Source organism: Papaver somniferum, unplaced genomic scaffold (genome assembly GCF_003573695.1).
Source record: "Papaver somniferum cultivar HN1 unplaced genomic scaffold, ASM357369v1 unplaced-scaffold_81, whole genome shotgun sequence".
Lineage (NCBI taxonomy): Eukaryota > Viridiplantae > Streptophyta > Magnoliopsida > Ranunculales > Papaveraceae > Papaver > Papaver somniferum.
The window spans coordinates 8,339,162-8,411,250 of record NW_020651082.1 but is presented as its reverse complement, the minus strand read 5'-3'; the positions used below and the strand labels follow the sequence as shown (position 1 = coordinate 8,411,250).

Sequence of the window (72,089 nt, the reverse complement as noted above, 5' to 3'; positions counted from 1 at the left end):
GAACCCACCAAGAGGTTGGTATGTCAAGGTTGCTTGTCATATTTTAGTATCAAAACTCATAAATCGCTTGATTAGATTACTAGAGTCAACTTCATTAGGTTAGACTAGAAAGTCTAGAAATGTTGAGATATACAAGTATTACTCTGAAGGCCAGAAGAATCCTAAGATGTATCGACATCATCCTCCTACTTGAGGTTAGTAATACATGACTTGACTTTTTTCTGTTTCTATGTCATAAGCTTTCAAGTCGTTTCTGATTGAAAACATAACATGCGAAGTTATATACATGAAACTCTAGTAGAAACTTGATCATCTTATTATGATCAAAGTGTCAAGGAACAGATAATATATCAATAGTTATGAATGCTTTATATTGGTATATTGAATTACGAAGTATAATGCTTATCTTTTGAACTTAGTAATAGCGACATCAACATAATCTTTGTAACTCGTTACTAGATTGTGTAGTGAACATAAGTTTGATTTCATGCCTAGAAAATTATTTTTAATTATATGGGTTTAAGGAAGTAGACTTGCGAACTTGTTTCGTTGTCGAAAAAATCAAGAAGATTAAAGGTCTGATTTTCATTGAAGATCTTAAGGTAGGACCGATCCTAACCTATATAGGGAATCAAGGTAGAACCGATCCTAACTTATGTAGGGGATCAAGGTAGAACCGATCCCTACTCCTAACCTACGTTGGGAGTCAATATAAAACCGGCCCAAATAAGAAAAATTGATTTCATCAAGTCACCTACACTTTAGGGTTTGTGTGATTTTGAAATTGAGTTTGCAAAATAGGAAAGTTCAAGATGTCGACATAATGAGTAATTTGAACATGAGCTGAAATCTTATTTATTAATTGTCCAAAGATATTCATTGATACTCAAGGTGAGATCCCAAACCGAAATGGTTGAGAATATTTAAGATTTTCGAATAACATATATAGGGAATCAAGGTAGAACCGATCCTAACTTATGTATGGGGTCAAGGTAGAACCGATCCCTACTCCTAACCTATGTTGGGAGTCAAGGTAAAACCGGCCCCAATAGGCAAAACCGATTTCATCAAGTCACTTACACTTTAGTGTTTGTGTGATTTTGAATTTGAGTTTGTAAAATAGGAAAGTTCAAGATGTCGACATAATGAGTAATTTGAACATGAGCTGAAATCTTATTTATTAATTGTTCAAAGATATTTCTTGATACTCAAAGTGAGATCCCAAACCGAAATGGTTGAGAATATTTTAAGATTTTCGAATAAATATTTTTTTATTTTACCAGCAAACAAAACATAACTCTGGAAAGATATATTAGTTAACTACTAGATAATATTGAGTTGTCCAATAGAGATTTTGGTTGTACTGCTGGATATTGATTGGAATTAAACAAAAGTGAATTTGGGTGCTTTATTGCATAGCTTGAGAATATTTTCGGTTATAGAAATTCTTTGGAGGCCAAACTACCTTGGTTTATAAATAATGAAGTTTGATATTCTTACAAACTCATCCTAAAGCATGCTCTTCGTTTCCCAATCACTACTGTAACCGACTAATAGTATTACTTGTCATACTATATTGGAGAGGAGAGTAACCTAATTAGGAGAAATATCATACTCCCGCTTGTTTACTAGTATCGTTAGTGAGAAACTAGAATTGCTTTGTTATTTTAGTTTTCGATTATTGATTTGATTGACTAACAGTTGTTAACTCTTGATTGCATTGAGTTTGATTATTCTCGAGAGCATTCTTTTCTGACATAAGGACTCTCAAACTAGACCAACAGATTAGTTGTAGTTCAGGTCTGACTTTAGATCTGACGTTGTCTTATGACCATCCATTGTTAACATATTCCATTTATACGTGATCGATCATAAGTTGGAAACAAGTTTGTCGTTGTGCAGGTACAAAAGACTATTGAATATTTGAATACAAAAATATTTTTCTAATTGCTTTTGTATCTTTGTGATCTACTTCATGTAAAAAACTTGATCGGCTGGGATCCGACTAGATCTAGTTAATCTTTTGATAGACTTGTTGTTACTAATCGTATTCAGATAGACAAGCTATCATTTGGTGGTACTCTTCGGTATCTAAATTTGGTAGTTATGTTTGACTTGATCTGGTTAACTTGTTAATCCAAATCTTGAAAGATTTAGACCCGACAAAGGAGTTTAATTGATTTTAAATGGAAAAGCCTTTGTCATGCTCAACATACATATCGCTGATTAACTTCCTGGGATATGAGAGTGGTTACCAAACATATTATTCCTTTACTGTTTGGAAGACGATCTAAAGGTTTGAGTGCTTAAAGTCTTCAGAGAGGCTAAAACAACTTAAGATAGTGGACTCTATCTTAGGATTCACTTGTGTTGGACATATTGGTTGTAGGCGCAGGGATACTAAGGAAACTAGGTAACTAGGGGTAGTTTACTTGGTCTCAACTATGCAAAGTTGCTATTTTCTTTGTATAACGGCTTAATTCCGAACGTATTAAAAATTAACTGGACTAGTTCCCGGGGTTTTTTTACTTTTGCGGTTTCATCTTGTTTTGTCTTTACAAAATAGTATTCCTTGTATTTACAAAATAATATTATTTTCATATGTTCTTCTTGTTGTGCAAGATATTATTCCTTCACAATATCTTGTTGTGTCTTTACTTTTACTTTCCGCAATTATAGTTATTGTTTTAGTTATAATTAAAAGTAAATACACTGTACGTTAATCCCAAACAATTGGGTTGATCCATATAGTTAGGTTCAGTTTCGAACTAGTAACTATATACCAAGTGTATACCTTGTGATTGTTATCTTCTTGACAGTCTCTGTCTATGTTAGATCACACAAGGTATCTTACCTATAGGTTAATATCAAAAAGATTATGATGTACTTGCTACCCTCGTCATTTCACACCATATATTAGAAATGCACTTCCACCTCCACCTCTACTAAAGTCTTTAATTTTTGATATTTTCCAAATTGGCAAGTGCATCACCAGTGGTAACTTTACCATCATCACCAAATACGATGCCAAAATTAGGATGGTGAGTCATATGATGGTTGTCACATGGGACAATAAAGATCCCGACAACATGGTGGTACACGACAATCATCAATATTAGGCTTTCAACTATAAATAATAATCATCATACTACTCAAACTCTTTCACCGAGATTTTACTCAGACTATTTTAAAACCGAATATTTATACTAATTACAGTTCGACTTTCTAAAAAATTTAAACTAAGAAGAAAAAACATCTTTTTTGTTGACCCATTGGGGCATGTTAAGATTTCAGGTTGAATTATATTATAGCAATTCGATTCAGCGCCGATAAACAAAACTTGTAGCTTTTAGATTAAAAAGGCATATACATCCTGTTAGTATAATACCTTATATGAAAAGTTATCTATTACCTTAAATTACATGATGAAATCCAATTTTTATCACTTAGTATCCGTTGTGAGGTGTTATTTGGCGACTTGACAACTAATATTTTTACATGTATGGTAACAATTTAAAGGAAGAAAACAACAGATTTGATGGAATTATTGTTAATCTCCACATTTTCAAATTTTGGATCTTATTCAGGATACATATCTTGAGGCAATAAAAGTGATCATAAATTATATGAAAACTACATAGTGACTCGGTTAACAATATGGATACACCCATCAAAATAGATACCAATTATTCCTTTTGAGTTTTGCCGTTTTTATTTGTTTCCAGTAAGAAGAAGGCTTGTTTATTATGAAAGATATTACAAAGACTGAATATAGGTTATTTTATAGCTTATAGTTAAGGTATATTTTTCTAATAGTTCTAAGATTAAAAAAAAATCAAGATAAAATTGTTGTGTGTTATTTAAACGATCTTTGGTTAAATGTTAAAAGTACTGTTAACTTCTGCTTTATATGTTATTTATGCATGTCTCATACTCTGAAAAAATATTGACCTCGATATCCAATACTTATACATATCGTATATTCTATTTTTAAAAGTGACAAAAAACAACCGCTCACTCGAAGATTATGAAAACTTATAACATCAAGATAAATAGTTAGGTTAGTATCGCAGACAAAGTAAAGACGAACATGGAAAACTTCAAAGACTTACTAAGAGAAATATTGGGTGATATATATCACACAGACTGCTAAATTCGTTGTAGCATTACACACAAACCATCTTGGGAACCTCTCCCCACACTCACCTCGGTGCATCTGGTCAGCCACAACAAGGATCCATTGCACGTATATTTGGGTCAACAACATCCGCATTGAGAAGAGAACAATTAATATGAAAACCACACATAAAACAAAAGCAGTCGTATTAGCTCCCTCACTCTCCTCTCGTTTTATCAAATAATAAATCTCAACCAAGAAGACGCAACTGGCACTCGTTGCAAGAATGTTAAGTATATGCTTGGATACCCAGGCCCAATTCAACTAGAAAAATTAAAACGAGATCGTGTATTTGAAAGAAGAAAATGCATCAAGCACTATTTATTTAATCATTGTGTATATGTACTACCTTGAAAGTAAGAAAAATTATAGTTACTTACCAATACAAAAGAAAACAAAAACTTATACTCGAGATAGTCGCTCCAACGATATTTAATCAACCAAGAAGATGCATTTTCTTCTCTCCTTTAATGGAAAGAAGAAAATGCATCAAGCACTATTTATTTAATCATTGTGTATATGTACTACCTTGAAAGTAAGAAAAATTATAGTTACTTACCAATACAAAAGAAAACAAAAACTTATCCCTGAGATAGTCGCTCCAACTATATGTTCATGGCGTAATTTAATAAACGTGATAAATGAACAGTGAGTACCTAGACTAAATATGGATTATTTTTTAGTTTTGGATTATGATACTTTTTTCGAAATACTCCAAGATATAACATGTGTGTATTATTTGCACAATTTTTGGTTAAATTACTAACTTCCTCCTTATACATTGTTTATATAACTAACATATTAGTCTTGATCACATCCTAGAAAAGTTTTTAAGAAAATTGAAGAAATAAGTAAAATTTGTCTCTTGTAAAAGATTTGATATTATGTTAGGATACTGAGATATGATATCAATCCCTAGTCAAAAATAATATATTTATAAATATGGATATTTTAAAATTTTCCTCTCGTATGATGTTATGGAAGTGTTGCTAATTTTTGTTGTTAATATTTTTTCCCGTAATGTACTTATAGAAAGTTCCTTTTCAAAAATAATATAATTCAGGTTCGAAAAACAACCAGCAACAGGTATATTCTGGGTATGTTTAAGTTTTTAATTGCACCAGATATTTAATTATTTTGGAGTACATTTCGAAAAGTTTACAGTGTTGAATCGTAGACTTGTAGACAACCCCAAAAGACTTACATATTATTCCAAAGAAACTCAAAATATAAGGTGTTCAAATGGAGAAGTTGCAAAAAACACAACTATACCAATCGTCGAATTTTCGCAACATTGTGGTGCATCAGGTACTCATCCATACGACTATATATGGAGCAAAACTGATATAGTTCTTCAAATTTGATCATTTTTTAAGAATGAGGCCCACATAGATGACCCTCCGTCTTTATGTGTTTGAATAGATGAACTTATTTTTTCGATTATATAACTTCTGGTTGTCCAATGGATCGTATAAAAGTAACGTTATCACAATTTATTTATTTTTGGCGATTATGTGAACTTTAAAAATCTTTTACAGACCTATTAACTTTAAGCATAATGTAATATTTGTGCGTAAAACCAACTAGTTGAAGGAGTAGATGAGGCATTTTTTTTCCATCCCTCTTTAGATTTTCAAACTAGTAACACTTTTATGGAGACTAAACATTTAGCTTTTTTTTTTAATTTTGATACAACTCATAGATACATGGATCTCATTAGAGGGTAATATTTTTCGCATTACCTAAAGACAAATTAAATGACATCTTAATCTCATTTTCGTTTTGCTTAACCAATTATATGAAAATGTTAAATGAACATTTCCTAAAGAAATTATATATATGCTAAAATTTTCATCTAGTAGTGTGTTTTTATAATATAAAAAAATAAAAATACTTGATGAATTCAATCTTGTGACACAAAATATCTTATCTCTAAATAAGACAATCAATATTGGATAGGGGGGTTACTAAGGAATACTTGTTTCGAAGAAATAATCTCATATAAATAGTCCTCATGTAAATATGTGTACCTCTAAAAAGGATTTTTCATTTTTTTATTGGTTATGCATTGAGTTTAAGCCAAGTCGACTAATTCGACGCTCTTAATTTTAAACTTTTATGCTTTTCCACAAAAACAATTACAAGATTGCATAACTAAGACTAAAGCACTGCTCCATTGCTGGTGTTCAATTCATATTGTACATATATAATTTATTTGTAATTCGGTTAAATCATAAAATCCTCTTAACATAGCTTAATTGGTAGGGTATCCTAAATAGGAATTTGTTTCTATGGAAACATGTTTTTCCTTTGGTTGGCCACTGTACTAGGTCAATGTATTGTCATCTTTCCAAACAGAGAGAAAAAAGTTCCTAGTTTAATTCCCTTTATTAGAAAGTAAAATTGAAGCATTTTGTGGTTTCTTCTTTGTATGTTGATCATAATAGATTAAATGGTCGTTGATAGTTTGGCAATACTGAAAAAACAATTTCAAGTTAAGCATGGGTAAATGAACTGACGAGGGTACCAAGTACACCATAATTTTCTCGATATTAACCTTTGCAGTCGCACCATGTATAACCTTATCGCAACAATAATGATCCAAGACTATTTAAACAAAGGCGATCTTGGTAATAGTAAAGTTTTATTCAAACTAACTATGAGATCTTTACCAAGATATGATTAACGCACAAGTGCAACAACTTAAATTAAGATATAACGACTATAATTCCAAAAGTAAAATAATGACATAATGCAAAAGATTTTGTAACGAGGAAAACTGCTTGGAAGAAAGCCTCCTGGACCTAGTTAGTTTTGAATACTCTTAGGATCAATGGGGCTACAAAGAAAGAAAACTACCCTTAGTTACTCAGTTTCCCCAGTATCCTTGAGCCTGCACCCAATCTGGACGACACACGTGAATCCCAAGACAGAGTCACCATCTCGTCGTGAAGACTTATGCTCCTAACTCCTTTAAATCGTAACCTGAAACACCAAATGCGGTTCCAGTAACCAACTCATTTATCTTTCATAGATATTAGTCATTTGATGATTTCCAAGCAAATGAATGTCGTTAGACAGTTTGTTCGATCTCACAAATCTGACGTTTATCGAAATATACTTCTTGTTAATCACAGAGAGTCAATCTCGCATAAATTCACATAAAGAAAAAGGAAAGTATTCAAATCTTCAACGTCTTCAGTCGTTAATTTAATCTTCAAAGTAACCAATGCAAACAACTTGATTCTATTATTGATCAATCACACAAAACGGAGTATGTTAACGTTGATATGATTAACGCATCTATCGCACGGATCCACAATCACTTAGATCTGTGATAGTCAATTTTTCAAATAAATTTGAGTGACCTTATACCAGAAGAGAATGACTATGAAAAAAATAATAACTATCGAAGATAACTTTATTGTTAGTTCTTAAACACAAACTATAAACAAAGAAAACTAAAGCAATGCGATTCTTAGTTTCCCTTCAACAGTACTGCTAAAGCTTCTTTATCCCAAAGAAGACTTTAAAGAAATTTAATGCAAAGATGTTTCACCTAATTAAATTACTCCTCTCTTTTCCAAATTAAGTTTCCACGCTGCAAAAAGGTGTTCCAAGATGATTTTCTAAGAATACAAGACTCACTATTTATAGTGTTATAACCAAGGCATTGTCTGGAAACAAGATCTAACTAATTTTGGGAATTCTTAGGAATAAATATATATTTCAAAATTAGCAAAAACCTAATATTTTCTAACTCATAAATCAATATCCCTCATAGCACATCCTTGTAGTCGACTAATATAGATACCAGAGATATGCAAACCTTTGGGAATGGAAAGCATATACTTTCGATCCGTAAATAATATATAAAACCAATATTGTAGGATTTCGCATTGAATATCAAAGGAATGTACTTGAACAATAATATATTAGAGTTTTTCACATTTTCAAACATTATGTCGACATCTATGAACATTCCCAATATAACTTTATATCTCACGGTATAAAAAACCGTGAAGATAACATACAAGCTGAAAATATAAAAACAAGTTAGACATAGTCGGGATCGGTCCTAAATCATTTATGTACTATGAAAAGAGTTTCGCAAGTAACTATTTCAACATATATTTGTGAAATTGGTTTCTGGCATCTTCATTAAAACATGAATTCTCCCAGAAGTTCAACACACTAAATAATAAGAACGTGGCAATCAGTGTAATGTTGAAAACACGAAGTCTATTGATAAAATATGCTTCGTAAATCCATATACTTAAGTTTTTGAAACAACTATTGCATATCTTTCCTTTTTATACTTTGATCATAGTACAATGACCAAGTCAATAATACTAAAGTAAATGTAACAAACTTCCTATGTTATGTTTTCAAGGAACAAAGACTTGTACAAACAAATATAGAAATGGAACAAATAAACTCTTCAGCTACTAACCTTAAATTAAAGGATGATATCTTTGTTTTCTTCAATAGTCTTCAAGTCTTCATGAGTAACAAGATCAAGTCTTAAAATATATATGTTCCAAGTCTTCATGAGTAACAAGATCAAGTCTCAAAATTTATACATTCCAAGTCTTCAATAGTCTTTGGAATAATGAGTCTTCAAAATTTTAGACTCATTATTCTGAATCTGAATAAAGTTTACATGACGTTATTCATACTCACGCAACATTGAACTTGTTCCATGAGATGATTTACATAATTACACTATTTTTCACGGTTAATGCATGCATACCTAATCAGTTCCTTGTTTTTTAGAGCAACAAAGGTATTTGGGTTTTTAATGACAATTTGTTTTTTGTTTTGGATTTTTTCGAATTCATTTTTTTGATTTTATAAGTGAATTATTATTATTTTTTTATATTTACTTTTTGACTATCTCTTTTATTTTGTAAAAATAAAATAAACTTTTTTTGTGGATGTGTTTATTTTTGTGTTGTTCTTGATTTATTTTGGGTGTTTGGAGTTATCTTCAAAAAAAATAAATAAATAAATAAAAATAAGTATTTAAATAGAAATTAAATACTAAGAATTTTTAAAACATCAAACCGTAATCCATGTGATCTGATATAGGATGGATAGTCAATAATATTTATGGGATGAATTTTAGTAACTTTGAGAAATTTTCGAGCTGAAATAGGAGTGAACTAGAAAAAGGAAAAATGGTGAAAAAATAAAGACCCTCCTAAATTCACATTTATATATAATTAATCTAGGTTATCCGGTTCACAATTTAACATTAGGCTCGATAATGAAAAATAATTGAGGCATGTCACGGTTAGCAAATTTGTCGACACTCCCTTTGTTTTCCTTTTTTTTTTTTTTGACATATACATATGGATAAATAAAGCCTCTTTTTTCCATTAATAACATCAAATAGATACATAGAGTTCAAGTACATCAAGAAATAAATTGTAATAAGACAAACATACTTGAAGTGGTACATATTTGAATAAGCCGGCAAGGAAATAGAAAGATAAATAAATAAATAAAACTTCCTAAAACAAGCATGATAGAACCGATTTCGGAGACGGGATGATCTTCAAGGTATAACCCGACCATTTAATGGATTTTCTTGTTCACTAAAAATTGCTTCATTGAAATATGAGTAGTTTGTTGTGAAAGATCGACATAGACTATACTTTAACCCTCCGTTGTAGCGGGTAGTTTGTTACCTCTATTTCGTATTTTTCTTCTTTTTCTTTGCTTGTTTTTCTTGGTTTCGGATGGTACAAATCTTTTATATCCTTGAATTTTTGATCAATAAATTTCTTTCTTTACCGATCAAAAAAAAGAAGGTTGCTCAACATCTTAATCTGACGGTTTGAAAATTCCAATAACTGAAGACTGTCGTCGTACTTAAAAAACCTATAAACTTGAAGTAACTAAAATAAAATAGAACCATCATTAACGTGAAGCAGCCATCACCATTAACAGTGAAGGATAGAAACACTTAAAGTGAAAACAATATTAAACATAAACCCTAAAATCTAAAAACTCAAAAGAAATAACTAAATAAAGGAAATATAAAGATTAAAACTTAAGAAAAGAAAACTCCTTGCTGAGATTTAGTCCCAAATAAACTAGCTCTGAGCAAAGGGATTGAAAAGGAACGCGCAATTGGGGGACATGAAAACTAATTGGGGGATATAGGAAAAAGACAAAAAAGGGATACAAATATTAATCAGAGTCAATCCCTATCCAGATAATTTAGATAATTCCTAACCCACCCCTCACTTATCATGTTTAGTGGTTAATTATAATTAGCTAAGTTAATAGATTAGTTTGATAATGATTAGTATAAATCGTAATTATTTCACTTGGGTGAGATTAGAAGGAATTTTTTTTGAGGTAATAGGAATTTGGTTAAAATGAGTGTTGATAGTGAACAAAGAGATGTCTCCGAGTCTTCTAAACAAGGGTTGTATGTTGAATTTTCAACCGATCTTGCATTAATCGCCATTGCCACACCTGAAAAATAGAGTGCCAACATAGATGAAGTATGAATACCATGCCGACAACCTTCTTACCGGTAGGGTGTTCATAGTTTACCCATGCCAACAAATGTAACAAAATGCACAGAAAATGGGTACTCCCAACTTACCGTGCCGGCATTGTAAGTTATTTATCGAGCACAGGGACACCATTTTCCGGCATTGAATACTTGTCAACTAACTATGACGACACAATTTTCCGGCATGGTCTTCATCACTTCCGACATGGTTTTTATCACTAATAATATGCCGGCGATGTAAAAAAAAATTCAGAAAAACACTCGCATTAAATACTTGTCTTCATCACTTCTGGCATGGTCTTCATCACTTCCGGCATGGTCTTCATTACTAATACAATATCGAATGATGTAAAAAAGAAACATTTTCAAAATGAGGAATCGGGGGAGAAGAAAAAGAGTTGAAAGGGAGTGGAAAATATTTAGATTTGATTTAGTTTTTATCCGTTTTAAAGGATAGTTTAGTATTTCCGTAAAAAAACACCTCTTAGCGAAAACTATTGGATACGAATATTAATTTATATTCTCTAATTAGTTTCTATGTCTCAGTTGCCCGTTCTTATAAAAGGGCTACGGTTTTCTTTTTTTTTCCCGAAAGTGGAAGAGAGCGGAGAGAGAAGCGGAAAAGGCATGAACATTTTGACACTTAAAATTGCTACGGCACGTGTGTAAAAGAAAATACACATATTTGGAGATACTAAGTTTAAAAAAATAAAATGAAATTGTAGATACAAAAATATTTAATGAACGGGGTCTTTTAGACATTTAGAATTCTTTGTGAAACCTATTACACTAAGAAAGCTATTGTAGGGGCTCCAAGCTTTTGGTTTTAAGGACTCCTATAGATTCAAGTACCCCAAATACATGTAAGGGGATATTTTACTCATAATTAGAAAAATAAAATATTTTTAAATAATTAACCTAAAGCCAAAAACTAAACCTAAACCTAATCCTCTTCTTTTTTTTCATTTTCTCTTCTTCTTCTTCTTCATTTTTTTTTGTGTTGTTCTTCAACCACGATTCTCCGCAATTAATTACTTCAATTAGGTAATTACTTCGTCGATTCTCCGCAAGTAATTAATTTAATTAGGTAAGAATCGAAAACTCATCCTTTTTTGTTGCTTTTGATCACATAAATAGGTTAGATTTGATCAAATCTAGGATTTTTGAAATAGTTTCAGAATAACTTACGGTCAGGAAGTATTGGTTTTCCAAACCGTAAATCAATTACACGGTTTGAAAAATATGATCTCCCAACGGTATTTTAATATGGGTTTTTTTACGGTTGGAAGTTCTAACTATATATGATAGTTACGGTTGGGAAAATATGAACTCCCATCCGTATTTTAACCTGGATGACTCCCAACCATATATGGGAGTTACAGTAGGGAAAATTAAAATCCCAACAGTATGTTAAAAAAAATTTTTTATTAAAAAAGTTAGATTTTGATTTTGATTTTCAAATCCTAACTATAAATTAGTTTAACTTAATTACTATTCATATTTAATTTTGTTAATCTAATTATTAGCACTAATTACCGGTAGATATTAGCATTAACAAATTTATTAGATTAAGAGATTTTACCGATTACTATTTCATGACTCTCTATTTTGTTATCTTGTGAGTCCCTAATAATCAAAATTTAGAGCTCCTATAATAGGTTTCTAACTCTAAACTAATCATGAGTCAGCAACTGAGGTTCAGAACACAGTGGTAATTTCATGAACCATAACAACAACAGACAGATCGGACAATGTAAAGCACCGGTTAGGTCGAGATTGGCCCCGCCCTATTTAAGAATCTCTTTAATTTTTATTTTTAGGGTATTCGAAAGCTAGCTTATAGGTCCCAGTGATTTCTTTTTTCGTTTTTTGGTACTTAGAGTTTATTGGACGAATCAATGGGCAAGTAGTTTCATAGCTTTGCAAAGCTATCAATACAATGATAGGCTACTACCCGGCTAGGGTGATCAGTACATCAACCAGTTAAATGGTTGTTTTGGTAGTCGGATCGTAATCTGACTCAGTTTTAATTCCTAACTCGGACTCATTTGAGTCACGAAATAATATGCGTCTGACTTGATCTTGATTCATATATTTTTAAACCAGATGAGTCAGATCTAACTCAAAAAATAAATATATTGACTCAGATTCAGATGAGTCGGGTGATATCAATTAGACCAGATGAGTCGGGTTCAGATGACTCTAATAAATCTGGAAAAAAAACATTTAAATTTAGAAATGTGCTCTCTTCTTATATAAGAAATCAAATATGGTTAATTTTTCTTTAGTGTCTCTGTCATGGTTCAATTCCGTAAGTGTCTTTATCAAACGAGCGTGGATAAACGGATGATAATTATTTAATTTGGACCATTATTTTATTATCTTAACAAAATGGAATGCTATTTACGTAAGCTAATTTAATTAACAACATGCACATCTTTGTTGTCCGTTTTAAGTTATCTTATCCAGTTGGTCTCTGTATTGCGTCTGAATGTTGAAGTTCGACTAGCAAATGATTTCTTTTCATGTTCTTCTGTGTACGTCTGGTCGATAACAATTGTTGTAAGTGCTGATGAAGTCATTGCGTTTTGAGGATTTGTGTCCATTTGGACCACAATACTCACTGGAAAACCATACCAACCACACAACAAGATTAAATTAGTGAAGCCTAACCCTAAGTCATATGCATGCACAAGTGGAATTAATTTGTATATCAAGCTTTAGAGGCAAATAAACAATAGTCTACGGACATTAATCACCTTACTAGCTGATGAAACATAAACATATTTGTTCTCTTCTTTTTACTCATCATCGTCAAGCTGGATGCATGCAGTCAGTACTACTTTTGACCTAAAAAGCCATTCATGGCTATTGAAGCAACCAGTGTCTCTCACTCCATCTATCTATATATACACCTTCTGTCAGTTTGACAACTCAAGCAAGCGGCCAGGTAGCTACAACTCTACAACATTAGGTTTTCATTTGCTTGAAGCATGCATTTTAGCTTCATCCATTGGGCAACGCGTGTAAGTATACGTGTTCATAGCTACATTTAAAGAAATGATTTATGGAGAGCCGGTAGGAGTGTAGTAATTAATTTACTTGATCTCAAAGCAGGTAGATAGATATATTACTTGAGATATACTACTGTTCATGATGGGATTCCAGGAGTGATTGATGATGGAATGGAGATTAATTGGATTGGACGACACAACCAAAGGTGCTCAATTCGGCCACATTGATGCACGTTTATGTTATGGTTCGCATGACATGCCAAAGTATCTTGGGCTGGTCTGCATCACTGCTTGGGACAAATACCGCGACTCACAAGTTTGAGGTGCACCTTGCAAACTATCCACCAGCCACAGATTCTCTTTCCATTGCTTGTAGCTATCATGATTCATGGAACATGGTTTAAATTCAAGTTAATATAGCTCAAAAATAAAGTTTTATTTTGCACAGGAATGAGTATTTCTTCTTTTCAATAGAATTTATGCTACTACAAGAGTTTAGTAAAGAAAAAAAGAATGTAATCAAATTCGAGGGAATATAATGTGCAACTATTCTTTGATACATATAGTATTCATCTATCTTTTTAGTGGATGCATAAATACTTACATCGGTTATATTTTTTTTCTTCGAAGAAAAGATTATATTAAAAAGAAAAAAAGATTATATTAAAAGGAAAAAAGAGAAAAAAATAACAACATCAAATCACTCGCACATAAGTGTTTTTTAACCTAGAATTTTTAGGGGCCACTTAAAAAGAATTAGGGGCCAACAATAAAACAAAAAAGGTCACCCATATCTAAATTGTGTTCACCCCTTATCTTTCATATTTCGTAATGACAAAATTACCCTTCAATATTCGGTAGTTTGAGAGCAAATCTTATTGTGGAATCCATCTATCTTCCATATTCCACGCCACCTCAGCACTTGGAACTGTGGATGGAAGCACAAGTGTAATGGTGGAATAGTAGAAACGCTATTCTTAATGGAGCTAAAAAAACGCAATTAAGAATGGAGCTAAAAAAACGCAATTAGGAATGAAGCTTTTTTTTCAGCCGTTGATTTCAACAACTCATTTTAAATCTACGGATAAAAAAATAACGCAATTCTTAATTGCGTTTTTTAGCTCCATTCTTAATTGCGTTTAACGCTATTCTTATTGGCGTTCAGATGGATTCCACGAAACCGTGGAACCTTACTTGGATTTTCTGTGAAAGACCCCAACTTGGAAGCCACTAAACTTGACATTCCATGTTTTTTCCACACTTGGAATAGTTTGGATTCCACCATAAGACTTGCTCTGAGTAGGATTCGGGTGATAAAAAAATTGACGATTTTTTTTTTATTATTATTTTTTAGTTTTGAGTTTTTGAGGTTTTTTTTTTCGAACTTTGGTACAACCATAATCGGTAATAAAGTGTGTTACTCTAACTTCTGAATGTATATTGGTTCCAAAATGAGATTTTGCCAAAATCCTTTAATTTTTGACTTTGATACAACCATAATCGGTAGTAAAGTGTGTTACTTTAACTTCCGAATGTATACCGGCCCCAATATTTTGCCAAAATCCTTTAATTTTCGAACTTTGGTACAACCATGACCGGTAGTAAATTTTGTTACTTTAATCTCCGAATATATTCAATTTTCGAATTTTAGTACTACCATAATCGGTAGTAAATATAACTTCCGAATGTATATTGGCCCCAAAATGAGATTTTGCCAAAATTATTTAATGTTCGAACTTTGGTACAACCATAATCGGTAGTAAAATGTGTTACTTTAACTTCCGAATTTGTATTGGCCTCAAAATGAGTTTTTGCCAAAATCCTTCAATTTTCGAACTTTGGTACCACCATAATCGGTAGTAACTTGTGTTACTTTAACCTCCGAATATATTCAATTTTCGAATTTGTGGTGCTACCATAATTGATAGTAAATTGTGTTTTAGTTTAACTTCCGAATGTGTATTGGCCTCAAAATAAGTTTTTGTCAAAATGCTTCAATTTTCGAATTTTTGTACTGCCATAATCGGTAGTAAATTATGTTCATTATCTGCCGATTGCGTTTGATTTTAGTACAGAAAATTTGAAGCAGTAGCAGGAACACAATCGGTAAATAACAATCAATTTATCTACCGATTATGTTCCTGCTACTGCAAATCTTAGAAAATTTTCGATCAAATTTCTGATTTCAAACAATCAAATCATAATTTTTGATCACAATTACTATCATTTGTCTGTTTTGTTTGTTTAACTTGTTTTTTTTTATGTTCTAAGTTAAAGGTTAATGAATTTTGGGTTTTAAGTTTAAACAATCAATCATAAAATTTGTTTGATCGACGATCAATGGTAGAAAAGAGAAGAAGAAGAGGAATGATATGATTATGAAAATAAAGGATATATGTTTAGATTTAGTATAAAGGTGAAGGACAATGTAGACAGTTTCTATGTTTTTAAGATACCCCTTAACCCCCTTCAATGGGTCGGAATAAAAGAGTGGCCCCTAATTCTTTTTGAGTGGCCCCTAAAAATGCTAGGTTTTTCAATTGCTCCAAATAAGATTAGGAATAACAAATTTAAAAGTATCTGTATCGGAAGACCAAAAAACTACTAATTGTTTCACTAGATCAATACTTTCAGCGTTACTTTTCCTTCTATAACAAAAAACTCTTTTGTTTCTCTCCTTCCACAAAATTCAACAAATTGCATAATGGATAACAAATGGATAACAGATGGTTAGGAGATTCTTTTTCGCCATTGCATAACATATTATATTAGCACGTGAGCTTCCAACTTAACACCAATTGGTGGTGAGTGGAGTGACCAATGAATGGAGTGACCTTCATGCATATAAGGAGGATATAGTCTAGGAAGGTAAGCAATGTGGACCAATCCTCAACACGCCCCCTCCATATGTAGGGGCATACCCGACAAGTAGACCACTGCATGAGTGCCTGCCCCCTTCATGGGTCGGGTCTTACAGTCTTACTTCACATATAGGGCCTAGGCTAGCTCTCTTACCATACTAGCACTTCGGCTTCCAACTCAAAACCAATTGGCAATGAGTGGAGTGGCCTTCATGCATATAAGGAGGATCTAGTCTAGGAAGGTAAGCAATGTGGTAATAATCCTCAACATAACACACACAGATCACTCTCTATTTGGATACCTCTATAAGACAACATGTCCCGTGTTGGAAGCGACTCGTGAAAGGTATAGCCCAGAGTATAAAACTAACCTTGTTAGGAATATCCCGCTTTCAAAGATGAGTTTGAATTGCAGACGTCTTCCTCACCATCTAGGGCTTCATAGCTTCTGTTGGTGCTAAAATTATCCACGATAATTACTTAGTCTTCACCTTCTACCGACACCGGGATACATAGACATTGTGTTAAAGAAAAAAACGCGTGATTTGGGGATATAAAAAGTACTTGGGGATATAGGAAAAAGACAAAAACAGGATCCAAATATCAAATCAGGGTCACCTCTTATCTAAGTATTTTATGTAATTCCTAATTTATCCCTCACTAATCAGGATTAGTGATTAATAATAATTAGTAAAATCTTAAGAGTTTTGATAAATGATTAGTGTATGTTATTATGTGTGTTTGGGTGAGAGTAGAAGGAGGGAAAGAAAATTTGAGAGGGAAATTATTTTGATGAAAATGGAGGATGATTGTGAAGAGAGAATTGTTGCTGCTGAATCTTTAGCTCAACTACAACAAGGAGCATATCTTGAATCTTCAGCTAATGACAACAACACACAATTGCAAGTTTTTGTGGAACCAACACCATTTGAACATGAATTTTATGAGCATGAAGTGTTTCTTTAAGAACCAACCCAAGAGAGTAAACTAGCTCAACATATAAGCACTCCCAATACTCCGGTAAAGATGCGAATAGATTGAAAAATTGATTTTTTTCTCTGAATCAACCATTGCTGCTGTTGTAAAATCTCGGTACCGGCATGTTCAAAGTATGAATACCATGCCGGAACCTCAAATACCGGCATAGTATTCATACTACGACCATGCGGGAACCTTGATATCCCCCATTTTGAAACTAAAACCGGCATAGTACGCGACCAAATAACTATGCCGGTACAAAAGTTACTTTTTACCTACCACGGAATATTCTACAGGATACGCTACCGGCATGGTTGAATTCTATGGTTACCATGTCGGTACTGCATGAAAAACATACAGGAAGCAATGTCTTCCGAAGCTAAATACCAGCATGTAAAATTAATTAAATACCAAGTCGGAACTGTGTACCGGCGTGGAAACCATAGATAACGAGCATGCCGGAGCATCCGTTGGCGGTGTTCAATTTTAACGTTACCATGATGGTACCCACAAAATAACATACATGAATGAGTGTTTCCAAAACTAAATACCGGCATGGTATATTAAGTATGTGTCACGCCGGAACCTCTTGTCGGCATGGTCACTTAGATTAAGAGCATGCCGAAAGCAGTATTTCTGGAGTTGCTTTCAAATATATTGTTAATGCCGAAAGCGTCTCAAAATTGGTCTTCAGTTTCGGTGCAGTTCGACTGCCGGGACTGTGATTGAGCATACCGGAACTGCATACAGGCATAGTATTAAATTTTTCTTTTTTGGAACTAATTTATTTTCTTTTCGTTCGATCCTTAGGTTGTGACATATATTGATCCAACAAATGTAAAACCGCTCAGTCGGGATACGTCGGAATACTATAAAATGCCTCTGGTATGTTACCAAAGATTTCTTTTCACTTAGTATCTTGAATATTACCAATGGATTGCTTGTAATGAACCTTAAAATCTCTCATTGTTGTCCTTATGTAGGGAATAAAAGATCCAAAAGACGCAATTGCTTGGGCTAAAGAGACTGCTCTTAAGAACATGTGTGTGTTGGAGCGGAATACCCAAGGTTCAAAAAGCCGTTTTGAGATGGTTTGCGAGAGAAGTGGGCAATACAAGGAGAAGAATAGCCACAAGAGAAAGGATTATGTATATCCAAAGAAGACTAATAGGGTATACAAGACTCATACGAGGAAGGATAATTGCCCCTTTAAGCTTGTATTCCGTTTAAATGACAAGAACAATGAATGGGATTGTGAGGTTTCATTCGGCCGTCATAATCACCGGGACCCGAAAGATTTTGTTGGTCACTTTGTAGTTGCGAAGCTAAAACCTCATGAAGTGAAGGATGTAAAGAGATTGACCAAAGCATTTATCAAACCTAGACAAATTCTCAGACGTTTCAAATTGAGGAGTATCAAGACCGTCCTTCCTTCTACTCTTAATGACATCATCTTTAGTTTTTCCTTTGTTAGCTTCCTTGGCTTTTTTCATATATTAAAAGACACACGAAATGAATACAAGAAAACGCGATTTTATTCTTAATACCAGCATAGAATCACTAAAACAAAACAGTGCCGGGACCAGAAACGGATGGTCATCAAGCAAATAACGCATGCCGGAACATAGTTGCGGCAATGCAAAATAAATATCGACAATGCCGGTAGTATTTTAGATTATTCCTGGATACAAAATGAACACTACCGGCACACACATAATAGTTCACTCCATGCCGTAACCATGTACCGGAACAAAATGCTAACTCAAACCAACGCCGGTAATTCCTCGAATGTTCGTGGATACCAAAACTGCACTACCGGCATACGCGAATAATTTTAAAGTAATGTCGTAACCCAACACCGACATAGTATTCAACTTAATTTGAATGCCGGTATAGAACATTCAGCTTCAGGAGACTCTGAGTTTGAAAACGGCATTGTATTCATACTAAAATCAATGTCGTAACCCAATACCGGCACTTCCTTCATTCTAGATTGAATGCCGTAATTGAGTACCGGCGTGGTATTCATACAAATTTCAATGCCGGTACTCACTGAAACTCAATTGTTTGAGTTAGGGTTTGCGATTCTAACCTAAACACATTGCTATAAATCGATTTAAACACTCATAAAGTAGTTCAAAATCACTTACCTTCTCACGGAAGCCATGTTTACGAGAGGTTAATTGTCCGAGTTGGCTGCTTCCTCTTCTTCTTGCTCTTGAGCAATCAAAGCAAGCCTTTCCTGTAATTTCTGTTGAGCAATCGAGTTTGATTTCGATTGGGCATTTGGTTTCTTTCGTGGAGGCATTGTTATGATTCGGGTAGGTTAATCGACGAAGAAATTTTTGAATCGACGATTAATCGTCGATGAAGAACGGATGAAGAAGAAGATGGTAGAAAAAAAAATTCAAAAACCTAAACCTAGAAGAGTGCAGGTACTGATTTGAGAATGGGGACATATGAATTTGGTTTTTTTATTTTAAGTTTTAGTAGAAAGGGTATTATAGTCTTTCCAAAATGTTTTTTAATTAACCAAAGGGCATTTTAGTATTTTCATACCCAAAAATCACCCCTTAACAGACACTACTGGTTGGAGGAAGTAATCTATATCCCTCAATTGTTTTTTATATCTCCAATCGCACGTTCAAGAAAAACTAGAAAAATAAAAGCAAACTAGAATTTATGATTTTTTATTTACGTAAACTTTATTTTTCATGTATGTAAAATTTTATAGTGTGGATGCATATACAACATGTTGATAATGTTTAGTGAATACACATATAACATGCAACAGCGAGCCTACCAGCGAGCCTCATGGGTATCCTAGCCAAGGGAGCCGAAGCGGGAGGGGGAGCTGAGATTGTGTCATAAGGGGAGCAATCTAACTCTACCGTCCATGTTAATTCCTGCAATATTACGTCATTGGGGACTCGAACCTGGGACCTCCTGGAACACATGAAACTTTGGGGAACGGGGATGACCAGCTGAGCCAGGGGCCCGTTCTTAAAAAAATATTTTATTTATAATATTTTTAGTAGAAAAATAATCAAAATTCGGAATTATTATTTAGGGTAATCTTAGGAGAGTCTGCAAGTTTATTTTAAGAGTTTTAATAATCTACGAAAGTTTCCTAGAGGTAGTAGATACCTTGGGACATAAGTTTTGGGTTGTTTTCATCCTCTCTTGTCTCACAAGTTAGGGTTTTTTCCCAAATGTATTTAAGAGTCTACTAATTCTTGCATGAAGTAGTTGAATTTGATTAATGTAGTTATTTTATTGAGATTTTTCAAGTTTAATTCTGATTCTTATTTATAGTCGGGAAATCGAGTGTGAACACTCAAATCACGAAGGCATCCGAATGCTCACAACCAATCATCGTAATCGAGAGTGATTTTTGATGATGATATCTTAGTGTTGATTCCTTGGCTCAAAACCTTCGGGTTTATCACAGCCTCATCTAACAATTCCATGCGGGGCATTTGCGCACGGGATATAGGTAAAAACAAAGAAAACAATACATACAAGTAAAGATCCATGGGGTTAGGCAAATATAAAGTGCTGAAATATAAACTAGACCGAGGTTTACGTGGTTCAACACTAAGGCCTATGTCCACGGGGATTGTTGTTTCACTATGTTCTTCACGGTTACAAGAGTAGTCGAATGACTTTTAGGCTTACATGTATTTTCTCTTCTAAAGGATTAACTTATACTCGAAATCTCTCTTTCCTTCCCTTCCTGATTTTTCCGATCCCCTTTCCTCTTGGTGGAGGGGGTATTTATAGGGTTAGAGTGTGGGACCCATCTCTAAAGGCCGTTGGAACCTTATCTTCTAGTGTCTTGTGTCCATCACGCAGAGGTCTGCGTTTGCCACTTGATCACGCAGAGACATCCTCGCTCGTCCCACGGGTTGATCGACACGTATACTGCTCAGAGTGTTTAATGAGGGTAGTTGAGATGCCTGCTCGTGTCAGACAAGTGTCATCTGCCCCTGTCACGTCCGTGTCAGCTAACTTTCTCTCCACCGTTGATCTTAACTTCTTTTGGGGATGAGATAAAGTAACTCCTTGGGGTTTATTTGGTGTTCCGTAGTGCATCGTATTTTGATGTCTTGGCCTGCATGCTTTCCACGTATCTTTTTATATACACGTGTCTGATGGTGAGATATATGTATACACATCGAGGTCTAAATAATTATTGTTGTTCATAGTCGTTATTCCTAGGAATAATTCGAGGTCTGAACGAATTATCCCTTTTGTTTCTTTTAAATAATATCCGCTGCACTAGTTTGGTAATTAAAGTGCTTAGGGGAATCTTTCCTGGAAATATTTTCACTTCATTAAAAAGATATGCTCGGCCAGGAATCCAATAATGTTATAATACGGGCATCCAACTCAAAACCAATTGGCAATGAGTGGAGAGACCCTAATAGATTATAAACCGCAAGATCCTAAATAACCCAACCATGTGGGACTAATAATCTCAACACGCCCCCTCACGTGTAGCCTCGGCGGGTCTTACAAACACGTGGAAAATTAAATCGGGTGACGCGGACTAAAGGTGCGGTCAACTGACTCCACACAAATAACCTGCTCTGATACCATGTTATAATACGAGCATCCAACTCAAAACCAATTGGCAATGAGTGGAGAGACCCTAATAGATTATAAACCGCAAGATCCTAAATAACCCAACCATGTTGGACTAATAATCTCAACAAATAGCCATATAGGGGATCATCACGAACAGGAAATCCATAGTTATATAGACATCTTTGAACACTAAAATGTGATGCCCTTGTATCTGCGGAAACAACTTTAGAAACACCAATAGAAAACAACAAGCCACTACCAACCAGCTCTGAGTGTATCATATAATCTTGTTCAAGCTCCAAACTTAAACAACGATGAAAAATAATTTCGTTGTCGCTTTTCATATAAATTCCAAGTGTTTCTGATAAATATTTCTCCATCGTTTTCCTCTCGGCATTAGACAAAATTCTACTACGAGTTCTTCCGGCGTAGTTCTCATTAGTTATATCTTGCTAAAGTCGACACTTACCCTCATAGACACGCATATCAAACAATGATAAAGAATTTCCATCGACTGGTTGAACAGGTTCCGTCTTGTTAGGGTATATACAGGAAATCATTGGTGTTTCTCCACGATTACCAATTTCATTATTTTCAACCCTAGATAATGAAGATGAATTGATATTAGCATCTACTAAACCAAGGTTCGATAACTTACCATTAGATTCTGACGCATCATGCAGAACCTTGTCGACTTGATTTTCTTCTTCCTTGAACACATGATTTATTTCGCCTTTCATTTGTTCCTCACTAATGGATGTCGCGGGAATCATGTCAGTGGTTTTTGTAGTTGAAGATGAATCCTCCTCAGTCAACGATGAATCTTCTTTATCTTCATGTGAAGTCTCACCGTGAAACTCCAACAAATCATGTAACATTTCGGGGACTGTTTTTCTTTGTCGACAACAAGGTGTTCTTCTAGTTGTTGAGAAATATTGTTATCTGGATATTCATGTTTAGACAGTAAACCCAGTCTTCAACGTGCGAGCTTGATTTCGACAGATATTTTGGTGACTTCTTTGAAAAGGCTCGTTCAAATAATCCGAGAATATCTTCCCTAATCCCATTCATGAATTCATAATTCTGACGTTCACGATTCCTCTTGTACGTGACTATTGGCGACACCCTAAGAATCCAAACTCTTCTTCTTAAAAATATCATATTGAACCCTAAAACCGAATCGGCTCTGGTAACCAAACTAGTGCAGCGAAAAGGGATAATTTTTTCAGACCTCGAATTATTCATAGGAATAACGACTATGAACAACGATAATTATTTAGACCTCGGTTTCCCGACTATAAATGAGAATCAGAATTGAACTTGAAAAAGTTCAATAAAATAATTACATTAATCAAATTCAACTACTTCATACAATAATTAGAAGACTCTTAAATAGACTTGGGAAAAAACCCTAACTTGTGTGACAAGAGAGGATGAAAACAACCCAAAACTTATGTCCCAAGGTATCTACTACCTCTCGGCAACCTTCCTAGATTATTAAAACTCTTAAAATAAACTTCCAGACTCTCCTAAAATTACCCTAAATAATAATTCCGAATTTTGATTATTTTTCTACTAAAAATATTATAAATAAAATATAAATAATAATTAAGAAAATAATCTCCTCCGTTGATGGACCTAGACGGATCCAAGCATTTTCAATCTGCATCAGTTTGATTGATGGATATATACATGCTGAAAATCCGAATTCTTATCCGCATGCATCCATTTTTTAGATGTATATTCAACCAATAATAATTTTGGGCGCATATATATGACATGCAGTCATGATAGTAATTGAATTTATTTTTTTAAGGAATATAGTTTGAAATTATGATAATAATAGTTTCATAACATAAAAGATTAGAGTCATGATTGGGGTGATGAAAGACTTGATCTTATATGGAACAACTTAGTGGTAGCAATATGGTGGTGCACACGAAAAAAAAGGAATGCTAGAGTTTAATCATAATAAGAGAAATTTGGAAAGTATAATTCGAGATATTAAGATTCAAGATTATTTTTGGACAGATTCAAACACTAAAATATTAGGTATAATGGCTAACATGATGACAGCTTTATGGGACTCGTATTTTTATCAGTCATTTTGATTTGGATATGAGACGTTTGGTATATATGTTTTTATTAATATCACTTGGACCTTTGTTCTTAGTTCTTTTTTTTTGTTGGGTGATTGATCCCAAACTCGGTCTTTTTTTTGTGTTGGTTGTATTTATTGGGTTGACCTTTTCATAAGTACCTTTTTTTCAACGAATTTTTTCCTATTGAACGATAAAAAAAAACGAACAGTCATCTGTCCAATACATGTATGTACAACATGCAAGTATGTTCAGTAGGTTTTGATATTCAAAGAAACATGGGCCTAAGAGTAATATTTTAACAAGGTGGGATTGACAATAACAAAATTATACTAGTTTGGGCTCAAGCAGAGGAGGGTGACCTTTCATTTTCGATCTTATATAATGATAATGCCAAAAACAGAAGTTTACTGGATGCGGATATCAAACTTAAAATCCATCATTGATTGGATTACATGCAGATACCAATCTCAAAATCTGCAATATATTGTATTAGATGTAGAGGAGGCTAAAATCGAACCAATCTGGACAACTAAGAGAAACTCTAGAGGAGACGTACAAAATAACATATTTGATGGTCCACGTGGATGGAAAACTCATTTTTTTCACAGTAGGAAAAGAGTATATTCACACATATATATATATATATATATCATCTTTTCAATAATATCCGCTACATTTTGAAAAATCATGCATCATCTGTTGGACGGAGTCAAACACTAAAATATTGGGTATATATATATATATATATATGTATGTATGTATGTATGTATGTATGTATGTATACGGAATGGTCTTACTTTTGATTCGATCGTCCATAGTTGAGACCGTCGTCCTAGGTTTAGCCGACACTTGGTCTCACTTTTGATCCTACGCTCGACTGCTCTTACTTTTTATATATATATACACCTAATTTTAGGGCACCAACAGATGATGCATGATTATGTTTTTAATGGATGTGTGTATTCTGATGAAGATTTTCAAACATCGCTTCTGTATTCCGCAACACTTTGTCATCAAGCTTATTGGAGACCTTTGTCGAGTAAACCCTAAATTCAACTATCAATTTGATGTATGAAATATAAGAAGACATACTCATTAACAAAAGGTCATTGCATATTTAAGGATTCTAGGTTATGGTGTGCCACTGGATGCCCGTGATGAGTACATTCATATGGAAAAAACAATAACATACAAAAATCTTAGTATGTTATGCGAAACTGTAGCATCCATTTTGGCCACATTATTCATGACAGCTAACACAAGATGATGTCGACCGACTATTCCTTCATGACAGCCAAATCATGTTCAACCACTTGAGTATCTTTTTTCATTTCTGCAACATTTTCATATGCTATGTTATTTTAACAATATCAGTATTTTCTTGTGTTTCAAAGAATTCTTAAAAGTTGAATTTTGAAGATGATGATTGTGTGGAATCTATAGATGTCTTTCTGTTTCTTTTTTATTTTTTGGCACCCGATCTATCATATCTTTCTCTATTTGCATTAACATTAAGATTATGATTACCATGTGGAGATCCACCAGTGTTGGGTTGAGGGTTTGAGTTTGTTTCTAGTGAAGAATAAGGAGACCCAAGTTGTTGAGAAATATTTATAGTCTCGTAATGTGATTCATTTGGTACTTGATATCCATTCAACATATTTAGGTTATATCAGTTTATCTTTTTGAGGATGTGGAAATAGGCTTCATGCTTGAAACTAGAGGTTCTTGTTCGTTAACATTCCTCTAGAATTTTTCATTGCCGCAGTTTAAATATTTATGAACTAGCTATTACAACAAACATAACACTTTTAAAAATCAGTTAAACCATTTGAAATGCGACTTACTACATCGACTTCAGTATTACTGCTCGCAATGTAACGATTCATTTGCATCATCAAATCTACCAGACTGTTCATGTATTTGTTGATTGTATTAAAACGGCCTGACGACCTAGTAGCATCACGTTTTTGAATATTCCCAATTTCATGATTAAAATGCTTATGAATATTCCCCCAAAGCGTATTATGTTATTTTTGAGCACCATTGATAACATCAAACGTAAATGCAACATAACCTCTGCAAGAAACTTTAACTTCATCTATATTAATACATTGGACATCGAACTTTTGTTGATGAAAACATTTTCTGTTGATGTATTTTGTGTGTGTGATTAACCGGCCATTTTTTTGGACTATTTTTCTTCTTCTGATTTAGAGATTAAGAATTTGAGACTAAAAGTGAAATAATAAGAAATTTTGGGTGTAAAAGGTGTGATTTTAGAGTTGAAAATGGTTGAATTTATGGGGAATGAAATAGTCATTATCATCTCATATAAGGCTTGAGTCGTTGGTCGTCTAAACTATAGCCAAGCCTCGACCTTCTCTTGGCTAGTCGACCCTCGTTTGATCCGATCGGTTCAACTTGAGACGGGATGGACAAACTCTCATATTTGAGCCTTTGTGCATCCATTTTAACCGTTTACCTACTCCACTGTGGGGTGATTTCCCTTAGAGTTGCTCTAAGGCATAGGTCGTTGAGACCTTTTACTATTGGGTCCATCCTGTGATAAATTCCTTGGGCTAAAAAGAGTAAAAGCCGAACTTATTCTACAAGGGGAAATTAGGCTAAGGCCCAAAAAATTATTATTCTTATTGTCAGGCCCAACATATTTTTTGGCTACCTTCACACCCATAATTATTTAAAAATATAAAAAGAGAGTAACAAGACATAGTTACCCTTAATGTTTCTATTTATAAAACAAAGAAATCTCGGATTTTCCATCTTTTCATTAAACTGTTTGCATAACTCGTTATGCGTCATATTTTTCAGGGGTATTGGTATGCAAACTTGAATATATAACACATATAAAAAACCGTGCCTTGAAATTTTACAAATTTTATCTCGTTGAAAAGCTCAAATTTGAACTTTTTATGAAAAAACGGAGGTGATTATCATTTTAGGGAGAAATTTCAAAAACTGGATACATTACCATTATGCAGCTGATAGACGCATTTATGTGTCTAATATAGCTCATTTGTATATATTGTTAGTACTCGATATTGTACTTATTTGGTTATTTTATGTATTTGTAGGTGTTTTTGGAAAATAATCTCTTGCGGCGAATTTGGCTAAAAATGTGGTATCTGGACCTCCGTTGATAACGTACCGGAAGCGCCTCAGAAGTGTACCGGAAGTATCCCAGAAATACCCCGGAGGAACCCCGAAAAAAGTGCGGAAAATGCCTCAGAGGACACTTGCTATACGGACCCTTGATTTTGGATAAGGGGTAACCTAATTACTAAGGGGTGACCTATTTCCAGGCAGCTGCTAAAGGGAGAACAGCACAGGATAAGGGCACCCACCTTCTTCACGTTTTGAATTAAAAAAATGGCGGGAAAATGCATGCAGCGTCTGGCAGATTTGAAGATCGAATTTTGGACGTGATTTTAGGAGATTCAATTGATGTATTTGGTACGTATGGACTCTGCATGACTAATCAGGCCTGATACAATCAATTGGACCCAACCAATTGGGCTGGAATGGCCGGGAGAAGTAATCAAAGTTCAAACAGGACACGTACTTTCTGTTCAAGTTTCAAAGATTTGTGAGAGATATTTGGGAGAGTTTGACGCTGGAAATTAATGTATTTAGTCTTGTTCACGTCTTAAGAAGAGTTTGGTACCTATTTTATAGCTAACAGACGCGTACAAACACTGAAGAGGTGATTATTCTCTCAACAGCGCCGAGAAGAAAAAGAAAAGAAAAAGTCGGATTCAGTAGAGATTTTTGGGGATTAAAAGACTATATAAGAGTTGGTTCAAGTCATAGAAAATTTTAGAAACCTTTAGGAGAGAGTTTAGAGTCGATGAGAGCCTAGGAGAAGCAATTATAGAGGAGACAACGCTGCTGCTGCTGCTGCTGCCATTAAAGCTTCTGAAGAACACGAAGAACAGACTCGCAGAGTCAGTCGTTCTTCAGCAGACTTATTTTCATACCACTGTCGTTGTTTCACAGCATTAGATAGTTATCGTTTACAGCAGTCTTAAATTACCATACTCTTTTGTAACAGTGGCGCTGTAACACCACTACAGCGTTGCAAATTCCTTTTTCATCTTATATTCATCAATAAGAACACCTATTTTAGCCATGAATTTATCTTGTGAGTGTGTTTTTGGGATGAGGAGCTAAACCCATTAGCCAAGGCGACGGAGGAAGCCATTGGTCCTTATTTATGGTATAATTCTAACTTTATTATTTATTTGCAATATTATTACATGATTATTTGCATGGAATTTTAATTGAAAAATTGATTTTTATTGAATAATTGTGATTCATTTTGATGGAGCATGCTTAGTTTAAGACTCTTGATGTTTCATGCTTGGTGTTTACATTTATTACTTCAAAAATCTACAAAAGGCATAATATTAGAATCACTCTAAAAGAAAAATTGCATGAATATTAATTATTAGAATTTATCAAATAATGGGTCAATGGTGGAATCCAAGTCTTGGTGTTTTTCTCTAAAGGTTTGAACTATTTTATTTATTTGTGTGTTTAATTTAAATCTAAAAAAAATTGTTTTCTTCACAAGTCTGAAAAGACCCCTTTTTACCACTACTACTACAATCACTATTTGATAAACCATCAAATTTTTGGCGCCGCCGACGCGGACCTGTGTTTAGTTAGCATTTTTTTTAGTTTTTTTTTTTTTTAGATTTTTATTATTCTTGTTCTTCTTTACGTTTTTGGTTTTTTTTGTTTTCTTGCAGATTTTTGAAGTTGGAGCGAGAGATAAATTTGCCAAAGCTTGTGGTGATTTACTTAAAGTTTGGGAGTGAAAACCAAAGCTAAAGGAGCGAAAAGAAGAAGATTTTCTTTATTTTGTTAAAAAGAGAGAAAAAAAAAGAGAGACATTTTTATTTTTGTAATTTTTTTTAGACTTTATTTTCTTTTGTTTTTTTTTATGGACTTTGGACATTAATTTTGGGACATTTTTATTTTTATTTTTAAACCCTACGGAAGGGTACCCTTAAATATAAACTGTTTGCAGGGAAGGACGACGATTACAATATCGTCTCGGCCCCTCGGGTTCGCACACGACATAGGAGTCGTGGCCCGAGTCGACTTTAGCGGTTCTTCGCCCGTCTGGTACGGGAGGTAAAATTCTAAACACCCGCGAATCTCCTGCAAGCGGGTTACTGGACTCCTTAAGGTGAATATATGCTGAGGACTTGAATATGGACTGTTTTTAAATTCCTAGTAAAGGGCAAGGACTGGACCATATAAGATAGGGGTTCGGATTTCATCACCGCTCCCTTCTTGCCCGTCTTAGGAAAACGAAACCTAAAGCGAACCTAAGCCTAAAATTTGGACTAGAAAGAGACCTATAGGGTATCGAGCTTAACAGGACAATCATTCGAAAAATATTGGTTACTCTTTTAAGCACACCTTGAAGTTCTTGACGGTTACTGCGAGTTGAATGCGTGACTGCGCCGCATTGGATCGGTGAGGTTTTGGGTATCAAAGCTCCACTGAGCTTCCCTCGCCTCGATTCAACTTGCTTTAACTCGGATTGATTCCAGAGGGGTTTGCTTAAATTGTAACGAATTCCCTTTCGAAGGATTAGAAGCTGGTCTAGAAACAATCTAAGTGGAGCCATCATGCTTGTTGTTTGCTAGAAATCTTTAGGTTTGCTGTGGTAAAATCGAGTCAGCCTGTTGTGTGTTTGCTAGAACCTTCCTGTTAGGATTTTTATTTCTTTTTGAATTCTTTTTAGTGTATGCCCGATTTTGTTAGGGCTTGGAAAAGAGATACTCTAGGTCGATTGATTAGCGAAAAACCTAGTAGTTCTTCTGATTTAAGCAGGGAGCTCGAAGATTCTTCTTTTGAGAGCCCTGTTTTTGGAAAAAACTGTTTTGAGAATCTGTCTCTTTGTGAGGATAGTACCCCTAGTACTTCTGTTGTGCCAGCGATGGCAACCTTGAAAGATTACATGTTCCCAACTAGGACCAACCGAGCTTCATGCATTAAATTGCCAGCCACTACGGCTAATTTCGAGATAAAACCTAGTATTCTTCAAATGATCCCTATATTCTTAGGAAAAGATGATGAGAACCCTTATTTTCATATTAGGGACTTTGAGGAAATCTGTGGGACAATTAGGATAAAGGACCTTACTGATGAAGTCTTGAAACTTAAAATGTTTCCCTTTTCCTTGAGAGATAAAGCCAAGACCTGGCTTAATAACCTACCGTCTGAATCCATAGAAACATGGCAGGAACTTATCGCTGCCTTCTATATGAAATTCTACCCTAAGCATAAAACTGCAGCTGTTAGGCAGAAAATTAGTGCTAGTGTGCAACAAGAGGGAGAGTCTCTGTATAGGTTTTTAGAGCGATTCAATGATCTCCTATCTCAGTGTCCTCACCATAGATTTGATAATATGAAACTTGTACAGATTATTTATGATGGTTTAGACTATTCGACCAAATCCATGGTTGAGTCTATGTGCGCTGGTGAGTTCACTAGTAAAAATGCTGATGATGCTTTTACCTTCTTAGGAGCTATCGCTGAAAAATCCCAACAGTGGGAATCTTGTGTTGAACCCCCTAAAAGACTCTTGGTCAATAGAAGTAGCACCAATATGGTAGATACGAGTTTTGCGTCAGATGCTAAGTTTGCTGCTTTATCCAGAAGGTTAGAAGCTTTAGAAATGGGTCAGTCTAAAAATAGGTCCCTTGTTGAACCTAATAGAGCCTCTCAAGTCTCTAGTTGTGGAATAGAGCCCGATAATTCATTTTGGGAAGGTCAAGTTAGTGAAGAACAAGCCCATGCTGTCTATAACAACTCTAGGTTTGAGAACAGTCAGAAGTTTGACCCATACTCAGAAACCTACAACCCTGGTTGGAGAAACCATCCTAATTTCTCTTGGTCTAAGGGCCAGAGTCAAGGCCAGTCTAGCAACTCTCAGCCTCCCCCAGGTTTTGGTTTTAAGAATTCTTCAGGTCAAACCCAGTTTCAGAACACTTCTGAGAAAAAGATCTCTACCTTAGAAGAAACTCTCACTATGTTAGCAAATAACCATGAAATGCTATCAAAGAACCACCTTAGCTTTCAACAAGAAACTAGGAAAGAGTTGAAGAATAATTCCCAGAGTCTTTCCAAATTAGAACTTCAAGTAGGACAAATAGCTAAGTTTATAAGTGAGAGAGAAAATGGAAGGTTCCCTAGTCATACTGATCCTAACCCTAGAGGAGAGAAATCGTACAATCATGTGAATGCTGTCACAACCCTAAGAAGTGGAAAGAAAGTTGACAACAAGGTCGCCATACCTGATAGTGAACATGCTGTAGTTCACCCTGCTGAGCCAGAAAATGAGGAGACTGATAGAGTCTCAAAAGAGACCAATGAGGGTCCTGTTGAGCCTCACTTTGTTCCCAGAGCCCCGTTTCCCCAGCTGCTAGTTCCGACTAAGAGGGAGTCCAACTTTAATGATATATTGGAGGTTTTTAAGCAGGTTAATATCAACCTTCCATTATTAGATGCAATTAGACAGATTCCCTCTTATGCCAAGTTCCTTAAGGACTTGTGTACGCGAAAGCGTAAGCTCAGTGTCCATAAGAAAGCCTTCATAGCTAGTCATGTGAGTTCTATTATTCAGAATACCACTACTCCTAAGTATAAAGACCCAGGGTCCCCTACCATTTCTTGTACAATAGGTAAGTATCATGTTGAGAAAGCGTTGCTTGACTTAGGAGCCAGTGTGAACTTACTGCCATACCATGTGTACCTCAAGCTAGGACTTGGTAAGATGAAACCTACCCAGATAACACTCCAGTTAGCTGATAGGTCCGTTAAAATCCCTCGTGGTGTGATCGAGGATGTTCTTATTGAGGTCGACAAGTTTATTTATCCAGTGGATTTCGTGGTCCTAGATACCCAACCTGTCCCCGACCCAGAGAACCAAATACCTGTGATTTTAGGTCGCCCATTCTTAGCTACGTCTAATGCGATCATAAACTGTCGAAATGGTATCATGAATCTATCTTTTGGTAATATGACTATTGAGCTGAATATTTTTAATGTAAACAAGCTACATTCTGAGCTAGATAGCACATGTATTGAAGAGGTGAACATGATAGGAACCTTAGTTCAGGAGTCATTACCAAACATCGTATCGGAAAATACATTGGAGAGTTGTTTATCCCATTTTAGCCTGGATTTCGACGATAATAGTAACATTGAACAAGTTAATGCTCTGTTGGATTCTGTTCCTATGTTAGATATTGATATATGGAAAAATAGGTTCGAACCATTACTAGCTTCCGAGTCTATCTTAATACCTTATTTAAAAGAGCCTCATGAGTTGGAGTCTAATTATACATTTTTAGGCCCACCCGAGTCTTTCCCTGTGATTATAGCTTCCGATTTGGATAGTGATCAGGAAAGTAGGCCAGAGACCGTGCTTCAAGAAAATAAGGAAGCCTTAGAGTGGACCATAGAAGATATGAAGCAAGCTGAGGATGAACCACCTGATTATGACTTAGAGAAATCAATTGACCTTTTTCAAGAACCCGATGGTCTAGAAATTAGGAACATTGTGACTAGTCATTGTAGAGGCACCCAAAATTCTAAGTTTGGGGGTAGAGAACTAGAAGAATCTCTTGAGTATTTTAAGGACTGGGAAGATCCGGAAATTCAAGCAATAATGAGAGGTTTGTGTGAGAGTAGTGAAAACCCTAAGTTTGGGGCTAGTAATGATTCTTGTGATCGTCAATTATCCCCATTAGAAGTCCCTAACTTGGGACTCGAGCCTAGTGAGGTATTCCATGAGTCTATTCAGACTCCACAACCCGATCCTCCTGATAATGTCCAGGAAAAAATCCATATATTAGAGACCCGTTTTTCGGATGAAGCTGTTTGCCGAGACACTCATATGAAGCCCAAGTGGGCACTCCAGATAAATCCAGTTGTCTTGCGAGAAACTTTAGATCAGGTTGTGCTCTTTCTGCTCATTTTTCTGATCTTGACCATTTGTCTCCTATTAGTGGCAGTTCTATTTGGTCTTATGGACCCACAATTGTTTCGACTATTGGTATACGACTTTGGAAGGTGAAAATTCTTTTTGAGGTATTTGATGTCTAGCTAATGACTATAAATTTAGCATTTACTGGGAGGCTCCCGCGTTCATGTGATACGGTAATATCCTTCCTTATTTCTTTTCCCTCCAGTGGTAATAGTTTCTCCTTGTTCATGCTTTTAATTTCATCTTTAGAACATTGAGGACAATGTAAGATTTAAGTTTGGGGGTGGGGAAGAAACACTTTTTGTAACCTTTTTGCAATAAATAAACTCCAGAGCCTAGAAATTTATGCCTATTGAGGATTGCACTAACTAATCTAAGTGGATGGAAGCATTTTGATTGTAGGAGTTTGAGGAACCAATCTGATTAGATGGAAACATCTAAAGAGTCTATTCATAAAAGCACAGAGCTCAGGTGTTAGAAATAACATGATAGTTTCACCATATCTCGTTGAGTCCTTTTCACTTTATTTTTTTTTTTTAAACTATGTTTCTCTAAGTGATAGGTGGGGCCCACGATTCAAGTTGTTACCAATGTTAGGGTGAATTAGAGTGATTGAGATACCATGAAAAAAAAAAAAAGAGTTGAAAAAGAAAAAGAGATGAAAAAAAAAGGATGAAAAAAAAAATGGTAGTTACCAAAAAAAAGAAAAAAAAAAAAAAAAAAAAAAAAAAAGAAAAAAATTGAGACCAGACCATTTGACCAAAAGGAATAAATTCAATAAAGTCGACCACTGGTACCCTTGTATATGCCAGTTGTGTTGACCTAGAGTTAGGTTATCGACCACTGGTACCCTTGTATATGCCAGTGTGTTGATATTAGTCAGACTAGTATCTCAATCCATTAGGATAGGTTCATTTTGGCGGAGGCCTTCAGACAGATATGGGAAACGCCGTTCACTTAGTAAACATCAAAACCATCTATGTTTTCTATATCCATCTTCTTGATCTATCCATGTGATTAGTTTTGACTCCGAATATGATGTCCATAGTGCAACTATCTGAGTAGAGCTCTGTCACTTTATATGAATTTTAGTATGCTTGAGTGCAAACTCGTGTACAGCAATTGGAATTTCGCGTCAGGGTACTTCTTCCTGTAGTCAATAAGTATGTCAACCAAGGAGATTCTTTAGTGCCTTCCAAGGTTCTGCGTAGATAGTTAAGGTCTGGAGTACAGGTTTTGTGGGTACACCTCTGGTAAACCCACCCGAGACTATAACTCGGCCACTAGGGCCACCTAGGGGTTTAAAGGCTTATTGCATACGCTAAATGCAATCGACGATGCCTGCGACAGTGAGTTAGGATTTTATTTTGTAGTTTTGATTTGCTCGAGGACTAGCAAATAATAAGTTTGGGGGTATTTGATAGACGCATTTATGTGTCTAATATAGCTCATTTGTATATATTGTTAGTACTCGATATTGTACTTATTTGGTTATTTTATGTATTTGTAGGTGCTTTTGGAAAATAATCTCTTGCGGCGAATTTGGCTAAAAATGTGGTATCTGGACCTCCGTTGATAACGTACCGGAAGCGCCTCAGAAGTGTACCGGAAGTATCCCAGAAATACCCCGGAGGAACCCCGAAAAAAGTGCGGAAAATGCCTCAGAGGACACTTGCTATACGGACCCTTGATTTTGGATAAGGGGTAACCTAATTACTAAGGGGTGACCTATTTCCAGGCAGCTGCTAAAGGGAGAACAGCACAGGATAAGGGCACCCACCTTCTTCACGTTTTGAATTAAAAAAATGGCGGGAAAATGCATGCAGCGTCTGGCAGATTTGAAGATCGAATTTTGGACGTGATTTTAGGAGATTCAATTGCTGTATTTGGTACGTATGGACTCTGCATGACTAATCAGGCCTGATACAATCAATTGGACCCAACCAATTGGGATGGAATGGACGGGAGAAGTAATCAAAGTTCAAACAGGACACGTACTTTCTGTTCAAGTTTCAAAGATTTGTGAGAGATATTTGGGAGAGTTTGACGCTGGAAATTAATGTATTTAGTCTTGTTCACGTCTTAAGAAGAGTTTGGTACCTATTTTATAGCTAACAGACGCGTACAAACACTGAAGAGGTGATTATCCTCTCAACAGCGCCGAGAAGAAAAAGAAAAGAAAAAGTCGGATTCAGTAGAGATTTTTGGGGATTAAAAGACTATATAAGAGTTGGTTCAAGTCATAGAAAATTTTAGAAACCTTTAGGAGAGAGTTTAGAGTCGATGAGAGCCTAGGAGAAGCAATTATAGAGGAGACAACGCTGCTGCTGCTGCTGCCATTAAAGCTTCTGAAGAACATGAAGAACAGACTCGCAGAGTCAGTCGTTCTTCAGCAGACTTATTTTCATACCACTGTCGTTGTTTCACAGCAGTAGATAGTTATCGTTTACAGCAGTCTTAAATTACCATACTCTTTTGTAACAGTGGCGCTGTAACACCACTACAGCGTTGCAAATTCCTTTTTCATCTTATATTCATCAATAAGAACACCTATTTTAGCCATGAATTTATCTTGTGAGTGTGTTTTTGGGATGAGGAGCTAAACCCATTAGCCAAGGCGACGGAGGAAGCCATTGGTCCTTATTTATGGTATAATTCTAACTTTATTATTTATTTGCAATATTATTACATGATTATTTGCATGGAATTTTAATTGAAAAATTGATTTTTATTGAATAATTGTGATTCATTTTGATGGAGCATGCTTAGTTTAAGACTCTTGATGTTTCATGCTTGGTGTTTACATTTATTACTTCAAAAATCTACAAAAGGCATAATATTAGAATCACTCTAAAAGAAAAATTGCATGAATATTAATTATTAGAATTTATCAAATAATGGGTCAATGGTGGAATCCAAGTCTTGGTGTTTTTCTCTAAAGGTTTGAACTATTTTATTTATTTGTGTGTTTAATTTAAATCTAAAAAAAATTGTTTTCTTCACAAGTCTGAAAAGACCCCTTTTTACCACTACTACTACAATCACTATTTGATAAACCATCAGCAGCCACCATAAAGGATGCATAACACATTATGCAGACACCACAAAGAATGCATAACAAATTATGCAACCATATTTTGGTTTATGCATCCACTAGTTAGGTTATGCAACCACTAAAATGATGTATATACCTATATAAAAATAACATTCTAACTAAAAAAAAATATGATGCATGACACGTTATGCAGTCACAACAAAAGACGCATAACATATTGTGTAAGCATATTTTGGTTCATGCATCACTAATTTGATTATACACCACTAAAAACATGTATAAATCTAAAAATTAACATTTCTACAAAAATTGAATGAATAACAAATTATGCAGTCATTTTTTCGGTTGCGTAGTAGGTTATGCATTAATTTTTATAGTTGCATAATAGGTTAAAGTAAAGTCTATAAAATGACTAAGCTTTATGAAGAATTTGTATCATTCAGTGAATTATCGAGAGGACTAATAATAGAGGTAGTATTATTAGGGAAAAGTGACTAAAAAAATATTGAAACCAAGTTTTTCAAGTAAATTCTGTAACGTTTAGACAAAATATGTCAATCCTAGTTAATCCAGTTCATTTTCCCTAATATTCCATAAACTAGATATATGAGTTCAAATACTAGACAATCAACACACTGGAGCAGACAGTTCTTATTTGACAAGCAGTACAAGGGAAAAGTGACTACACATATTAATCAAGACGACATTTCTTCATATCTCACAATTAAAAATGTGATATGTCTCAGAATTTCAATTGGACATCCTAATACAATTATTATAGATTTGTGTAAGTTCCTGTTCATTAGTAATTCGTTCATTCTTTGCTAGAGAAACCGGTGTTTCAAGTTCCATTATGTAAGCCTAGAAACAAAAAACCACAAATCCAAAACGTAATTAGATTTCAATTATAAACAAAACAAAACTAATCAACAACAAAAGAGAGAGAAATCAAAATCAAAACCTAATTAGATTTCATACTTCCGCAACTGTATTTGAAATTAAAATTAATGATAATAATAATTAGGGTTGTTAAAACGAAATTAAAAAATTGAAACCAAATCTAGTAACAAGAGAAGAAAAAGCGAAATCGATCACAAAAATCACCTCCCAAATCACAGAGATCCTTCCCCGTTAAAAATATCGCTACAAAAGGAAACATAGATATGAGGAAACAAAAAAAGAGATCGTAAAATCAGAGAGAAACGATGCAACCTAAAAAACCAAGAGAGAATCAGCTCCCAAAATCAAAAGTTCTTCGGTCGGAAAATATCAGCTGCTTTCACTTCTCCGCTCAAAACTCAGTCGATCTATTTTTCTCTATGTTTGTGTCTTTGAAGAAGAGGGTAGATTGGTCATTAAAAATCTCAACCAAATACAATTTTAAAAATATGGGCTTCCGGATGTGAAGAGTAAATAATACGGGTGCGTGAATGAGATTTTACACCGGTGGGTTTCTGAGTGGAAAAAAACTCAAAAAAGGGTGCGAGTAGTTTTCACATTCTACAAACGTTTTTAAACCTAAAAGTGCTTGTACTTTTAACTTCGAATAAGTGCTTATTATTCCTCCGTAGAAGTAATAACCTGAATACAACTTTTATTATAACTTTATATTTTTCTACAGTTCTTCTACTCAGAGTTTTACTTCTCCTCCATAGAACAATCGAAATCAGTGTCGCCTTTCTTGTCGCCTCGCCTCCAAAAATGTTCAAGAAGTAAGCTCTTCCCCTTTTATAATCATATAAAATTTTCAAGTTAGGGTTCATATATTTTGTTTCGCAATAATAATAATGTTGTTGTTTATTTTGATTTTTTAGGTTTTCTCATGAAGATGTATCTGCCCAAAATCAAGTCAAGGCATCTGTACAGCGTAGAATCCGACAAAGTATTGCAGATGAGGTATCAATTTTTAACTATAGGATTCACAATATAGAATGTGCTGTTGGGGATTTTGATTAATTGTTGTCTTAAGATTGTTGTTTGTCGTTGTTGTAGTACCCAGGTCTGGAGACCGTGATGGACGATTTGCTTCCGAAGAAATCACCTCTTGTTGTTGTTAAATGGTTTGATTCCTTCACACAGTACTTGAACAACTTTTGATTTAGCTTTTGATTTATGATCTGTATTTAAGGTAGTAGATGCTGTTTATACTGTTGCATCTTAGAACTTATGTAATTCTCTTTTTGTTTGTGTGTTTTTAGTCAAAATCATCTGAATCTGGTTGTAGTGAACAATGTGCCATTGTTTTTCAACATTCGGGATGGTCCGTATATGCCAACACTTCGTCTGCTTCATCAATGTATAGTATTCTTTTTTCTTGTCTTTATTTGTTTGAATGCAAGTTCAATTCCTGGTTTTTGTATAATGAGGGGAAAGTACCTCGGGGATCTCAATGTTATCACTTGTATACCTTTTTGAACATCAGTTGATAGCATTAAGTGGTCGTTGGAAGGTCAGTGTTACCGACTAAAGCCCATTCTGTATCAATTTTTTGTAGATCCGGAGATAATGAAAAAGCTACAAGTTGATAGGGGTGCTATTAAGTTTGTCCTTGCTGGTGCAAACATAATGTGTCCAGGCCTTACCTCTCCTGGAGGTGTTTTGGATGATGAAGTGGCGGAAGAAACTCCAGTGGTAAGAGGATTTGCTTTTTCACTAAAACTGTTAGATTTTTTTCTTCTGATAGTAGTATTCTTAGTGATGATATATACTGACTTGTAAAACTATATGTCTGCAGGCTATAATGGCTGAAGGGAAGCAACATGCCCTTGCTATTGGCTTTACAAAAATGTCCGCGAAAGACATGTAAGTTATATTCTCCCTTTATTGCTTGGGTACTCCTCTATCTCAGTTGGTTGTCAAGATGATTAGTAGCCACCTGTTTTACTCCAAAAAGATGAAATCTACTCTTCAGCTTGTTGGTTTTGGTGGTAGTTGAAGAGTTCTTTTAATAAAGGCGCAATAAATTTAGGGCCCCTTTACCAGGAAAAGAATCTACACTTGTTGATTAAATCCTGTTATTGCATTGGCTGCCAACCTTAAAATTCACAGGTTGATACTTTTGAAACAGCCTCCTAAAGGCAGTCAAATGGGAAAAAGTCTTTTTTTCTTCGATTCCGCTTACTTCAGGATAGGCATAGTTGTTTCCTAACCATTGTTGCTTTGCTGTAACAGAAAAGCAATCAACAAAGGTATTGGCGTGGACAATATGCATTATCTCAATGATGGCCTTTGGAAGGTATGTCACCCTCACCCTCACTCGAACTCTGTTAATCAACCAGAAGAATATGAATTCCGTCGGTCAGGAAGTCAAACTATATCATGCAGTTAAAGTGAGGAATATTTGTTTTTCAGATGGAGCGGTTGGATTGAAAATGAGCAAGGAGCAACTGTAGCAATTATGAGAGTTGTATGGTTATGCCAGGTAGTTGTAAGTTGTTACATCTTAGTACATGTTGATGTCGCTTTCTTTTGTGGGTCATCAAAGATTATCTTACTGCTTACAAAATACAGGGATGAAATATAACTGGCTTGATTTTGTCTTTATATTTATAGACAAGTTGAACGAAAATATGAAAAAAAGAAAAGAAGAAATTTGCTACTAATACTGGGTCATTGATTGTGCCATATTTCTCAATATTTGTTAGTATTTATGCATCTAAGCACAGACTCCTCCTTGCGTACATGAAAGAGAAAGACACGAAACCTGTATATATACACATGAAATGGTACTTAACTCACTTAACTGACTACAAATAGACATGCAAACAATTGTCGAACTATTAGTCTATAAATATAGCTTGCTGAAAGCCTGAAACAATAATGCTTAAGATAGGAAAGAAAACTCAAAACTGCAAAAGATAATCCGTATATGTATAAAAAGTTAAGTTTAGCAAAAGTGATTAGTTCCTAGCTTAAGAAATAGAAGCCAATTTTATTAGTATGTGGTGTTGTGGGTTCTTATATTTGTATTCCTGCTTTTCGTATTAGATGCCCACTTCTTTGTAAAAGTCAGCTTCTTCCCCTGATTTTATCAATCGATCTTCGTCTGTGAATTCATCTCCCCCAACTAAGTCTTTGGCCTTTAGTGACTCTTCATCCCAGTTTGTCTTCCAGATCTCAGTTATCACAGAGAGGGCACAAGCAATTTCAGCTGCTAAAAGCCCATAACAAAGTCCGGGAAACCCTAGTTCCCATACAAAAGCTAAAAGTATTGCCACAGGCGTGCCGACCAAGTAAAAAGAGTAGAAGTTGATTGTAGCACCAATGCTGGGCCTAGCACTTCCTCTAAGAACACCACAGCCTGTTGTGTGTGGGCAATTTGCAAGCTCGCAAAGTCCAATTATTGGTAAAACTTTCATAGTTAATTCTAGGACCTCGGCATCTTTAGTGAACACCTTACCCCAAGCCCTAGCCCCCAGCTTTGTCCATGAGAATCCTAGTACTGAGACTAAAACCGCCATTACCATGGAAACCATGGTTGCCAAACGTGCTTTATGAGGCCTACCTGCTCCTAGCTCATTCCCAACACGTGTTGAAACTGAGGCACTCAGGGAGCTGGGAAATGTATACATGAGAGAGGTGGTTTGAATAACAATAGCCGAAGTTGCCAATGTTACATTTGGTTTGTGAAAATAACCAGCAAGAACTGTCATGATTTCGTACCACCACCACTCCATACAGACAGCTAGGCAACTAGGTATAGCTAGTCTAAGCAAAGTTCCCCATTCATCTCCTGCTCCAAGTGAAGTAGTAGTCATCGATGGGGACAGTTTTAGTGGTGTATAGAGCGAAGATTCTGCAGCATTTTGGTGAGTAAAAAACATGTAACATAGAAGGAAGATGAGAGTGTTGAAACTAGTTATAAACGTAGCCACTGCTATGCCAGGAATGCCAAGATGAAGGGTGAAGGCTAGGAAAATGGTAATGGGAAGGTGTAGGATAACTGCAAGCAAAGTGAACCACATTAAAGGCCATGGTGTACCTTTGCTGCGAAGATAAATTCGTAAAGGTTGAAGAAGACAATTTGCGAAGAGATCAGGTAGAACAAACTGGCAGTAGAGGCTTGCAACTCGAGTTATGTCAGGGTTCTGATTCATGAGAAGCATGAGAGGTTCAAGGTTAACCCAAAGAAGTCCGATGGGGATGGAAACAAACAAGAGGAGTAAAGTTGTTCTTTGTAGTGTTAGAGTCAGTAAAGGAAAGTTTTTTGAACCAAAAGCTTGGCTGCAAACAGGATCCATCCCCAGCGCAAGGCCGGAAATAATGGAGTATCCAGTGATGTTAGTGAACCCAATGGCCAACGAACCTCCGGCAAGCTCAAGTTCACCTAGTCTTCCCATGCAGACAACTGAGATCATGCTTCTGAGATAACCCACTAGACCCATAGCTGTGATTGGAAAGGCTATGTCCTGCAGTTTCTTTAACTCCTCCAAACCCTACAAACAGATGACAAGTATAAGATGAGTGAGAATAATAATAATGGATGCTGTGATTAGCAACTTGTTATTTGGTAGTTAAGTTTTATACCTCTGACATTGTCGGATACTTTTGATTTTGATTTCCTGCACCCATCTTAGATAGGGATAGAGAGAGTAGATAAATCTTTAGTAAAGAGAGAATATAGAGAGAGTAGATAAAGATTTAGTGAAGAGAGATAAAGAAGGATTTGAGTGAATCTAGTACTGAACCTGGCAGATTTTATAGGAGGAATTGGGATTGTAGGTACAGTGGTGGGGTTTGTTATACATACGATCAAATACTTTGAACAGTACAGCGATTTAAACGAAATTTTTGCTCTGCAAATGCATGAGTTATTTTATACTCTCGCTGTGAAACAAAACAACGGAAGGTGCTTTCTCTGTGTAATAGGGGTTTCTTTGTGTAGAAGTAGGTATCCTGTTATATATATGCATGTTTGTTCTTCTTATCCTTGTTTTTGTTGTTCCTTCAGACATATACGATAAAATGACAGTGTTAATGTTTAAATTAGTCATGGAAACCCAAATTAATAAGTTTCAGTGCAGAAAAATATTGAAGATTATTTGGATATTCTACTCTTGTGGATTTTATTTTCATCCTGCACATCTTCATACCTTTCGTTTTGTATATTATTACTAGCATGCCTTATTCTGCGCAGAACATTATTATACGATCACCTTAAAAGATTGTGTGATTATTACATACTTGAAAATTAGATATACAAAACCTAACATGTGCATTAGCTAATCGCATTAATGATGAAAATAATATCTAGCTTAACTGCAACAATTATTTCTCCGTATCTTCTGTCATATTATTCTTCGATCGTAATTCACGGACTTACTTGACGTTGACATGAAATTTGTTATAGTGGTTGTGCCCCATGCTACTGTATCTAGATAAGAAGTGCGTTCTGTAATTGTAAACTTGATGCAGTATCAAGGAACCTTGAGGAAGAAGCCAAGCCGTTCACTGTAACTACCATTTTCTATATCCAACGAACTAAGTTTCTTGTTGATCTGTTGCACTAGACAACTACTTTGCATGTTCTAACGCATGTTCTGACTCTTCCTACAGTTGTGGGATGTCACGAATTGATTTGTTATCATTGTGTTGCTCAGGTCCCTCTACAAGTAATCCATGTCAACATCTCCTTTAACACATCTATCAAGTTCGCACAATGCATCTAACCTAACCTAGGACCCCGAAAATGAGATAGAATGCACTTCAGTCACTATCTCTAATTCTATCATTATCTATCACCTTTCAATTAGTGTTGGATATTACAGCTTAGCCATTGAAATGACTTATCTTTCCTTTTGTTGGCATAAGATTATACTGCTTTCTTTTAGGGTTCTATGCTTCCATTTATCTGAGTAACAGCAGCAGCATTAGGTAAGTAGTTGAATCTTGAAAGGATTAATGGTAATGAGGGTAGAAAGTATCAGCCGAAACCCCACCAATAATGTATGTCAGAATCTAATCATCCTTCCGCTAAAGTTTTAAGGAAGTAATTAGCACTCAACTTATGTTGAGATGGGTCTTTTCTTTTCATGTTCCCCACAGAAAAGATGGATCATTATTGCTAATTCTCTTGTTTATAAGGTTGTTAGATTTTGATATCTGATGAAAAGTTAGGGTAAAACATGAGGACCACCCGTCACGAGGAAAATAGAATATCAGTAGAGAATTTCCAATATAACTGTACAGAATATCCATCTTAGTTTTTGCAATAAAAGATATGTCAGCTCATGACATCTTCAAAGGGATGATTACGGATTCGAGTCCGTTAGCTGGTTCCAAACTCCCCCCTTGTTGGTGACATTGGTTTTAGACTGAAGTCTTTATTGTGATTGTTGGATACTCAGTTTTCCTAACCTTTCCCGTCATGGAAGGAAAACCACGAATGAAGATCTCTGTTGTGATTTATTGTGATAATGGTGGTTAAGTTAAGCCAACATGTTTGTGGGTTCGATGTAGGTAAACAGTATAACAGACGCCATCATGACCCGGTGACAGGCCAGCCAGTAAGGCAAACAGGAGTTTGTAAATCCTGTGGTAAGTGTTCTTGTCCTTGCAATTCCTCACGCAAGAAAATTATGTCCTTTGATATTCGAAACCTCATGTTAGGATTTTCTTTTGTTACAACCCACATACAGTTTGCAGTATTTGTAAGCAACAGTTCTTAACAGACCGTTGAAAAAACGACACTGAAGCACCCTGAAAAGAAATAGAAAATCCTCATAAGGAAGTCATGGATAAAGAAGGCAGGTCCTACCTATGGGTATCAATGGGTCTGGTTCCGCTCAGTAATCATTGGAATCAGAATCAGTTATGAAAACCGGGTTGGACTTTTCAGAGCTCCGTCCTAGTTAAATTAGTGGAACCAGAACATCCAGTGAAAAATGAAGATGCCAATTGCCAAAGCCTGTCATTATTGGTCCCTCCGTTCCATTTTATTTTGACCACGGAGAAAGCAAAAATTAAAGAGGCCAAATGTGTTTTTTTTTAATAGGAAAGAAGACATTAAGAAACTTAAACTAGATTTACATAAGAGGAGTATTTCATGAGATCTCCAAATTCGTGAGTGGAGACTTGATCCGCTGACCTCCTATTTGAGAGTTAGGCTGCTGGTCAACTGGTCCTGATGGTTATTTTTCTAAACTACCATTGTTAAATGTGATTCTATTTTGTTGCTCTAGCACTGATTTAGCTGCTCCAAGTCCGAACATGCGACGTTTTATGATGTCATCTAAACCACTGCAACTGTAGAATATCTATGGAATCATTTGACCCATTTCAATCTGATTGGAATCATCTGACTCATCTAAATCTGATTCCATGTGTTTGTTTTTGAATTAGATCTGATTCAAAAATAAGCGAGTCAGTAGGCTGGTCACATGAGTCAGGGGCCTTTAGTTCCATGCTTAAACAGGTCGGAGTCAAGAATCAAGTCTGAGTAAGATCGCGACTCAGATTTGAGTCAAACTAAATAACAAACAGTGTGACATCTAACTAGTGCCGAGGTTAGGGACGAGTCAGATCCAGACGCCGGGTCAGCAAAAAAACAAACACTGAAAAGACGAGGGTACCCAAATATGCCACAATCTCTTATTTATCAACCTATAAGGGAAATTCCTATGGGAATGAACAAACCAATATCTTTGTTGAGCCAGGTGGATGGCCAAACTGGTTTTTCCACTATGGTAAAGCACAGGGCGTTAGATAACTAAGCGTCCGAGCGACAGACAAACGCTGGAGTTTGTAGGTAAAGCGCCGGCGTTGGTAGGACAAGCGCTGGAGCTCAAAGCTTCAACGCGACGCTTTAACATATGACTTTGGGTTTGTAGCAAAAACGCTAACGGGTAGTTTTTTAAAATTCAAAATTCACTTTTTATCTTTATAAATTACCATCAATTTCAAACAATTGACTCACACCAAAATTCACTTCTCTTGAATTTTCTCTTCTAAAATCTATTTCTCAATGGCTGAAAAGGCGATCACACTTTGTTGCGATGGAAAACTTGAAGCTGTTGTTTCTAAGATATGTGGGAGTTTTAAAAAGATTGCAAATTGTAAGAGGGAAGTGCAAGTTTTTGAAGTTGCTCCAAGAAAATATTCTGCTAAAAGGCAAAGAAGAGCTCCAGTTTTGAAAGTTAACAACAAAAAATTCAAAAACAAAGGCGAAACTGTCAAAGAGCGCGTTGAATGGAATATACGTCAAATGAAGATAAACAGGAGGCCAAAACTTGTACTCGATTTTTATTGAAGTTGTTTAGTACGTTTTATTATTGCATAAGTTTATATCTTGTAAAAGAAATGGCATCAATGTATGAAAATATTTATATTTTAAAATAGAGGTTTCCACTTCAGATTAAGCGAAATTTATTACAATTTAAACTTGCAAATAACATCAAACCACATTTTAATAAACCACAACAAAAACATCAAACTACATCAAATCCAGCGACATTCTCTTTGTAGAGTTCATAACATTCAAAATGCTTAAACTCTCCTCCGCTTTCTTCAGTAAACTTGATCTGAGCGATGGTTTTCTGTAAAACAGATAAACAACAAGTTCAGATATTTATGATGCAGTTGATCAATGAGGAAAAGGTAAGATACTCACCAGTTCTTCGTTGGATAATCCAGAATAGCTACGTTGAACCATCCACAAAACTTCCGTATAATGTTTGACTTCCTTAGTGATGAATGCAATCTTAGTTCTAGGCTCTTACTGGTTCTTATGGCTTCGGTCCGGGATGCTACAAAATTTCCCAATACTCTTTCCCAGAAACAGTCATTGTTCATTGGTCTCATCAAACGATGTATCCAACATCGAACAAGAGTAACATCTTCTTCCATTGTAAAGACCGGGAGCGGCATTCGAATGCAGTAACGATGTGCTTGAGATGGACCATCTTTTGGAATTATGAAACACGCTTTGTAACGAAAAGGTTTACTGTGAGCTTCCTCCCAATTATCAAGAGCTGTTTGGATCACTTCATCTTCAGTTACACCGCTGAACTTTTATCGATCAATTTCCATTACCAGAGCAAGAAATCGCTGGGCTGCAAGCCTAATAGATTGAAAACGAGCACGCAATCGACGAGCATCTCGATTTCCTGGGTTTCCCGCCAGTGAGAAGAACATTGAAAAAACGTTCTCCCAAAAGGAACCGTCATGAAAAATAACACCAGTGATTACCCTATGAAAAAATATGCTTTGCATATAGTTATATCCTCTTCTTCAGTAAACTTAGGACCACGATTTTTAACAGACATTTCTGCAGAGTGAGGAGGATTAAGAGTTTTATAGAAGAAGAAGAAGAAGAAGAAGAAGAAGAAGAAGAAGAAGAAGAAGAAGTGATTTTGGAGATGGGAAGAATGGAATTTATAGGTCGAGAAAGAAAATCGAGTCGTTGGAAATGTAGTCGTTAGCGTTGGTAGTAAAACCACACGACTTTCCTTTAAGCGCCCGTTTGAATTACCATATGAGTTGGTGTTGGTAGTAAAACCACGCGACTTTCCTTTAAGCGCTCATTTGAATTACCATATGAGTTGGCGTTTGTAGTAAAACTGCCCTTTTGAATTACCAAATCGAAGAAGGAGTTATTCCACTACAAAAATTGTGGATATGGACATCACGGATACAAACATTGTCCACGGAGAATCAGTGGATGCTCAAAGTCCGATTGCAAGACACATATGGAAGGCATTTCTGGGAATGTCCTAAGTGTTTTTTGGTGGAGTGGGCTGATTAAAGTTGAAGGACAAATCGATTTACTATGGTATTATGTTATTTAATTTAATTTATTATTTATTTTATGTTATTACGATTATCTAAAACCATCAATATCATAAATAATTTAAATTTTTCATCGACTAAACATTGCACCATCAATTTCATAAATAAAAACATACTGCATTGAACAACCACTTCATACATGAGAATAAAAGAATTAAAACAACTACTACATAGGCGTCAATTCTCGGTGGGTGGTGGAATTCCTAGGGCGATGTAGGGATCGTATTTGTTGAGCACCCGAAGAATGTTGAAACAAGCATGGAAGTCGAAAGGACGATCGCGGTGAGATGCTTGCCACATCTCTAGAGTTCTGGGAAACACTTCATGTTCGGCTTCACCGTTGAGCTTATTTTGGTGATTCTCCATTAGTTGGGAGACGAACTCTAATAGATTCATACTAATTACAGTAAAATGATGCCGCAATCCGTGAGAATCACGCCCATGGATGTTCCCATTTTCAGCGGTGAACATTCTGTAAACTTTCTCCCAGAAAGTCAACGTCGAATCGGATACATTACTCATGACATCATCTTGTGTGTGAAAAACAAAGGCTCTACAAATAGCTAAATCCTCTTGTTTAGTGAATCTAACACCACGAACTCTGGGAGGCATTTTTGTAGATGATTTGAGAGTGAAGAATGTGTAGAATGTGTGGATTTGGAGTTGAAATGAGGAGTATTTATAGAACTCAAAAATTATAGCCGTTAGATCACAAGAGTTTCTAGCCGTCCAAATTCAGCCGTTGGCGCTTCTATGACAAACGCGCTCTGGAAGGACAAGCACTGGCGTTTAAGTAAAGAACGCGCGCTGCCCAGGAAAGCGCTAGCAGTTTTGTCTCCAACGCCAGTGCTGGAGTGAAGATCGCCCGGCCTATCATCAAATGCTCACTACATCCTCCAACTCAATAAAAAAACCAACAAATTTATTGGTTTGAACATCCATTTTTCATGTTTGTTGAGTCCATAGTGGGATCAAAATGAACAAACTTCAAGTTTGTTCATTCCATAGGAACTGCTCTAAGTCCTCTACCGAATGTAATCGTCTATGGACTGAGTCGATGCAATACGACAATTCGGTTCACACTTCGCGTGATCGTCTATGGATACGAGATCGAGACAATACGACAACAAGATAACTTTTGTGTTTGACTATGGATACGAGATCGAGACAATACAACAACGAAGTATGTTACTTGATAATAGGTTCGATAATAACCAAACTCTATAGGATCACTATCAAGTAATGCAGAGTTAACATATGTGTGTATTTTAATTCATTATAATAAAAGATTATAATGCGTAAATCAAAGTAAAAGACACAACAAGATTTTGTTAACGAGGAAATCGCAAATGCATAAAAACCCCGGGACCTAGTCCAGTTTTGGATACTCTCAGAATTAAGCCGCTATATAAAATCTAAACCAACTTCGTATAGTTGAGACCAAGCAAACTACTCCTAGCTACTTAGTTCCCTCGATGTCCCTGTGCCTTCGATTTCTAGAGTCACACACGTGAATAACAAGTCCTTTGGATCGTATTCCAAATAGCAAAGGAAGAATCTGTTTCGTAACCACTCTAATCAATCTTTGCTACAAGATATAGATGATTTATTGACAAATGCTCTTCCGTTTAATCTAATAAACTCCTTTGTCTGGTTAGATCAATCTATCCAATAAGTACAAAGTAGTCAAGTTTAGATTCGCACTCAATCGAAATAAATCTCAAGGAGATACATTGAGAATGTCGATCTCATGCAACTAATCAGTCGAATAAATCTGATTTTAGTTGGATCCCAGCAGATCAAGGTTTGTGCACACAAATTCACAAGATACGAAAACCAATAAGAAATCTTCTTCGTCTTCAAATCTTCTTTAATCATCAATAACCTGCACAACACCACTTGAATCTCTTGTGATCAATCACACACATAACGGAGTCTATTAACAAATGGATTATCACAAAATATCTTTAGAGCTAACAACAGTTCTAAAGATCCCGTCGATACTTCGATCTATTTTGAGTGAATCTTATATCAGAAGAGAAGATTCGCAAGAATAAACAAACTAGGTGCAATCAAAGTTTCAACAACCATTAGTCAATCAAATCAATCGAAAACTAATAACACTGCAATTATCTAGTTCCCACCAACGGTACGCGTAGAGCTTCTTGATCCCACAGAAGTCTTTAAACGAGCGGTTATAAGAGATTTCACCTAATTAGGATACTTTCCTCTCTGAATAGACGGCTCCACCAGAAACAATAATAAATGAAGTTTGCATGGCTCTTAGAATGGTTTGCTAGAAATGCAAATTTAGGTATTTACAGACCAAGGATCTTTGGACCAAGGTAGTCAGTATCGGTTGTACATGCCGATATTAAAGGTGTTTATAGGGTATCAGAAAAAATCTTTACGATATTGAAAATATCGGCGACACGAAGGAGAAACGATAAAAATGCGTGTATCGTCCTGTACGGACCGATATATCGATTTCACTTTGTGGATGGGGAAAAACGGTTTGCTGGTTTTATAGGAAAGTGGAGAGTCGAGCGTGCTGTCGAGAATCCTCAACCGAGCGAACTGCTGAACCTCATACAGATGCACCGCTGCAAAGGGGATGCTTAGATTTGGGAAATCAATCTGTATGACTCCGGCCTAAACCAAGACAATGGTCGTTCCAGAGTCAATTCGGTCGCAAAGAGGGAGACAAGTTGATCTATAGGAGGGAAGCTGAGAGTTGTGTGGGATCAGTGATGATCAAAGATTGTGGGTGTGTTTAAGGTTTCTGCAATATTGCTGAAATGCTGAAGTTGAGTTCTGTGAATAAGTTTATATCGAGTTGTTGACGGATAATGATGATAATATATGATTGATGATATTCGATCCTTATGTTGTCCTCGATTTAGACTTATTTATATTGCAAGAGTGATGCACCACTAATCCCTGTAAGTGTGACGGTTTCTTGAGTGAAAGAGTGGGAAAGTGGGAGATCGTGGTAAAGTCTGTTCCACGTCGTGTGGAGACTTGACTGATCGTGCACCCACTACTTTGCTAACTCCTTCAACCGTTTACACGACTTACGCACATTTCTCGTTGTGGATGAATCCACGTGCCGTAGACCGCCAGACCAAAACCCTAAGTGATATCCCCCATTTTTGACGTGATTGATATTTCACGAATCATGGAGTCTGCAAGGAAGACGTGTATTAGTTGGTCAGTTGTTGAATGATTTATACTGTGAGTCTAGTTTTGTTGAATCGAGCATAAGTGGTGAATGCTCAGCGATTCATGGATTGAACATGTAGTTCTCTGAGATGTCAATGAATTACTGACTAGAGAGACTGAGCAAGTATTGCTCAACTCGACGAATTGCCGAATATTGAGAGTTTGTCGTTCAACTGAGCAAGTATTGCTCAATTCGACGAATTTCCGAATATCGAGAGTTTGTCGAGCAACTGAGCAAGTATTGCTCAATTCGACGAATTCGATAATTTTGGTGTGCAACTAAGCAAGTGTTGCTCAATTCAACAAAATACTGAATATTGGTAATTTGACGTGCAATTGAGAAAGTGTTGCTCAATTCGACAAACTACTGATGAATTACCGAATATTGATGGTTGGATCTATATTCGAGCAACTGAGCAAGTATTGCTCAATTCAAAGAATTACTTACTGGTGCCGTGACCCAATAAAATATTAATCAAAAATATTGGTGAATTACCGAGTATTATTAATTTGGATGTTGATTGCTGAATCAACATAATTTTGTGTTTGAACTTGCTCAGAATGGTGATTCGTGGAGCGTTTGTTCGAAACCCTAATTTTCTCTCAATCATTCAATAATTGGTGAATTGCTGAAAATTGGTCATGAGTGAAAAGGGATCGACCACTTAGGATGATGAGCGTCCATGTGATGCCCAATGCTCGAGTGAGCACGCACCAGGGTTCTCAGTTTGAGAGTTGGTGAAAGAACGATGATTAAATGCAGGTTTCATCATTTATTGAAATATTGCTGGATTCAGCATTAGGTGACAAAACCTAGGTATGAGAGATGATGACCGACCAAGAGAGCATGGGACCGGATCTTGGTGGTCACGGGACAAGTTGTTGGTCATTTGAAGGATTCTCCAGTTGGTTGGAGAGAGTTCGGGCCCAGTATGAGCAATTGAGCAAATTAGGTCAGAATTATGAAAACATGTGGGACCGGATTTGTGCAAGCCCTAGGAATGACTCTGGTCGGTCATGGAGGCATGCACGTGTTGTCGTGGTGTCCGTATTTCCATACTGAGAGTTTCAGTATTTTCTGATGCGCGTTCGAGCAACATAGTGAATTTTCAGAAGAGTTTCATCTTGACTGAGAATTCTCGATTTTTGTTGGAATGAACATGTATGCTCAATTCATCAATATTTTTAAAATATTAAAATAATAGTGTTTTAATATTTAAAATTGTCGTGAGAGGCTAGCCAGTCGTGCGACTATGTTGGCTTTTGGTTTTTCGTGATTTGAGCAATATTTGAGAAAATATGTAGAAATCATGAATTTTGCTCAAACCCAGGAGTTTCATGAATTGAGGAAAATAATAATTATGCAAGATTAGGGATTGCAAGGTGTGGGACCGACCATGGCTAGGGCATGGCCGGCCGGCTAGGTTGCCTGGTCCCGCACAGCTTTTCCTATTTTATTATTTTTCATGAATCCTTAAAGTTATGGAGAATCCTTGAAGTTATGGAGAATCCACGAGTTTTTGTTGAAACGGAGGAGTTTCGTGAGATTAGGGAATAATAATTATAAAAAGCTAAGGATTGTGAGGTGTGGGACCGGCCACGGCTTAGGCATGGTTGGTCGGTTAGGTTGCCCGATCCCGCACACCTCTCCTTATTTTATAATATTATTCGTGAATCCACGAAGTTATGGAGAATTCACGGGTTTTTCAAAAACAAGGAAAGTTGCTAAAACCAAGGAGTTTTCGTGAGTTCACGAAATGACAAAAAATAAGGAAAATAATGGGAGAGGCACGGACCGACCATGGCTAGGGCACGGACGGCCGACCGGCAGGTGCCGGCCTTTGGCGCCTCTTATTATTTTATTAATATTTAGTGTTTTCTCCTGCGAAGGATTCCTCATTATTTCATATTTTTGGACACTCGTTCCGGGTGCTCAGTCGTGCATCATTGTCGAGTACACTCGCACCATTTTTGTGGGGCTTACTCAGTGATGGTCCAGATGCCCGGTTGTTGAGTATTTATTACTAATCTATGAATTCAGTGGAGAATAATTCATGAAACTGAGTAATAAAAATGAATAGTTGTTCATTTTTAATTCACGGGATCAGTTATGGATTCGACTACGAATTCAGAATAATAAAACAAGCATTACCATCCTATGGGATCGTGGATTCGACCATAGAATCGAAGTAATTAAGATTATCTATTACCATTTCATGAGATCAGTGAATTCGATCATGAAATCGGAGTAATGAGATAACACAGTTGTTTTATTACCATTCTATGGGTTCAAGCCGTGGATTCGATCATAGAATCGAAGCAATTGTTATTGACATTCCATGGGATTAGGCCGTAGATTCGACCATGGAATAGGAGAAATTGTTATTGCCATTCCATGGGATCAGATCATGGATTCGACCATAGAATATGAGCAATTTTTATTGCCATTCCATGGGATCAGGCTGTGGATTCGACCATGGAATAAGAGCAATAATAGATTATTCTGGGAATTCAGTGGTGAATGTCGCAGCAGAATTAATCTATTACAGAAAATATATTAGCCAGTTAAAGCGTCACATCTATTCTGAATGGTGCATAGTCAGGGAGTCACGATGTTGTTTACGACCTGAAGGCGTTAGTGCTCTCAATCTACGGAGAACCGCCTGAATCTATGCACAGTCTTTCCACGTAATCAGGGAACGTTGAGTGTCACGGACGTCCTGAAGGCGTCCGCCTCCCAACTATTCTTATATGTGGAGGTGGGTCTCTCTCCTGCAGCCAGGGAATAGTGAGTATCACCGATGTCCTGAAGGCGTTAAGCTCTCAGTCTACGGAGAACCTTCCAAATACGTTATTATGCATAGAGGTCACAACGAAATGCCAGGGATCGAACGCTCAGCTGGTGGAGGATTTTCGAAAACATATTCATCATGGCTTCATAAAATATGAATCGTTGCATGCCTGAAAGCCGTGTCAAAAACATGCCTCATGATTTTACGGTTTTGCCCTTTGTTGAAAATCCACCATCTACATACTTGTACACTGATATATCACTAATGTATTTTTTCTTTTGATTATGATTTCTTGAACTTTTGATCAAGAAAGTAACTCCACTAATTTTGGTAACTTCATATATGATTATGGTGGATGTAATTACTGTAAATGTGATGTTGATGGGCTAACATACATTCAATGCTTGGTATCGTTGTTGATAGTATAAGGCTCTAATCAACCACCTCTTACTTTGTAAGGTTGAAGTATGCTTACTACAATTATTATTTTCTATTATGGTTATATCAATATTTTTTTTTTTTGATAAATAATAAATATAAAAAAATCCTAATTATTATTTTCTATTATGGTTATATCAATCAACAACCAAAGGTCGAATTTACCAATTGATTGAACTACGCACAACCTGTGATATTTCAATTATATCAAAAAATATAATGCGGAAAAGAAATAACACAAACACCAGGAGTTTTGTTAATGAGGAAACCGCAAATGCAGAAAACCCCCGAACCTAGTCCATATTTGAACATCACATTGATTTAAGCCGCTACAAACTTTAGCCTACTACAAGTTAACTTCGGACTGGAATGTAGCTGAGCCCTAACCAAATCTTACACCGATTAAGTTACAGTTGTGTTCCTTACGCCTCTAGAACAACGCTGGATTCTGCGCACTTGATTCCCTTAGCTGATCTCACCCACAACTAAGAGTTGATACGACCCAAAGTCGAAGACTTATAAACAAATCTTTCTCCCATAGATAAGTCCATTCTGATAGATAAATCTGTCTCCGACAGAAGTACCTATGAAGTTTTTGTTCCGTATTTTGATAAATCAAGGTGAACAGGAACCAATTGATAATCCAGTCTTATACTCCCAAAGAGCATCCTAGAAATATCAATCACGTCACAATAACTTAACTATATGGTAGTAGAAGAAGTTATTGCGGAATTACAAAGAATGAGACGAAGAGCTTTGTGATTAATTTTTATATCATACCTATCAGAGATAAATCTCGATAAAATCTTAGAGAAGATAATACTCAATACGATAGAACAAGTAAGATCAGAACACACAACTATAGAGGAAATAGTTGGGTCTGGCTTCACGAATCCCAAATGAAGTATTCAAGTCATTAACCTATAATGGTTTTGGAAAAACCCAGGTTAAAGAAGAATCGACTCTATTCGCAACTAGGACACAGGAAAGTGTCGGGATAAGGTTTTCCAGTTGCTAGAGTTCTCCCTTATATAGTCTTTCAAATCAGAGTTTGCTTTCAATCAAAGCTAAGATATCTTAGTAACAAAGCATTCAATATTCACCGTTAGATGAAAACCTGATTTAAGATTCAAGCTATGTCTGCTTAAACCAAAAAAAATATCTCTCCACCGCCAGGGTTTTCTTTCAATCAAATCTAAGATATCTTAGTAAAAAAACATCCAATATTCACCGTTAGATGAAAACCTGATTTAAGATTCAAGCTAAGTCTGCTTAAAACCAAAGAAATATCTCTTCACCGTTAAATGGTCTTAGCTTTTTACACACAAATGAAATATACCTTCTATTAGAGCACTGCTCGATCGAACTCGCAAGCATTTCTATCTCAAGCTTGTTTGTCAAGTTTAGTTTTTAAAACTATAAGTCTGATTTCTAGCCTACTTATAGCTATGTCTCGGATTAGGATAGAATGCTTAGTTGAGATTTAGACTTCACGACATTCATCGGTTGAAGAAGAAGAACTGTTAAGGGGAGCTTGTGGAACTTCATCAACAAAAGTTATGTGGAGACTTGAACTCATCTATAACTCAGAAGTATACTCTATTCTATCTCATATTGAGACAAAAGCCGTATAGCTGTACAGACTTTACATTATACACATTTGATATTTCGAGCTGAGTTTAACTCGCTTATATCTTTATCGAAATACGTGTTGGTAAGCTTTTTGCTTCACCCACGTTCATCATTATTCTTGACGAAAGTAAAAAGATGATCATATGAATCACCTGGTAACATCTTACATGATTTGTGTGAGACGGTCATTTGACGTAGGATCGGAATGTTTCATATTGATCATTCAATAACTTGAAAATTGCTTATAAGCTAATAGCTTGTGTGAGACAGCTATTATCGTCTTCTAAGAATATTTCAATAATTGAAATGGGAGTTAAGATATAAACCCGTGTATGGATACATTACGGTTTGTGTACTTAGTGTACAAACTGTTTTGACAGAATTCAGGACCGGAAGTTTGCATACCCGTCGCAAACTTATTCAACTGTTTAAGTCAGGGTACTTAAGTTTGCATACACGTTCGCAAATTGATTTAACTGTTAAAGTCCGGGAACCAATTTTGCGTACCCGTTCACAAACGGTTTCAACTGAATTAGGTCCGGAACTAAAGTTTGCGTACCCGTTTGCAAACTGTCAGCTTGTGACCAATGTCCGGAACTTAAGTTCGCATACCCGTTTGCAAACTTAAGTGGTTCAAGTTCTTAAATCGGTTAAGTATGATTTCATATTCATGAACAAATACATTTATAAATTAAGGAATGCAATCTTTGCAAACCGTGGTTAAAATGTTCATGAACTGATTCTTTTGAATCAATCGGATTATGCTTCAATTGTGTCTTGTAGACTTCTATGAGAATATGAACAATTGAACAACTCTATGAGTAACACAATTAGATTCATTTGATTATCAATTGATCTAGAAGTGTTACGATGAACAAGGTTAAGAGAAAAGTGTCCATATGGCTAACTTTGATTAACTGTTATTGAGTCAACTCAATCATATCTAAATGAAAGTATATTTCATTTGTGTCTAATAAGTTAAAGACCATCTAACGGTGGAAATATATTAGCTTGAATCTTAAATCAGGTTTCATCTAACGATGAATATTGAATGCTTTGTTATAAAAGTAAGATTGATTGCAAACCCTGATTTGAAGACTATATAAGGGAGAACTCTAGAAACTGGGAAACCTAATACCCACACCTCTTATGTGATATTAGTTGAGACTAGAGTGGATTCTCCTTTAACCTAACTTTTTCCAAAAACCATTATAGGTTAACGACTTAAAGACTTCATTGGGATTTTGAAGGCAGACCCAACTATTTTCTCTGTAGTTGCGTGTTCTGATCTTACTTTGTTCTATCATATTGAGTACTATTTTCTCTAAGATTTGCTCGAGATTTATCTCCGGTAGGTAATATATAAAAAGTAATCACAAATCTCTTCGTCTCATTCTTTGTGCTTCCACAATAACTTGTTCTACTACCATATAGTTAAGTTATTGTGAGGTAATTGATATTTCTAGGTTGTTCTTCAGGAATATAAGACCGGATTATCAATTGGTTCATGTTCACCTTGATTTATCAAAAGATAGAACAAAAACTTCGTAGGTATTTCTGTGGGAGACAGATTTATCTATTCTAATAGACTTTTCTGTGTGAGACAGATTTGTTTATCAAATTTTTCGACTTTGAGTCGTAGAAACTCTTAGTTATTTGTGAGATCAGCTAAGGGAATCAAGTGTGTAGAGTCCTGCTGGGATTCAGAGGCGTAAGGAACGCGATTGTACCTTAATCAGTGTGAGATTGGTTAGGGATCAACTACATTCCAGTCCGAAGTTAACTTGTAGTAGGCTAGAGTCTGTAGCGGCTTAATACAGTGTGGTGTTCAAATATGGACTAGGTCCTGGGGTTTTTCTGCATTTGCGGTTTCCTCGTTAACAAAATTTCTGGTGTCTGTGTTATTTCTTTTCCGCATTATATTTTCTATATAATTGAAATATCAAAGGTTGTGCGTAGTTCAGTCAATTGTTAAATCCAACCTTTGGTTGTTGATTGAAATCCAACCTAGAGTCGATTCTCCTTTAACAAAGGTTTTTCCTAAAACCATTATAGGTTAACTGTTAGAGTATTCCTCGGTCGAACTCGCATGTGTTGCTATCTCAAGCATTTTTGTTAATGTTAGTGATCAAAACTATAAGTCTTGATTTCTAGTCTATTATAGCTAAGTCTCGGACTAGGATAAAAAGTGTAGTTGAGCTCAAGGACTTCATGGCGATTCATCATACAAGTAGAAGAACTACTCAAGGAACCGGTGGAACTTCTCGACAAAAAGGTATGTGAAGACTTGAACTTATCTATCACTCAAAAGTCTATCTACTCTATCTCCTACTCTTTGAGACAAGAAGTCATATGCTATATATATAGACTTTGATTATACACATTTGGTATTTCGAGCCAAGTATATCTCGCCTATCTATATCTCGAAATATGAGTTGGTAAGATTTTTGCTTTAACCAAGTTTATCTTTACCATGTGACGAAAGTCATGATATGTTTCAATCATCTTGAAAATTGCTTTGACGAGAAATGGTGTAACAACTATATAACGTCCTCTAAGAATGTTTCAATGATTGAAATGAGAGTTTAAATTACATAACCAATGGTGGTCATAAGCATTGTTGTGGAAACACATTTATGTATAAGTCCTATTCCTTGAGACAAAGTTTGCGAACTTTGTTGATCAAGAGAACCGGAAGAATGGCGTGAGCCAAGTCTGCAAACTCAGTCCGCGAACTGCCGAAGTTCTCAAACCCTAGAATTTCTGCTGTAGCTGACAAACTAATTGCCTGAAAATAAGTCCGCGAACTCAGTCGACGGACCCAGTCCGCGAACCGGCAAAGTTCTCATACCCGAGAATTTCTTTGTGAACTCTGACCGGTAACTTAAGTCCGCGATCCTAGTCTGCAAACTTGAGAAGGTTATATATCTGAAGATGATTTCTGAACTTAAACTTAAAAAGACTAAGGAATGGAGTTTGCAAACCGTGGCTATAAAAGTTCATGAACCGATTCAAGTGAATCAAATCATATTTGCTTCAATTGTATCTTGTGTAGTATATGAGATTTTCTTGCAATTGAACAACTCTCTAACTAGTTCATTGGAAATCATTTGAACTAGTTAGGGTGAAGAAGAACATGGTTGATATGGAATTCTCATATGGCTAGACATTTGGTTAACTATTATTGAACTAACAAGTGCATACGTTTGGGTACGGTTAACAAACCTAGAAGCGTGCATTGTCAAGTGTGTGTAACAAGCTAAGTTTTCGATCTAACGGTTGAGAAATATTAGCTTGAATCTAAATCATGTTTTCATCTAACGGTGGATATTGATTGCTTTGTTACCAAGGTAACTTAAATGTAAACCCTGATTTGAAAGATTACATAAGGGGAACTCTAGTATCTGTGCAAAACTAATCCCCACACCTCACGTGTGATACTAGTTTTCATACTAGAGTTGGTTCTCCTTTAACCTTTTGTTTTCTTCTTCTAAAACCAGGTTAACGACTTAAATACTTCATTGGGATTGTGAAGCCAGACCGATACTACTTTTATCGTAGTTGTGTGATCTGATCTTACATATTCTATCATACGAGTACAATCAGATTGATTGGATTGAGATTGATACCTCCGATAGGCAAGATATAAAAGTAATCACAAACGTCTTCGTCTCATTGTTTGTGATTCTGCAACATCTTGTTTCACTACCATACGATTAAGATTGTTGTGAGGTGATTGATAACTCTAGGCTGTTCTTCGGGAATATAAGACCAGATTATCAATTGGTTCATGTTCACCTTGATTATTATCAAAAGACGGAACAAAACCTTTTAGGGTTTATCTGTGGGAGACAGATTGATCATTTGATAGACTTGTATGTGTGAGATATATTTGTTTATTGTCAAGTCTTTGACTTTGGGTCGTAGCAACTCTTAGTTGTGGCTGAGATCAGATAAGGGAATCAAGTGCGCAGTATCCTGCTGGGATCAGAGGCGTAGGGAGTACAACTGTACCTTGGATCAGCGGGAGACTGATTGTGGTTCAACTACAGTCCAGTCCGAAATTAGATTGGAGTAGGCTAATGTATGTAGCGGCTTAATACAGTGTGTATTCAATCTGGACTAGGTACCAGGGTTTTTCTACATTTGCGGTTTCCTCGTTAACAAAATTTCTGGTGTCTGTGTTATTTCAATTTCCGCATTATATTGTTTTATCTTTATAATTGAAATAATACAGGTCGTGTGTTAGATCATCAATTAGAGTAATCCAACCTTTGGTTGTTGATTGTCATTGATTGATCCTTGGATATTAGTCTTTGGTACCATCCAAGTTATTCCTTGTGTTTGATTAAGGACTCGCTGATTTCTGTTATCTCGAGTAAATCAAAACAAGAGAGAGATATTAACTCCTCGATATACTTTAATCTAGATTGAGTCTGTCTGTCTAGTTGATTCTCTAGCAAAGTATATTGGAGTTAGTCCATACAGATTGCTAAGCGAAATATTGGGTGGTGTTGTTAGACCACCGCTTTTTCAATTGGTATCATAGCAGGCAAACACGTTCAAGACCTTACAAGTCCGTGTTTATAGCGATATGACTATATGGACCATAAAGTCTCAATTGACGCTTCACCAGGTTTAAAAACCAACCGTAAGAAAAAGTCTGATAAACTGGTTACTCATCAAAAAGGGTTGGATGAAAAAATCCGGATCAACTCTGGTCTTGTTGCAGAAATTGCACTTCTTAAATATTTGTTTCCTGGTAATAGTCCCTTGATGGATCTGAGTAACTCCAGTTGTTCATCTTTAGAGAATAGTCGTAAATCAGATGGTAAACAACGATCAAATGTTGTGAAAACTGATATGACTAGGAACCACTCAGACAAACTTCAAAGTATTGGCCCATGTTGGTATTGTGATCCCTTCGACCACATCCAACAAGTTCATATGTATTTTGAAAAGAGTCTGAATGTTGCAAGTAATCCTTGTAAGAAACAACTTTTTCTTACCCTAAAAAGACATACAAACCTATCAGGAAATTCTAAACAAAAAAGTACTAATAGTATGGGTACCTTTGCTTTAAGTCCTACATCTCCCTTTCAATGGTTTTTTGACAGTAGATGTAGTTATTTATTACATATGATAGGCGATTCTCCATGGTGTGTGTCATCTATTGACTATGAAGGTGGAAGAGATTCTACAGCCAAAACAAAGGGACAACTTCAAAGTATATGCAAGTTTGGTTGTTATCTTTCACAAGTAGAACCAGGAAATTCTGATGAAACTTTGAACGATCCCCTTTGGGTGAATGCAATGCATGAAGAGTTAAATCAATTTCAAAGACAAGACGTGTGGGATCTTGTACCATGTCTTTCCAATATCAATATTATTGGTTCTAAATGGGTATTCAAGAATAAGTTTGATAGATTAGGCACAACTGTCAGAAACAAAGCCAGACTTGTCACTCAAGGATATCCACGGATTAAAAATTTTGAGCTTGACGAAACTCTTATTCTAGTGGGATGCCCTGAGTCCACTCAACTTTTGTTAGCTCATGCTTGTTTTCTTAAGGACAAGCTGTTTTGAATGGATAATCGCCATAGGTCCTATGAGACGAGTATTTCCAGAATAAAAAGGAGGAGGATTTCTGCTCACACAACAAACCTTTAAAATTCACGATGTGATAAACAAGGGGAGCTTTTGGCTCACAACTTCTCTATCTAACTCCATGGACGTTCGCATCCTCATCTTTAACTTGAAAAAATGGGGTTTTGCGTCTTTTTGGCTCAAGTAGTATTTTATTTGTTAAAGTTTTTTGTTTAAAACTATATAAATAATGAATCTTTAAAACTACAAAATTCTTGTTGTCTAGGATTTTAGTCGTTCGTAAATGTTGTGTTATTCCCAAAGGAATACTGTTTCATGACTTCTGTAACTAGAGGCAGCACAAGCAGGGATGCAGTTGAAGCATCTAACGTACGTCGGTGTATATGAATTTCCTCCACAAGGGTGAAGAAAGTGAAGGATGGAATTAATGGTAAAGGTCTTTCCTCAAACTGGTTCTGGTCTTTTTATCAAAGTGATGTTAACTTCAGGAACCTGGTAAAAGAATTCATCAGCAAAAGAAACGATTTAAAATCTCAAATCGCTTCGTCTTTGGAAGAGCTAATTCACTATGACGGATGTTGTCTCTAACAACAAACACCACACGTAAACTGAAAAAGAGAACTTAGTAAGTTGACAGTTATTTCCAAAGAGTTGGAGGAATTGAATGATCCCATTATCAATGGGTTTTTTAACAACGAGAAGGAATTCTCTAAAGAGGCCTTGGGAAAGCTTCATGTTGCCTAGTATGTCTTCTTTTTGGCTTAGTTGGAAGAATAACTAGTGCTTTGAATAGCAATGATTTGTGATTACACATAGCTATTATGTTCATCTTCTTATCTTTTTTAGGTTTATTGGTTTAAATTCTAAAACTTTTTGGAGGATGATGTTTTGCAGTATTAATCTTTATGATTTTGTATATTGCAATTTGATATGGGATATTGGTGTTTACGTCCGTGAACTATGTTTGTCCCATACATTGTCAGAAGTAAAGTCGTTCGTGATCGGTATTCAAGTATTGATAAAAGAATGAATGGACTTTTGACAAATACAAAAGTTAAGCCTATATTGTCAAATATTTGATGGAAGATAGGTTAAAATATTTTGTTTTCAAGGACTATGTATATTAAATATCGTTATGCAAATAGTGATGGAAAATAGAATGAATCCTTGTGTATTCCGCAGTATTGATCATCCCTGATCCATATTTTATGTATTATTGTGAGGCTCCGTAATGTATCTTATGTTGAGCACTATACAACCAAGTTGATTTTTTAGCTTAGTTGTTGTTCCGTGAGATATGTTATGTCGAGCATATTGAACTAAATTAATCATCTTGTTTGGTTATTTAGTTATTGCTCCATAAGTTTTCTTATGTCGAGAAAAACAAATGACGTTTAAATTGACTACTTTTGTGATTAGTTTGGTTGTGTATTCCGATTAGATTAATTATGGGTTCTCTTATAATTAATCTAGTTGAGTATTTTTCTTGTCTCCATAAGTTCTCTTATGTTGAGCATAATCAATTGAATTAATCACTTTTTGTGTTTAATTTGATTGTGTATTCTGATTAAATTAATCATGGGTTTACTTGTGATTAATTTGATTGAGTTTTTGGATATAGGAAATCATTCTCATGGTTTTTTGTGTCCAATAAAAATCCTTCTTTTCTTTCGAAATTAAGGTCGCTCTTGTTGTTCCTTCGAGAATGACATCAAATGGGGGAGAGTTCTTTTGAACTTGTGCTTAATGGTCATATCTTGAGGGGTGTGCGGCTGTGGAATTTTAGAGGGGTTATCTTGTATCTTTAAACTCCTTGATGAATGTATTTAGCTTCGGCTTTATGATTTTATCTAAATTAGTTGGTATGTATTTTTTTTTCTTTTTGTCATGAAATGTCTCTCTCAGAAATTTCATTATGATCTCGTTCTTGTACCTTTGCCAATTTTATTGACAAAAAGGAGGAGAATTAATATGTAGTTCACACTACAAATACATATGGTTTTCGGATCATTGTGTAAGGGATAGTGGTTTCCATGTGAGACGGAGTATTGACTAAGGGGGAGTGATACATATCACCATAGTATTATTGTTGAAGTTATGATACAATTGAACTTTGACGCTGTGTAATACTACTATGACAATGTATAACAATGATCGAGAACTATGTTTTCTCATGGTTATAGCTACGGATCTTCAACAGCGGTGATGCTAAACTTACAACCTTTGGGATCATTGGAGTACTTGTAAGTGACGAAGATTTCAAGGAATGTTGAAAAATTAGACATGTGGAATAGGAGATACTAAAGTTTCTTGATCTTTTTTGTATTTCATATGTATTGATAGTTTTGTCACTAAAATTGAAAAAGGAGGATATTGTTAGAGCATTGCTCGGTCGAACTCTCATGCGTTGCTATCTCAAGCATGTTTGTCAATGTTAGTGATCAAAACTATAAGTCTTGATTTCTAGTCTATTATAGCTAAGTCTCGGACTAGGGTAGAAAGTGTAGTTGAGCTCAAGGACTTCATGTCGATTCATCATACAAGTAGAAGAACTACTCAAGGAACCGGTGGAACTTCTCAACAAAAAGGTATGTGAAGACTTGAACTTATCTATCACTCAAAAGTCCATCTACTCTATCTCATACTCTTTGAGACAAGAAGTCGTATGCTATATATATAGACTTTGATTATACACATTTGGTATTTCGAGCCGAGTATATCTCGCCTATCTATATCTCGAAATATGAGTTGGCAAGCTTTTCGCCTTAACAAAGTTTATCTTTACCATGTGACGAAAGTCATGATGTGTTTCAATCATCTTGAAAATTTCTTTGACGAGAAATGGTGTAACAACTATATAACGTCCTCTAAGAATGTTTTAGTGATTGAAATGAGAGTTTAAATTACATAACCAATGGTGGACATAAGCATTATTGTGGAAACACATTTATGTATAAGTCCTATTCCTTGAACCAAAGTTTGCGAACTTTGTTGATCAAGAGAACCGGAAGAATGGCGTGAGCCAAGTCCGCGAACTCAGTCCGCGAACTGCCGAAGTTCTCAAACCCGAGAATTTCTGCTGGAGTTTACAAACTCCTTGCGTGAAACTAAGTCCACGAACCCAGTCCGTGAACCGGCGAAGTTCTCATACCCGAGAATTTCTGCTGGAGTTTGTAAACTATGCCCGGTAACTTAAGTCCGCAAACCTAGTCTGCGAACTTGAGAAGGTTATATATATGAAGATGATTTCTGAACTTAAGCTTAAAAAGACTATGGAATGCATTTTGCAAACCGTGACTATAAAAGTTCATGAACCGATTCAAGTGAATCAAATCATCTTTGCTTCAATTGTGTCTTGTGTAGTACATGATATTTCCTTACAATTGAACAACTCTCTAACTAGTTCATTTGAAATCATTTGAACTAGTTATGGTAAAGAAGAACATGGTTGATATGGAATGCTCATATGGCTAACCATTTGGTTAACTATTGTTGAACCAACAAGTGCATACGTTTGGGTAAGGTTAACAAACTTAGAAGCGTGCATTGTCAAGTGTGTGTAACAAGCTAAGTTTTCGATCTAACGGTTGAGAAATATTAGCTTGAATCTAAATCAGGTTTTCATCTAACGGTGGATATTGATTGCTTTGTTACCAAGGTAACTTAAATGCAAACCCTGATTTGAAAGACTATATAAGGGGAACTCTAGTATCTGTGCAAAACTAATCCCCACACCTCACGTGTGATACTAGTTTGCATACTAGAGTCGGTTCTCCTTTAACCTTTGGTTTTCTTCTTCTAAAACCAGGTTAACGACTTAAAGACTTCATTGGGATTGTGAAGCCAGACCGATACTACTTTTATCGTAGTTGTGTGATCTGATCTTGCATCTTATATCGTACGAGTACAATCTGATTAATTGACTTGAGATTGATATCTCCGATAGTCAAGATATAAAAAGTAATCACAAACATCTTCGTCTCATTGTTTGTGATTCCGCAACATCTTGTTTCGCTACCATACGATTAAGATTGTTGTGAGGTAATTGATAACTCTATGCTGTTTTTCGGGAATATAAGACCGGATTATCAATTGGTTCTTGTTCATGATTATTATCAAAATACAAAACAAAACCTTTTAGGGTTTATCTGTGGGAGACAGATTGATCCTTTGATAGACTTGTCTGTGTGAGACAGATTTTTTTATTGTCAAGTCTCCAACTTTGGATCGTAGCAACTCTTAGTTGTGGGTGAGATCATATAAGGTAATCAAGTGCGCAGTATCCTGCTGGGATCAGAGGCGTAGGGAGTACAACTGTACCTTGGATCAGTGGGAGACTGATTGGGGTTCAACCACAGTACAGTCCGAAGTTAGCTTGGAGTAGGCTAGTGTTTATAGCGGCTTAATACAGTGTGTGTTCAATCTGGACTAGGTCCCGGGGTTTTTCTGCATTTGCAGTTTCCTCGTTAACAAAATTTCTGGTGTCTGTGTTATTTTAATTTCCGCATTATATTGTTTTATCTTTATAATTGAAATAATACAGGTTGGGTGTTAGATCATCAATTAGAGTAATCCAACCTTTGGTTGTTGATTCTCATTGATGGATCCTTGGATATTTGTCTTTGGTACCATCTAAGTTATTCCTTGTGTTTGATTAAGGACTCGCTGATTTCTGTTAGCTCGAGTAAATCAAAACAAGAGAGAGAGAGATTAACTCCTCGATATACTTTAATCTAGATTGAGTCTGACTGTCTAGTTGATTCTCTAGAAAAGTATATTGGAGTTAGTCCATATAGATTGCTAAGCGAAATATTGAGTGGTGTTGTTAGACCCCCGATTTTTCATTAACGACTTAAAGACTTCATTGGGATTATGAAGGCAAACCCAACTATTTTCTCTGTAGTTTCGTGTTCTGATCTTACTTTGTTTTATCGTATTGAGTATTATCTTCTCTAAGATTTGCTCGAGATTTATCTCCGGTAGGTAAGATATAAAAAGTAATAAAAAAGCTCTTCGTCTCATTCTTTGTGATTCCACAATAACTTGTTATACTACCATATAGTTAAGTTATTGTGAGGTGATTGATATTACTAGGCTGTTCTTCGGGAATATAAGACCGGATTATCAATTTGTTCATGTTCACCTTGATTTATCAAAAGACGGAACAAAAAATTCGTAGGTGTACCTATGGGAGACAAATTTATCTATTTTAATAGACTTTTCTGTGTGAGAATTTTTTTTTATCAAGTCTTCGACTTTGGATCATAGCAATTCTTAGTTGTGGGTAAGATCAGCTAAGGAAATCAAGTGTGTAGAGTCTTGCTGGGATTCATAGGCGTGATGAACATGACTGTACCTTAATCAGTGTGAGATTGGTTAGGGATCAACTACATTCCAGTCCGAAGTTAACTTGTAGTAGGCGAGAGTTTGTAGTGGCTTAATATAGTGTGGTGTTCAAATCTGGACTAGGTCCCGGGGTTTTTCGGCATTTGCGGTTTCCTCGTTAACAAAACTTATGGTATCTGTGTTATTTCTTTGTCGCATTATATTTTCTATATAATTGAAATATCACAGGTTGTGCATAGTTCAATCAATTGGTAAATTCAACCTTTGGTTGTTGATTGAAATTGATTGACGCTTGGATATTGGTCCTTGGTACCATCCAAGTTTTTTCTCATATTGATCCGGCTCACAGATTCTTATATGTTCGATTGCAGATTGATTTGAGAAATTGAGATTTAACTCTTAGATATATTTTCCTTGATTGAGTGTGAGTGTCTAGTTGATTCTATTGGAATTATATTGGAGTTAGTCCATACAGATTTCCTAAACGAAATATTGGGTGTGGTTGTTAGAGCCTCGCTTTTTCACCTTCATTTAGATATGGGTAACCGTTCCTAAACATGTATATTGAGTTTGTTTAATACCAGTTAACCGAAGTTAGCCATATGAACACTTTTGTCTTAACCACATTCATCTAACACTTCTACATCAACTATGATGATCAATCAAACATGAAACATAATCAAATGAATTTAATTGTTTTTCACATAGAGTTGTTCAATTGTTCACTATTTTACAGAAATATATATGAACCAATTGAAACAAAATCGGATTGATTCGTAAGAATCAATTCATGAACATTAAGCCACGGTTTTGCATTCGTTAATTCATAAATGTATTTATTCATGAGTATGAAAAACATACTTAACCAATTTTAGAACATAAACAACTAAGTTTGCGAACGAGTACGCAAACTATAGCTTCCGGACTTTGGTCTTGTCCAGCCGATTGCAAACGGGTATGCAAACAGCAGTCCCGGACATAACTCACGTAGAACCGTTCGTATACTAGTATGCAAACAAGGTTCCCGGACTTCAATAGTTAAAATCGTTCGCATACTAGGTATGCAAACAAGGTTCCCGAACCTTAATCATACCAAAATAGTTTGCATACTAGGTACGCGTACTGTGATGTATCCAGACAAAGGTTTTTGTTCAAAACTCCCATTTCAATCATTGAAACATCCTTAGAAGATGACAATAGCTGTTTCACACAAACTATTAGCTTATAAGTAATTTTCAAGTGATCGAATAATCAATACGAAACTTTGCGAGTCGACATCAAATGATTGTCTCACACAAATCATGTAAGATGTTTCAAGGCAATTTCCACATGATCATCTTTTGACTTATTATTTAGTTTCCAACAAATAAATTGTTTCCAACTAAACTCGTCAAGAATATGATGAACGTAGCTAAAGAAAAAATCTTCCAACACATATTTCGAGAAATATATAAGTGAGATACTCAGATCGAAATATCAAATGTGTATAATATAAAAGTCTATATAGTTACACGACTTAGTCTCATTAGGAGATAGAAAAGAGTAGACTTCTAAGTGATAGATAAGTTTTAGTCTCCACATACCTTTTGTTGATGAAGTTCCTCCAAACTCTTCTCAGTAGATCTTCGTCTTCAATCGATGAACGCCGTGAAGTCTAAAGCTCAACTACACATTCTAAACTAATCCGAGACATAGCTATAAGTAGACTATAAATCAAGACTATAGTTTTGATCAATTAAATTTGACAAACAAGCTTGAGATAGCAACGCTTGCGAGTTAGACCAAGCAATGCTCTAACATCTTTTCACTGCAAATCCTTATTTCATATTCACATGGATTTACATTCTTGGAATCGTTCATACCACACTTCCAAAAAAGTATAAAATTGGTTCACCTGTATTCCAAGACTACTATGTGATTGATTAAATACCAAATCACGTACATGGGTTCAATCGGTTCTGCCAAACACTAGGATCAGTTATACCTTTATATGGAAACACTTGTGGTTGGTAACACCAGTCACTAGGATCGGTTACACCAGTTACAAGGATCGGTTCCGTCTACACATGGTATTACTTGTGATCGGTCACACCAGTTACCAGGACCGGTTACCAATTACAAGGATCGGTCATACAACACTCGTGATGTGTCACACTAATTACTAGGATCGGTTACACTAATTACTAGGATCGTTTACACCAATTAATAAAAACTAGTCATACCAAATTATAAGTCAGGCGTTATGATTAGTTATACAAAGATACATAACCTAAGTTAAGATCGATTCTACCATCTCACACATATTGATCATCCAAAGATTAATTTGCAATGAATAGCCGGACCAATAAGCCTAATGATTTCCTTTTCGATTCGCGAAAAAAGTTCATGAACGTACTTCCTGTAAACAAATGTAAAACATTATTTCCTAGGATGAAATCTTCACCATAACCCATTCACATAATCATAACAATATACACAAGATTATGTCGATGTCATATCTACGAAGTTCAAAAGATAAGCATTGTACTTCGCAGTTTAATTCCCTAATACTATGATCATACTATTATGGTCATGTCACATCACTAGAGTATTATACAATATGTACAGTATATACAGCTTCGCAGTTATGTTTTCAATATAGCACGACTTGAAAGATACGTTAGGAATGAAACAGTTCAAGTCAATATTACTAACCTCAAGTGGAAGGATGATGTCTTCGTTGTAGTTCGCTACTTATTCGCATTCTTCAAAGGAATACTTGTATGTCTCAATATTCCTAGACTTTTTATTCGAACCTAAACGGAGTTGACTCTAGTATTTAATCAAGCGACTCTAGATGAGTTTTGATATTAAAATATGACAACCAAACTTGACATACCAATGCTTGGTCAGTTCAATCGAGTTATGCTCTAACAATATCCCCCTTTGTCTATTTTAGTGACAAAACTCTTATTATATATGGATAAATAAATTACAAAAGAATTCAGTTTACATACGCTTGATTCCAACTTTAAACAACACAATAACCTGCAAATATTCAATCAATAAATGCCGTTGTTGACATTTGAATAAAAAAAACTTTTACTCCCCTAAAGGTAAGCTAGGTATATATTCAATCCAAACATCTTTGTTATTCCCCTTTTGTAGTAAGAATTACTACGCAGCCATATGATATGCTTCCCCCCCTTAGTCAATGCTTTACTCTTTCGTTAGGTATAACATTTAAGCAAAATTGTCCTTTCCTTAGTGATAAAAAATCACTTGTTTACTCCATATATTTCTCCCCCTTTTTTTCACTAAACGACAAAGGTTCGAGCAAATAAAGGACAAACCGAAAGGATCTTACAAATCTAAAAGACTTTTAAACAACCTATTAGAGTTAAACACGAAGGTTTCACATACCACTTTAGATAACCAATATTAACACCGAAACTACAAAGTAATTTAGTTTCAATATGTTATCAAGGAAGCAATTTCCCGAAGCAATTTTCCCTAATAGTTTAACAAGTCGACTAAGAAACTTAATTCCCTTGTTAAATCGATTGTGTATGTACAATCGCTTATTTTGATAGACCAAAATAAAGATCAAAATTAACTTTATTTCTCTCATTAGGCTTCAATTATTCAGATAATAACTTAGACATTCCCCTTTATACAAGACAAACACTAGGTTAGTTAACTAGTTTTTCTTGTCAAGGCATTCGATTAGACTTGAATACCCGAATCCTCCAATTTGATAAGTCTAAATAAGATCAGAATTAACTTAGTTTCTCTTATCCGGAATCAATTGGACTAAACAAATGTTCCCGTATTTTTGTTAAGCCTAAACAATACATACAAACCAAAATAAATTGACTTGCACAGTTATTTTCTTAACCGGAAGCAATTAAAACAAACATAAACATTATAGCACCTCAATTGCACCGAATTTTGTTAAGCAACAATAAAGAAGATACCAAACAATAAGCCAAATAATATACACCGTTTTTCTTAACCGTAAACAATCGAATCACACACACATCCATACACAATATAATGGAATATATCAATTGTACCAAAATTTTGTTAAGGAAAATCAAAATATATGGAATGTAAAAAGGCTTTTCTTAAACAGGAAAACGATTAACTAACAAATTCGTTACCTCAAATTCCTCAGCCTCTTCTCCCAGAAAGATATATCATTAAGCGCAAGTTCAAATAAGAACTCTCCCCCAGTATGTTTTCATCCTCTCGCAAGAACAAAAGAACAACAACAAGAGAAACCTTTACCAGAGAAAGGTTGAAACGGTTTTAACTAATGCATGTCAATAGCAAAAGTTGAAAACCCGAAATACATATGTTATGCTAAACAAAACTCATGTAAACACAAATTGATTCAACATATTGCGACTTTTCACATATGAGTTTCATTCGGAACACCTCATGATCCTTTGTCAAAGCCTACCAACATGGGCTAGAACTTAATCCCGCTAAAAAAAAAGCCACCCAAATCATAAGGGTTACATCATATGAGATCGAATATTAAGGTTAATGAAAACCCAAATTAGACATCCCATACACAATATGTAATCGGTAACTGAAAAAGTGGGGGTCTAACAACCTCACCCAATATTTCGCTTAGAAATCTGTATGGAATAACTCCAATATACTTTTAAGAGAATCAACTAGATAGTCAGACTCAATCTTAGTAAAAAGTATTTCAAAGAGTTATATCTCAATTTCTCTATTCAATCCCAACTCAAGCAAATAGAAATTTGCGAGTCTGATTGAATATAAGAGAAATAACATGAATGGTACCAAAGACCAATGTTCAAGGATCAATCAACAACCAAAGGTTGGATTTACCAATTGATCGATTCAACGCACAAACTGTGATATTTCAATTATATAACAAAATATTATGTGGAAAAGAAATAACACAGATACCAGAAGTTTTGTTAACGAGGAAACCGCAAATGCAGAAAAAACCCGGGACCTAATCCAGATTGAAAACACACTGTATTAAGCTGCTACAGACACTAGCCTACTACAAACTAACTTCGGTCTGGACTGTAGTTGAACCCCAATCAGTCTCACACTGATCCAAGGTAAAGTTGCACTCCTTACGTCTCTGATCCCAGCAGGATACTACGCACTTGATTCCATTAGTTGATCTCAACCATAATAAGAGTTGCTACGACCCAAAGTCGAAGACTTTAATAAACAAATCTGTATCACACAGAAAAGTCTACAGTAATAGATAAATATGTCTCCCACAGAAATACCTACGAGTTTTTTTCCGTATTTTGATAAACCAAGGTGAACAGGAACCAATTGATATACCAGACTTATATTCCCGAAGAACAGCCTAGAAATATCAATTACCTCACAATAATCTTAATCGACTAGCGAAACAAGTTATTGTGGAATCACAAACGATGAGACGAAGATGTTTGTGACTACTTTTATATCTTGACTATCGGAGAAATTAATCTCAAGCCAATCTTACGATTGTACTCAATCACAATAGAAACAACAAGATCAGATCACGTAACTACAGAGAAAATAGTTGGGTCTGGCTTCACTATCCCAATGAAGTTTTCAAGTCGTTAACCTACAAGGTCTCGATAGAAACCTAAGTTTAAAGGAGAATCGACTCTAGATTATAAAACTAGTATCACACAGGAGGTGTGGAGATTAAGTTTCCCAGTTGCTAGAGTTCTCCTTTATATAGTCTTCAAATCAGGGTTTGCAATCAATGCTACCTTGGTAACAAAGCATTCAATATTCACCGTTAGATGAAAACCTGATTAGATTCAAGCTAATATCTTTGAACCGTTAGATCGAACTTAGCTTGTTATACACAAATGAAATGTAACTTCATATAGGTTTGAGTAACCGTATCTAAACGTGTACACCTAGTTGGTTCAACAATATTTAATCAATGGTTA

At 35.6% G+C, this 72,089-nt stretch overlaps 2 protein-coding genes across 2 annotated transcripts; one reads left to right on the top strand and one right to left on the bottom strand.

The window, feature by feature from the left end:
• Nucleotides 1-37,909: 37,909 nt before the first annotated feature.
• LOC113345598 (malignant T-cell-amplified sequence 1 homolog) lies at nucleotides 37,910-39,939 on the top strand. The gene is made up of 8 exons (XM_026589369.1): nucleotides 37,910-38,049; nucleotides 38,152-38,233; nucleotides 38,330-38,397; nucleotides 38,536-38,633; nucleotides 38,832-38,968; nucleotides 39,072-39,139; nucleotides 39,509-39,572; nucleotides 39,689-39,939. Exons 1-8 carry the CDS (start codon nucleotides 38,039-38,041, stop codon nucleotides 39,704-39,706), a joined length of 546 nt encoding a protein of 181 aa, XP_026445154.1. The 5' UTR covers nucleotides 37,910-38,038; the 3' UTR covers nucleotides 39,707-39,939.
• Nucleotides 39,940-39,953: 14 nt separating this feature from the next.
• LOC113345595 (protein DETOXIFICATION 55-like) lies at nucleotides 39,954-42,015 on the bottom strand. Its single transcript, XM_026589367.1, has 2 exons — nucleotides 41,864-42,015; nucleotides 39,954-41,772 (listed from the first exon to the last, which is right to left on the bottom strand). The coding sequence occupies exons 1-2, from the start codon at nucleotides 41,906-41,908 to the stop codon at nucleotides 40,321-40,323; spliced, it is 1,497 nt and encodes a 498-aa protein (XP_026445152.1). The 5' UTR covers nucleotides 41,909-42,015; the 3' UTR covers nucleotides 39,954-40,320.
• Between the last annotated feature and the right edge of the window lie 30,074 nt (nucleotides 42,016-72,089).

Coding starts and splice junctions, on each gene's coding strand:
- LOC113345598 (XM_026589369.1), top strand. Junction 38,634..38,831: donor ACTTCGTCTGCTTCATCAAT/GTATAGTATTCT, acceptor AATTTTTTGTAG/ATCCGGAGATAATGAAAAAG. Junction 39,140..39,508: donor AAAATGTCCGCGAAAGACAT/GTAAGTTATATT, acceptor TTGCTGTAACAG/AAAAGCAATCAACAAAGGTA.
- LOC113345595 (XM_026589367.1), bottom strand. CDS start 41,908: ATGGGTGCAGGAAATCAAAATCAAAAGTATCCGACAATGTCAGAG. Junction 41,773..41,863: donor AGTATCCGACAATGTCAGAG/GTATAAAACTTA, acceptor ATCTGTTTGTAG/GGTTTGGAGGAGTTAAAGAA.